The 72,089-nt window shown below is 40.0% G+C and overlaps 1 protein-coding gene across 1 annotated transcript; it reads left to right on the top strand.

Annotated features, from left to right (window-relative positions):
- Nucleotides 1-7,571: 7,571 nt before the first annotated feature.
- On the top strand, nucleotides 7,572-13,315 carry LOC118502454. The gene is made up of 4 exons (XM_036034684.1): nucleotides 7,572-10,175; nucleotides 11,949-12,117; nucleotides 12,202-12,388; nucleotides 13,019-13,315. The coding sequence occupies exons 1-4, from the start codon at nucleotides 8,198-8,200 to the stop codon at nucleotides 13,313-13,315; spliced, it is 2,631 nt and encodes an 876-aa protein (XP_035890577.1). The 5' UTR covers nucleotides 7,572-8,197.
- Nucleotides 13,316-72,089: the final 58,774 nt, after the last annotated feature.

The following is a 72,089-nucleotide window of genomic DNA, read 5'->3' on the forward strand; positions in this document are numbered from 1 at the left end:
TCTACACTCTCTAGTGCTTTCGACTTCAATTATGTTGTATTTTGAAACGATTCAGCAGCACGCTGCGGTAGTGAAACAGTTGGCAATCGCTAGTGTTGCTGCCCTGGCTGCCGAATATTTTGCTCCACCATCCTGCAACTACATTACCGATACGAATCTTTAATCAAATTCCAACAGCCAAACAGCGTATAAAACGAAATGAAAGCCGGCTCAAACCGGACTGCAGTCAAAGTATCGATCCATCCATTTGCCTGCTGGCTTCTGGGAAGGAAGCTTACGATAAGGTGAAATCACTCTCCCGCTTGCGGCACTGTTGAGCACTGCAGGCTACGCTACATACTTTTGCGTAAGTTACGCGTAAATATTCGTCTTTTTAAGGTTTATGTGGCCCGTTTTGCGCTGACCTGAAGCTAACGAGATCACGCTATCACGATAGCGCTGTAAGCGAACCTTCTCGTCCAAAGGACCATAAATATAAAATCGAAATACTTTCTTTCTTCTCGGTTGTAAGTGGTAATTAATGTTTGGAGCAACAAAAATATCCAAGAGGCTCTTTTAAGCTAAAGTTGTTTTCAGTAGAAATAAAGCCAGCAAACAAAATAAGCAAAACCTTCGACACACTTTCCTTTTCAAGTATTTTCTTGCTTTTCGCTTTCTGATCATTTATGCATCCACCGATTGTACTTCGGCCCACCCCCCTCCGGCCACCCACTTTGCTATTGTTTTGTTTCTTATTCAACATAACAACCAGCACACTTGAGCCGGAATCGGAATCTCACAACAACAAGGTAGAACCTAGTAGAACGCTCCCGGCCACACACATTTACAGCCCGGTCACCCCAATTTGATCGCAGACGGCTGCTGGTTCGGTTCGAAAGCACACATATCCCATCGTCCCACTTATAGTCCCATTATCTTCAACAGACGCTTGAAACTCGCTTCAAACCAACGCCAACTTCACGGCGGTCTCCGAGTAACAATTCGCCCAACTCCGGCATCCATTTCTCATCCACCGAAAACAAGAAAGCCATGTCGTCCGACGGCGGCACAATCGTCCCGTCAGCGCGTTCACCAATCGTCTTTCAGTCAGTGGCTGTTCTATTTCCCAGGAAACAGGCCCAAGATGATACGGTAGCGGTCAAATATGGTCCCCAGCTACCGATGGAAGCACGAAATTGTATGTGCGAAGAACATGTTGACATTTGGTAAACAACGGCGCGGTCCCAATCGGCAACTACCGCTGCAAAACCCCAAACACGCTACACCGGACAAGGATGGAGACAAACCGTACCGAATGCCGCTCCGGTCGGGAAAACAAACGCAACGGGTGGCAAAATTAAACCCCGAACCCGCACGGAGGCGTGTTTTTCATCGTAGCCTGTCGTTGGCAAACGGCGGTGACAAGACATGGACAATGGTTGTAGATGTCCCCCCGAAACCCCCAAACCCCAACGCAGCATTCTTGCGTGATTTTGTTTGTTTGCGTTATTATTATTTTTCCTACATTTTCATTCCACCTTTTTCTCACTCCAGGGCGTTCCCTTGCCGTGAATTTACGCGTTTGTTTGCTTTACGTCTGTTTATGTGTTCTTTTTTCTCTCGTAATTTTCCAGAACGTACCCGGATTCTATACTTCTGCTTACTTGAAAATTTCTCCGAAACCGAACCGCTACCGGTGGCAGATTCTTGTGCAACTGATCCCCCATCGGTATCGGTTCCGTTCAGCGCCACTAGAATCGGTAGAGAAATCGTTCAAAAGCACTTTAAACACTCGAGCATCAGCTCGAGAACCAATTACGGATTGTTTGCTGCTAGTGAGCACGAAACACTCGGTGAGGCAACCAACAGCGAAAAAATAGGGACAGTAGCCTAACAAAGTTACGCACACACTGATGTTTCGATTTCATTTCCTTGGCTTGCCCACTAAATCTTACCAGTACAAAATTGCTTTGTCGAAATTACGCTTGATAGATGGTAATTTTATGCAAAAGTAATCGTAACTTGTAAGCTGCGTGTGATACTAGGTAGAATTTACACTGAAGTGGATCCACTCCGACAGCTCTTATTAGTGTTTGCAAAATGGCGCAGTGAAAGTGTGGGACGCTTTCCGCCCTTTTAAAAAAAACATGAACAAACCGGTACATATTTAAGTTTCACGTTACCGAAAGCAAAGTTTCATACGGTTCCGGTTCCCTAACAGTCCGGGGGATAAAACGTAAAGTTTTCCTAATTAAACAAACCGTCGAAAGATTCTTGCCCTGTCGATTATCACTCTATCGCAACAAAAATTAAACAAAAGCACATCCTTTCATGGTTGAGCGGTGTGCCCCGGTGTTCCGTCCACCGCCCAAAACAACATCCGGCGACAACAGGTGGTTCGTCTTACATCGTTCATTGTCCGTGAGGTAGCACCATATTTCAATTAATCATTCCAAGTGTGAACCATTGGGCCACCCTCGGCAAACAGTCGCTCGGCTCGGCGTGAGAATTTCGGCGAAGGACCGATTAACGGTCTACCAGCTCGCTGTCGTACCCTACGCACACGTACACACAAGACTAAACTATGACAAGCATTTCATAAGCTCACACTAGCCGCAAACAATTGCTTCTGCGTGTCTGTGTGTGAGGGCAACCAAATATGGTCGAGGGTTTCAAATAGCAATATTATTTTAATAATGCTACCCCTTGTGTGTAAGAAGGTGTTAAAGGGTCAATGTGCTAGGTTTCGCGGAACAATTCATCTACACAATTCCGAGAAAACACATTTTTTGTGGTCATCTCAACCAACTCAACAGCATTCCATTGTTCTTTCTTTTTTGTATTATGCGCTCTGCCACCGGTTCACAATCTATACGCATTTATCTAAACTTTACCGTTTAATGTTTTTGACGACCACGAACAAGCATGGTTTTTGGGGCTTTTTAAAAGCTTCCGCCATTCAGAAGCCCCCGAGCAGCTTTTTTCACGGAATCATGAATGCGCGATAAATCCTTTAACCGACACTTGAAACTGTTTACCGGCTTGCGCGCGTTATTATTCTTGCCCCTCGCACCCTTTCCGTCACGTACCATCATTCACCGTACGTTTGGCGCATTTCGCAAACAGTGGAAAAATTCGGGACTTCCGGAGGCGGCAAGTGCTAGAAATTCTTCTGCCCTGCTTTATGCAACTCTTTCTTCACGGTTCCATTTTTCCACTTGGAAAATTTTTGACCAGGGATAATTGAACATTACGTTCGGTGAATTAAGCTGAGCAAACGAAAACGCCACCGGAACGATACTTCTTGGGGATTTAAAAACGTTGGCCCGCGTTTAATGCTGAAGAAAGGGTGGGAGCTCACAACACAGGGGAAGGGTCAAAGAATGAAGGGTGAAGTGCGGGCAAAAAAGCGAAACACCGTTCCCATAATTTGAAGGGCCCTTCCGGGGACGGTTTTGTGCTGAATATAGAAAATGTTCTATGGAGCAATTTCAAAAGTAACGAGCATTAACAACGAGCCGCACACTTGAGTTGAGACGATTGCGAAAGTGTAAGCCCGGAAAAAAGGTTGTCCTACCCTTTTTGTTCTCTCTCTCTCTCTCTCTTTCTCTTTCTCTCCCTTTCTTTTTTTGCGGTTGACCGATACCGTATCCAATCCATCCTCGATGACTTTCATTTCACATTGGCTTTAAGGCCTATCGGATTTTTTGGGGGAGTGAGGCCGCTAGAACTCTAAACAAATACGACCCTTTTTCTGTTTTGAGTAAACATTTTGAAAAAGATGGCTCGGTCCGAGCCTTATGGTTGCACATGCTAAAGCTCGGAAGCTGGCCACCACTGTGCCATGCAACCGGACAGCTAAACGGTATCTACAATCTTATAGCGCACACAAAAACCGGGAGGTGCTTAGCTCGCGATGAAAATTTTCAACCCGTATCATCCAATAATAATCAGCCACCGGTCCCTTCCAGACACGGAAGCGTCCAAAGTTTTGAGCTAAACTGTACGCAAGGGTAACGTCTAACTGTGGCCCGTTCGCATCACCACTCTGACCTTCGCGCGCACGCTAAGCCACAAGGCCAGCAGCTACGCCTGCAGCTGCAATGAAATGTGTCTGTTTTGCTGTTGATATTTCACCGTTCAAGATCCTCAACCCCGCTGGACAGATTCACCGCTCGGTGAAGAAAAAGTTGGTAAAGTTTTTCGCACAACAGCAGTTTGACACTTTAGCAAGCGCGATCCGGGTACCAGGGGCCAGACCAACCAGTGAAAACATCATTATGAATAATTCAACGGCACCTTCACCGTTTCGCTGACTAATTACCATAATTTTCAATTAACGAAACACTTTTCCAGATCAAATAGAATTACGATGGCTAACTTTGCGCTCCGCTCAGAGGACCGCCCGCCCGCCCACCAGCCTGCTAGTGTTACGGTTCGCTATTTAATCCCGAAATTCTTTCCCATGCAACTGATACCTCCCGAAGAAAACCGGGGCAAGCGGCTACTCATTTATAATCTAAACGATGGCGACAAAACATGCACGATACAAAAACAACTTTTGAGAGGTAAAGAATGTACAAAAATAAGGGAGGAGAGCGAAAAAAAACATAAAGAGGATAAGAATATCTTCTTCCTTATCTTTGAATTCTCCCTATCCATTTACTTCTACATTAAGATCCGGGAATCAAAAGTAAAGTTTAGCATCATCAGAGAGAAAAAAAGATAACATTTCTTGTCGTATTGTCCCATTTTCAAAGAAATGTTTACCCTCGATAGAAAGATCACGGAGGACAATGGAAATAATTAAGATTTTTGGTACGTCTGGATGGATTTAAATAAACGTTTAAGAAGTTCTAGGGCTTTATTTAATGCAGGGATTTGGGTGTGTAAATATTATGTTGTTTTGTTGGCGAATTTATTTGTTGTACGCTTAGATTCCATCGCAAGCCAAACTAAACCGAAAATGTTTTTTGCTCTGCGTTCTACTTAACAATGAAAATTATCGCCACATCTATTTTGTTTTAAGTTTTATTAAGAAATTCAATAAAATTAATTAAGCCGTTTTCTCACTCGCCTCAATTTCGAGTATCAGCCACGAAGTACCAGGCGCCTCCATTTACCCTACTAATGGAGGCGCCTGGTACGTCTTGAACTGCAAGTCTTGAGTTAAGCTAAAATACGTTTAAAAAAGTATTAAAGTCTTGAGTAAAATTAAAATAAATCTAAAATTGCATTGCAACGTGAGCATTTGATTCCTCAATTAAGTTTAAAAAAGGCATTTATATTTCCTATTACAATTCTCTCCAGGAATGATCGAAAACGGTAGCTCAATAGTTTGATTATAAGTTTATCGCATCCTTCAAAACCATTTCCAGCAATTATGGCAACCCAAACGATCCCTTACCAATGCAATGGCAATAAACGATACATCTCAAGCAAAGAGCCAATAAGCAGTTACGAAGCAGTCATTAGCGAAAGCTTCTCGCTGTCAACTGCGGCACCGGGCAAGCATCCCCAGCAAAAAAAGCAGATGCGGCTGGCGATTAATTATGCTAAAGGGGGGGGGGGAGAGAACGCATGCAACGGATTTTCTCGCCATTTCCGCCCCGATAAGAACAATACACCGCAAAGCTAACCGAACCGATAAAGATTTTCCTTAAGCACTTAACAGCGCAAATAGGAAAGGTTCCGTCCCGTTGTCATGGCGATAGATTGCAGCGCGCGGTGTCTGCTTTCCGGTTTCTAAAGCAGCAAAAATTAAATTGAACTCATTGCGCGAAATCCGATTATAAACACTAACTGCAATTTAACTTCCGCGCTTTACCCGCCCTCCCCTTTCGCCTGTACCGAGTAACCCTCGGTACAAGTCATCCATTTCGCGACGCGTTAAGGCGCCTTGCACTCTCGAGCTGCTCGGTGCTACACCACCGCTTCGTTTACGTAAGTTCTTTCAGATGCTGTAAAATTTTAATGGAAAAACTTTGATATTATCATTCCCTTTTTGACTTTTGGCTCGCCGGGCGAGATGCATCTGCATCACCATTTGGCGATGGCAATACTTTCCGAGTGTACTATGTTGTGTGGCTGCGCGAGTGGAAAACGCTTCCCCAAGGAAGGCAGGCCGAAAGTTAGCTAAAAGTTTGATTTGTGATACTTCTAGTTTCACTTTTTTGTCCCACGGTGCAATACACTTCTTTCCACCTTTCTGCACAAGTTAAACGACGTTTTCCGGCACATACACATACAGATGCGCCACCGTATCATGATCACCGTTCACCATTACAATCACGTCGAAAATTGCCTCACGCAGGGATTGGGGGAACCATTTACGAAAGGGTGTAGGGTGGAAGGCGGAAGACAAAAGTGTAAAAGCCTCGGGTGCCTCCGGTTACAGGACCGTGCCTAAGGAGGGCCAGGATTTTGCACCGTTTTACGAGAGTCGGGCGGCACTAAAGTAAAAAAGCTCACGATGCGCCCGAACTTAAAAACGTTGTGTGAGGTGGAAAAAGAAAATTGTGCTACTACTAAAACAAAAACCTCTCACCGAAGCGAATTTTGGTCCGCCTTCCGCTCCCTCCGCACACCTCTTCTTGTGTCCCCCGGAGCGGGAGGGTGAGCTAGCTTAAAAACAAAATCAGCGAAATAACAAAAATAACACGCTTACCAGAAAATGCCTGGCAGGACTTGTGGTGGAAATAATCGCCAAAACATCAGGAGCCGCTGCAAGGTGGGTTCGCTTAATGGAAACTTTCTATTCTTCGCGAACCATTTTCTATTTTCGGATTTTTTGTTTTTTGTTTTTCTCCATCGAGATAACTTTTTCTTTAAACCATTTATGCTACGCAGCTTTTGATGCATTTTACACTCACACACCGACTCGCCCACCAAAAACAAAAGAAACATTTAACGATCGTTCGTGATTGCTTTCCCCCCTGGGGAGGGGGGGGGGGACACACGATCAATTGCAGAAGTTTTGTGGCAGAATGTGAAGCATTAGATGGTCCCAGTTACATGGCTGGCAATATACGGCGCTAATTCTTTGATGGAAAACGAATGTAAGTGCCAGTTCGAAACGTATTACAATGTCCCACCACCATCGGGCTCTGTCTTCAGCTGGTTTGCAACTTTTGAACCGGTTATTTTCGATTGAAAACAATGATGTCAATTAGCTGTGCAATTAGCTGCATCTTTGCTATAAAACCGGCAGCCAAACGCAATTACTGTGCAACACGCTAATGGATTACATTCGCGAGTTTGTGCTTCGTTCGTAAACAAACAAACAATGTTCGATCCCGAACTAAAATAACAACAACAGTGGATCCAGAGCACACAGGCACCAATAAGAACAATAACGAATCCACGCCACACGTGCCGCCGTTTCCATACTCGGCTTCCAAGAAGTCGAACCGTGTGGAGCGCTTTTGTCAAAGCGTTCCAGAAAGTGTGAGCTGCCGTGCGACGAGAAAGTGCTCGTCGCAGAAATTTAGAACACTCGGCTTCTTTTCCGAAAGCTATAAAAGAGGTGCTGATCGCAAAGCGCGGTCATTCTCGATCACACCGCGGAGGGAAGCCAAGCCAATCCAATCGGCTCTTTTCAGAGCCACCTAATAATTGAAAGAGAATATTGGTTTCAACAAAAAAAAAAAAAAAAACACAACGTAGGCCGTCTTCGGACGTAACATTTGGTGCCGTGACCAGGATTGGCGGGCTTCAGCACTCCTGTGATCCGTGAGTAAAGTGCGTACGTATTTTTTCTCACGCGTTTCGTGTCGTCGCGCAAGTGCGTGCGTGTAACGATTAAGCGAGTTTGTGTCCTCGCGCGTGTACGGGTGTGATATACCACGAGTTCGTGTCCTCGTGTGTATATGTGTGTTACTCTCCGTGAGTGTGCTTCATCGTGTGTGTGTGTGTGACTTGTCACGAGTTCGTGTCCTCGTGCGAGTGCGTGCATTCTTTTATTCAGCGAGTTTGTGTCCTCGCTTGTGTGGCTAACCACGAGTTTTGTGTCCTCGTGTATGTGATTGTGTTACTCTCCGCGAGTTCGTGTCCTCGTGTGTGTGTGTGACTCTGCAGTTGTGTGTGATTCGCCGTGAGTTCGTGTCCTCGCGTGCGTGTGACTTTGCGCGAGTGTGTTTTCGCGCGCGTGTGTGGTTGCCGCGAGTTCGTGCCCTCGCGTGCCTGTGACTTTGCGTGTGAGTGTAGTTTTTAGTCCAAAATGACCAAGGCGGACAAGCTTAAGGCCAAGCAGGCCAAAAGGCGATCGCTGATTGAGTCTATGCGACGCTCACTGCAGTTCGCAGTGGATTACACCCCCGAGCTACAAGATCAAGTGCCTGATCGTCTTGCAAGATTGGTGAAGTGTTGGGAATGTTTCCAATCGATCCATGAAGAGTGTGAAGAGCTAGATGAATCGGAAAACGCTACCAGAAGCAACGATGATATCCTAGCGCAAACGGAAGATCTATTTTTCGAAACCAAGGCTGCGTTATCAAAGCTAGTGAAAAAGGAGAAAGAAGAGCAACCACGCTCAAAGCTCGTAAGCGTGAAACTACCCACTATATCGTTGCCGGTTTTTAGTGGCGAGGTAACGCAATGGTTGTTATTTCATGACACTTTTGTTTCTCTTGTGCACAACTGTGACGATATCGCACCTATACAAAAGTTTCATTACCTGCGCGCGTCATTGAAAGGGGAAGCGGCAGGAATAGTGCACCCAATTCCCATTTCTTCGGAAAATTATACTGTGGCATGGAAAGCTTTGCTTGACCGGTATGGTAACAAGCCGTATCTACGTAAAATGCACACGCGTGAATTATTTGGGTTGCCTTCCATGATCAATAGTGGTGCGCAAGAGCTTCGACAATTAGTGAGCAAATTCCAGCTGCATATTGACATTCTAAAACAGCTAGGAGAAACCGTTTCGGATGATAGTAGCATTATCATGGAAATTTTGGCCAGCAAGCTCGACAAGGCATCGTTGAAGGCTTGGGAAGAACACTACGCTCAGGAGGAAGCTTTGTTAACCTATCCTAGCATGACAGCATTTCTGCTTAAAAGAGCGCAAGCGAGTGAGTCTCTAGCGTTGCAGGTAGGAAATCGTGTTAGCTCTTCCAACGCAAAGGTACCAAACCAGAAAACATCTAAAAGGCTTAGTGTCAATGCTGCAAGCATGAAAGGGAACAATGTGGTTCCTTGTGTTTTGTGCTCTAAAGACCATTATTTATGGCAATGCCAAGCATTTCTGGATCTTAAGCCTAAGGATCGACAGAGTGCTGTTAATGGCAAAGAACTTTGTGGCAATTGCCTACAAAAGGGGCATTTTGCAAAATCATGCCGATCAAGATATACGTGCCAGCAATGCAAAAAGAAGCATCACACATTGCTACATTTCGTGGAAGATGCTAAACAGCCCTGTGAAAAAGGTTCGTCTGATTCGAGCATTATGGCAGCTGCGCATGTAAATAGTGTTGATCGTGTATCCAAAAACGTGTTGCTTTCAACTGTGTTGTTGGAAGTAAATGATGCATATGGACAAAGGCATCTCGTGCGTGCGCTGTTGGACAATGGTTCGCAACCTAACGCCATTAGTGAGTCGCTGTGTCAACAATTGCATTTGCCGCGGAAAAAAGTGAACATTTTGATCGTTGGTGTCGACGGAATAGAATCCAGTGCCAATCATGAAGTTCGTGCAAAGGTACAGTCGCGCGTTACCAACTATTCGGCGGAAATGGACTTCTTAGTGTTGCGAAAAGTGGCGTGTGATACTCCATCCCACGAAGTCCCAGTGCAAAAGTGGAATATACCTGCATCATATCCTCTCGCAGACCCGCATTTCTGCACGCCCGGTCGTATCGATATGATTATTGGAGCAGGGTATTTCTACTCACTATTGTGTGACGGTAGATATAGTCTACCAAACAAAGGCGTGCTGGTCGAAAGTGTTTTCGGCTGGATTATGACCGGTGACATTCCTGCTATATCGAGTGATGCGGTTCGGTGCAATGTGGTAGCCGTCCGTCCTACGATCGAAGAACAATTGGAGCGATTCTGGAAGATCGAGGAACTCCAGGTGAGCGAATACTCTTTTGATGAAAAGGAGTGTGAAAGGCATTTTCAACAAACCGTTTCGCGTGATGGAAGCGGCCGTTATATTGTTCAAATGCCCAAGCAGCCCAACTTCAAGGAAATAATAGGTGAGTCGAAAACCAATGCATTGAAAAGATTTCACCTTCTTGAGAAAAGATTGTCGAAGGATGCTTGCCTCAAAAGCCAATACCACGACTTCATGCAGGAATATTTAGACCTGGGGCACATGGCTGTTGTTTCTGAAAATCAAGAAGAAAAAATCGGTGCATATTATCTTCCACATCATCCGGTGTTGAAAGAGTCCAGTTCTACTACGAAACTGAGAGTTGTTTTCGACGCCTCTGCAAAAACTACGACTGGAAAGTCATTGAACGAAGCTCTGCTAGTTGGTCCCGTGGTTCAGGAGGAGTTGCTAACTTTAGTAATTCGTTTCCGAAAATATCGTGTAGCTATTGTCGCTGACATAGCAAAGATGTACCGACAAGTAACAATGCATCCAGATGATCGGCATCTGCAACGTATTTTATGGAGATTTGACAATGCTCAGCCCATCCGATCATACGAACTAAGCACAGTGACATATGGCTTGGCACCCTCAGCATTCTTAGCAACACGCACATTGTTACAGCTTGCTCATGATGAAGGTAAGCAATACCCCAAAGCCAGTGCCGCTGTGAAACAAAACCTGTATGTGGATGATCTACTAGCAGGAGCGGGAAGTATTGCAGAAGCAAAAGAACTGCGTGATCAACTCAATGCTCTTCTCGAAAAAGGTGGATTTTGTCTTCGAAAGTGGTGTTCCAATTCGCTAGAGGTGCTAGCGGATCTCCCTGCAGAACTTCTTGGAACACAATCCGCCATAAAGTTTGAAGCTGAAGAAAGCATCAAGACACTGGGCATTTGCTGGGAACCCGAAGCAGATTCATTTCGTATGAATGTCTCTATTGAAAACAAGTCCACTATTCACACAAAACGCAGTATATTGTCATCAATAGCTCAACTCTATGATCCCCTCGGTCTTATTACACCAGTGACTATACGTGCGAAAATCATCATGCAACAATTGTGGTTGCAGAGCTTGGACTGGGATGTGCCAGTTCCTCATAAGTTGCAAGAAAAGTGGACAGAATTTCTGCAACAAATAGCAAACTTAGCACAATTTCGCATAGCTAGGTTTGCATTCATACCAGAACATCAGCATGCAGAGCTACATTGCTTTGTTGATGCTTCTGAAGTGGCCTATGGTGCATGCATATACATCAGATCAATCGACAGCAACGGTTCAATATGCATAACATTATTAGCGTCGAAATCAAGAGTGGCTCCACTGAAACCTTTAACAATTCCGCGATTAGAGCTGTCTGCCGCCTTGCTTGGAGCTCGACTCTACCAAAAGGTGGTGTATGCATTAGACACCAAATTCGACGAGTGTTTCTTTTGGTCTGATTCAACTGTTACGCTTCAGTGGCTCAAGGCAGCTCCCAGAACATGGAAACCGTTTGTGGCCAACCGGGTAGCTGAAGTACAAGACATAACACATGGTGCGCAGTGGCAACATGTCTCCGGAAAAGAAAACCCAGCCGATATGATCTCTCGGGGTATATCAACAGTCGAGCTTCTAAACAGTGATCTATGGAGAAATGGTCCCTCGTGGCTTGGCGGAGTCAAATCATCTTGGCCTTCTCAACACTTCGGCGAGAAAGGTGAAACAGAGTTGGAGAAAAGAGCCATCGTTCTCACGGCTCAAGTTGCTGAGACGGATCTAATCTTCAAGCGATTTTCATCGTTTCAACGGCTGTTAAGGGTTTTTGGATTCTGTGTTAGATTCATCAACAATATTCGCAAGCGTGAACCAAAACAGTTTTCGTCTTCGTTAACAGTGAAAGAGTTACAGTCGGCTAAAACGATCCTGTTCCATATGGTGCAAAGAGAAGTGTTTTCAGACGATATTCGCGCTATCACAAAGGGAAAGTGTCTAACAAAGAGCTCATCCATTCGATTGTTGAATCCATTCCTCGATTCTTGTGGATTATTACGCGTTGGTGGCCGGTTGCGTGAATCAAATATGGCATTTGATGGGAAGCATCCAGTTCTTTTGCCAGCATTTCACCCATTTACGCGTCTTTTGATCAGGGATCAGCATCATAAAACATTACACGGTGGAGTTACAATGACCCTTTCGTCCCTGCGTGATGAAGTGTGGATTCTGAATGGCATGCGGGCCGTTCGTAGTGTACTTCGAACCTGCTATCGGTGCATAAGGGCCAATCCAGTTCCAATAGCACAACCTATTGGTCAGCTACCAGTGTCACGTGTTACGGTAAACGAAGTGTTCGCTTGCGTTGGAATCGATTACTGTGGACCGTTTTATTTGCGCCCAACACACCGTAAGGCAGCTTCTCCCAAGTGTTACGCGTCAGTGTTTGTTTGTATGAGCACAAAGGCTGTTCATTTAGAACTCGTTAGTGATCTGAGTACCCCTTCTTTCTTAATGGCGCTGGATAGATTTGTGGCCAGAAGGGGCAAGCCGAAGCATTTGTATTCCGACAATGGCACTAATTTCGTAGGTGCCAAACATGCCTTGCACGAACTATACGTTCTTCTTCAGCGTGACAGTGAAAAAATCAGTGACTATATGGCCAAAGACAGTATCCAGTGGCATATGATTCCACCTCGCGCTCCCAACTTCGGCGGCTTATGGGAAGCTGCAGTAAAGGTGGCAAAAACTCACTTAGTACGTCAGCTTGGTGCAGCTCAGTTGGCTTACGAAGCTATGATTACTATCTTAGCAAAGATAGAAGGCCATATGAATTCCAGACCTCTTGTCCCCCTTTCACAAGATCCTAATGACCTAGAGGCGTTAACTCCTGCACATTTTTTGATGCTCAAGAAACCACAAGTAATTCCCGAACCTGAACTATCCCATCTCCCGCTTAATCGCCTGTCGCAGTATCAGCTTGTTCAGAGATATGCCCAGGGTTTCTGGCACCGTTGGCGCAACGAGTATGTGAAGTCGTTAAACGGTCATCGCAACGTCAAACGGAGCATTCAGGAGCTGAATGTAGGTGATTTGGTGATAGTGAAAGACGAGCAATTACCAGCAGTGAAGTGGCCTTTGGCGCGTATAGTGGAAAAACATCCTGGACCAGATTCAGTGACACGTGTCGTGACTCTTCGTACAGCGAATGGGATCATCAAACGTCCAGTTTCCAAAATTTGTGCATTGGAGTGTCATCAGGAAGTGTAAATTTTGGGAAATGTATTCCCAAAAGGTGGCCGGTATGTTCGATCCCGAACTAAAATAACAACAACAGTGGATCCAGAGCACACAGGCACCAATAAGAACAATAACGAATCCACGCCACACGTGCCGCCGTTTCCATACTCGGCTTCCAAGAAGTCGAACCGTGTGGAGCGCTTTTGTCAAAGCGTTCCAGAAAGTGTGAGCTGCCGTGCGACGAGAAAGTGCTCGTCGCAGAAATTTAGAACACTCGGCTTCTTTTCCGAAAGCTATAAAAGAGGTGCTGATCGCAAAGCGCGGTCATTCTCGATCACACCGCGGAGGGAAGCCAAACCAATCCAATCGGCTCTTTTCAGAGCCACCTAATAATTGAAAGAGAATATTGGTTTCAAAAAAAAAAAAAAACACAACGTAGGCCGTCTTCGGACGTAACAAACAACGTTACAGCATTTTTATTGTTTGCCCGGCAATAGATTATAAAAGCACTTTACGGAACACAATGAGCAACTGACTGTTCTGTACGTAAGGAAAAGTAACTAATTGCTAAAGTACAAATACGGTACACTTATCGTTCTCTGTTTCAAATCTACGGAAAGCAATTCATTTTAATGCATGAATCATGTTTTGTGCTAAAACTGCCAATTTACACTAATTGTATCGATTTTGAAAGTAATAGCAAACGTTGCTCTTGGGTACGCAAATTAGTAAAGCCAGCTATTTCAGTAGGTTTTATGAAAAACAATTAGGTTAATCCAATTATTGCACTATGTAGCTGATTATTTTCTAACATCGTTGCGGGAAATTACGGCTTCATTTTTTTATAAAACAAAATACCTGACGCGATCCACGTACCTTGCCAGTTTAGTACATCCGATAAATAAGGGCGGTGATGATAAAAAATCTCATTTCAACATCTCCAGGCTTGCTTAGGCATATTCTGCACAATTTTCCCCAGACCTCAGGTCACTCTCATCAGCTGCGCTTGATATCGTTTTCCTGTGATAGTTTCACCTGATATCGTCAACGTGTAATGCAGTGTCATCGCCGGTAAATTAACCTTGGATCTTTAAGAGTAGTATCTCCATCACATTTAGCAGTTCCAGATCTGCTTTGGCTTCATTTTTGTTTGATTGGAAATAAATATCTTACCATATTTAGGAAGCCAAATGTATAAAATGCCACCATAGTTTACCCCACCTTTATAATCGAGACTCATTTCCTGAAAAGAAAAGAGGGCCCGTTACTTGCTTGTGCACCTAATTCAAATTCCTCTCATTAAAACTCTCCCTCGCACGTACACACGAGCGACCGAAAAACATGCCTCTAGGGTCCATTTTATTGACCCCAGTATCGATATTTTTCCACCGAACAAGGAAACAAATTCACCATTCCTTTGCTGTTTCCCGTAGCAGCAAGAAAAAAAACTGCACGCGATACACCACTGATCGAATAATCTCTTCCTAAATATCGCCATCCGATAAGGGATGGCAAGCGCACGGGGATAAGTGAAAGCAAAAGGAACCCCATTACGCTAACCCTATTTCCTGTTCAAAATCCGTTACGAACACAGAAACGCGACCACCACGCGTCACAAACCAAAGGGGAAGTGGTGTGCTCTGTAAGTGGTAGATTAAACACCCGGGCCCCAAATCCCCCTAAATAAAATCGTATAATCCTAGGGGGCGCCCTTGGGAATAAGCGCGGGCTGATGGTGGAGGGGGGGGGGTTCCATTACAACCCGGAAAATGGTTCGATTTCTGATACCTAGACGCATCTTTCCCGGCCACGGCCAGATATTTGCTGCGCGTATCTACGCCGTGCCGTCTTTATTCGTTGCGTCCCAAAAAGCTTCAAAAGTACCAGGAAAAACCATCACCGTAAGCCTTTGTCCCGGAAACACAGTTACGTCTGAGTGTGTGAAGAATATTGGGAAAAGTGGCTGGGATAAGGCTTGGGAAAGGATTTGCTTGCCCGTTTTTATTTCATTTCAATATCATCAAATTGGAATTTGGACGCTTCCCGGCCGCACGACGCTATGCGGCTCGACGTGAATCGACCGGAAAACGGTAACGGTTAGCGATACGTATATGACACCTAGCCAGGCGGGTATCTTTTGCTTCGGTTGTTTTTTTTTTAGCTATCCCAACCCGGGTACTAGGAAACATATCTCGGGGACGTTCGAGTTTTCCTTATGGCTGTATTCGTTTACCTTCTACCGGTAAGCAATGACGGGCATGGTTGGGTTTGGCTCGAGAGCGCCTGTTGGTACATCGCCTGATGAGAACAAGCTTAGCTATACGGACTAGGATGATTCCATCCCACAACGTCGTACCCACCCATACATCAATACACTCACACAACGATATGCCATCATTCCATTCGCCTTGGAGTGAAATTTACGTATGCAAAACAATGTAAACCAACGCGCGCTTCGCTCACTAGCCAGATCCCAAACCAGCGGTACCAGGGGTATGTTTCATGCAGTAAGAAAGAATTTCGTTTCCCCTACGCACTCGATAAAATACTGCCGAAGCACAATCTATGAACTGCAGTGGTAATGTTTCATTTTTCCCGAACCAGATTGGAATGTACCGTGGATGGATGGTTTGGCGTGCCCATCGACCTTGCCCCGTTACTGTGCTGGCCGATCTGCCAACGCGTTCGACCTTTATCAGGACCATTTTTCTTGTTCGAGGAAGAGAAAAACGATTTATAGCGTATAAAAATCCATTCCGCTACTATCCTTGCTCACATACCCCTTATACATATGTCTGCCGATGGCCTTGACTTGGCCCCGCTATCAGTGGGTAGCGTATGAAGTTAATCAACATTACCCAAACACCCATAAACACTAAATTATGGAGTCTGGCCGGTTCCATAACGATTGAGCAATAATCGTGATTGCCACATGAAGAATATTCTCCTCTTTTTCCCTCTCTCTCTCTCTCTCTCTTTCTCATTCGCTCCCATGAATGGAGAATCGGATTTGGCTCCGATTTTTTTATTATTTTGCGCTATATCGACAATCAATCAAGCACCAACCAACCCTGGGCATAAATGAGTCGAGATAGCTAAAACGCTCTTTAAAGCACGCAGTAAAAATAAAGTGCTGCAACCGTTTAAAATCCTAACGGCCGCAACCGACGTCCACTGGGAGCCGGAGCATGCAGGAGGATCATTTATTTACCGAAGTACCGACCGAATTTAATGTTATGGAAATTGTGCCGTTCAGTGCGAACGGTGGGCCGGGATTTAATGATGTTTCGAACAGATCGTTTCATTATCGATCGTTTTTTGCCGAACCGATCCCGGGATGATATCGGTGACATTACGTTAAATTTGCTGCAAAACAGAAGGAAAGCCCTCCCCCCCCCCCTCCCGAATGCCTTACTCATCGAATCGGATCGGCACAAATCGGCGCTGTAGGCTCGCCAGGCGTGACAGGAAACATGACGACAACAATCATAACTTTACCATCAACATTTCAACTCTCCGTTCCTCCGGAAACAAAAAAAAAACGTTCAATCAGATTCTTTGAGCTGCCATTACTCATCATCGCTTGGGAAGTACTCGCACCCTCAGCCGACAAATACGGAGGCAATATTTATGTGCGAAGTAGAATCGTCTCACCGAAAAACGGCGTAACGAAGAGCCGAGAAACACACAGAACATTTTACTGACGCACAACCAACCAACCAGACGGATGGGCCTGAAGCTTCGTGCGGATATCCTGCTGTCAATGATATTAGATAATTCGATCTTGATAATAGATTGATTCGGTCCTGATCAAAGACTATCGGCAAAGCACCGAACCAACCCTGGCTGGCTGGCTGTGAGTGCTACAAAATGGGGAAGATAGCAAAGACAAAACACACACCCACACGCACACGTAAACGCACCGGGGATAGAAAAAAAGTCGAGTAGTAACAGACGGAAACAGCATTGCTTTCGATTGTGCCAAGGGTGTGTCCGGGACACTCAGTTCGATCAAACACTATAGCACCCGACGATTGCTGCTGATCCAATCGAAACAAACCTTTCCTTTCGACCCCTTGTTTTTCTGCTTGTGGACCTTGTTTGGGAGGCCCTGGGGAAGGAAGATACGGTGGAAACGGATTAGAATAGCTGCAAGCTTCATCATTCTTTCCATCACGCTGCCTTTTTTCTCTCTCTTTCTCTCATTCTCCCTTTGTGCTACGTTTTATTGCACCGAAAGCTTTCACGGGTCAGCGTTAGACCTGCCGCCATTAACTGTGGGTTAGTTCTTTCATGGGCTTCTCAGACCTTCCCGTGGACGGAAGGCAATCTCTAGCGCTTGTTTAACTGACGCGTCCAATGTATCTGACTGACCTAGATGGGTTGCCTTTACGGGCGTCAGCATTTGTTGACGGCCAACAACGCTGGGGGGAGCTGCCTGGAGCATGGTGAGCAACCACTTGACTGACAGACTCTCGGCTGAACTTTCTAGCCCAGTGTGCCAGCTCGATTTGCTCGATGCGCTTCACCGATAGCCAGCACTGGCAAAGCACTCGAACTGGGGGTGAGTTTTGTAAAGTATCCGGCTCGCAAGGGCCCAATGTGGAGCAGCAGCAGCAGCAGAAGCAGTACGACCCTCGAGCAAATCGAAACAAGAGCACTACTGGTTGCCATCAATCACTTGCCTGCACACATTATGTGTGTGTGTGTCGGGAAGTCAACGAGGTGAACTCGCAGAGGCGGGGGGATCTTGCTGCGCCACCACGCAGATTCTGACAAACCCACCCCCGGAGTGTTGTTGTGGGAGTGCATTTCGATTCGAATCAAACGAGCTTCACGATTTCATCATCATCGTGTTGCCAACTTTTGTTTTCAAGCGCTTGGCTCATCGTTCTTTTGTTCTGCATTTTCTGTTTCTATACTTGCGTAACAAACCGTAACTTCCAAGTCTCCCGATTGCCATGGTACGGCCCCAGGCAAGGATGGCGAGTCGTGTCGCGTCAGGCGCGTGCAAGACACGAGCACAACTGACCCATCGTAGACCGTACTTCAATCAATGCTCCGGGTCACCCAAGCCCATCTCAATTCCCATACGCACGCCCTGTCGTCGGACCGGGTGACTTCTTGCTAGGAAACATCTTTCCCGGCCCCCCCTCCAAAACTTGTCCAAAACTGATGGGTCGCTTGCTTGCTTGTTGTTGTTTTGCTACTCCCCTTTTTAAGGTCGCATGCCTGCCCGGGAGCAACAACCGAACTACAGCTGAACAGGGGATGCGACAAAAATATCGCCACGCTCCAGCCCCTGGTCCTCTGGTTCCGAGAACGATGCTGACGATTGCAGGAATAGAGCGTATCGGCCTGCGAGACCAAACCTCTCCGGACTCAAATCAAATGTGAACATCGGTTGGTCTAGTCCGCCGATCAGATAGCTTCCCTAAGCGCGATGTGAGTCGTGAAAAATTCACCCGCCACAACTGTCGTGCTGATGATCCGGAAGACAATCTAACTCGCCTCGGAACTGGTTTAAAGCTTTGCGGTACCGAGCGCGCCTGTGGCTACGTGCCGATGTTCAAGAGTTTCGCGTTGATTGAAACGTGTGGATCGGTTGCAGTTCAGGGCAAACGCTTCACTGCCCGACTACGCAACTACCCGAGATGTTGTTGACTCGGCTGGCTCTTCACACTACGCCCACCCGGCCGACTTCCCCCGTTTTCCATTTTCCCTCTTTCCCCTCGCAACGCACAGTAAACGCTTACACACCCCAATGATTGACGCGCAAGTCACAGTGGATGCTGTCACTGAGAGGATGCTGGAAGGAGTTTTTTTTTTCTTCATCATCTCCTTCAACACAGTAACCCGAAGAAACCGACCGCGTGGAAAGTGGTTCGGTTGTTTTCTATGGAAACGCTAAAAAACAGCGAATAAAAAAGCTCACAGCAGCAGTAGCAGCGCCTACTGTAGCGCATCTGGTGGTGGTGGTACAAACTAACCGACCGACGACACTCAGTTTGACGTAAGGAGCGCACTCACCGGTGAGTTCCCTTTTGTTATAATTAAAAAAAAATGAAAACAAACCATGCAGACACGGGTTTATGCAGCGTTTATGCAACACAACGGTTTGCATTTTAAAGCGAAACATTCATTTTTCAACCATCTATGACACAAGTGTGTGTAAAAAAGGCCTTTCTTTGTAAATGAATGTTTTTTAGTCCTCGTCACACAAAACCTCCTCGTTTTAGCATCCAACACCCGGTCGATAGCAATAAAGTAATCAATTGATTATTATCCATCTTTAGCACCCACTTCAATTTGTGGGCAACAGATGTTACTTGTCCATTACCGGGACCCAGGGAAAAAAACGTAAAGCTTGCATGCGAAAACACATTTGTTCGGCAAAGATTTCCACCTCAATTCGATTTTTCCACCGTTCCACTTTCCACGAACCAGTTAGAAGCAAGCCGTTCCAGTAACCGTTAAACAGAACAGGATAAAGGCACCAAACAAACTAATAGCATCGAAGATAAATGATAAAATTTTACCCCAGTGAACACTTTTAACAAATTGTTTCATTTTGCCCGGGGTCGGCGCACGTTGGTGTGTACGTTCTTTCTGGCTTGCCATGTCCTTCATACATCATCACGAATGATAGCATCGCCCACCATGCCGTACGAACGACATCGGGCCTTCACGCACCTCCGAAACCGCACACCAACCGACGGACAGGTCGGTGAAAATTTCATTTCACGAGAAGCATCTATATGACATCCACCCGATCCAGACAGCTCGATATGATGATACGATACAACTCTTGGCATCCGGTGGTCGCGCACCAGAACCCGGGGGGGAGGGGGTATCGGGGTGGGCGGATCATCTCAGCATGATTCTTTTACGACACTGATGTGGTGAGAATGGGATCGGTTGGTGTCCTTCTGATCCAGCTTCTCCCACCACTCTGGCGTGTTCGTCGATATATTTTACACTTTATTCAAAACACGTCCTCGAGCTCGAAACACACACACACACACACCTCTTCGCAAGGTACACGGGTCTGACAAACTTCAGCACCGGCCATAACACACGGCACGGTGCGCAGTATAATAAGCTCTTAAAATGAACCGAACGATGCGAGCGCGATGGAACCGGTGACACACCGGTGACTCCGAGAGCAAGTTGAGCAGCGGCAGCAGAAGCAGGATGAACAATGCACGGGAAGACTGATGCGGGTAGCGTGTAACGGCTTCAAGGAACAACTTCCCATCGATGCCCTCCCGCCGTAAGAAGCTGGTCCTAGGTGTGTATCGGTTTCGGAAGGCGCCAAACAGATAAGAAAGATCCGACCGAAAGCACCGATAGGCGGCCACAGTTCGGTGTTTATCACCGGCTATCCGAACCGAACGCTGAACGTCTTTTGTCTTTTCCACCGCCTCAAACGTGCCCGGGTTGATAACTTCATAACTCTTCGTGATTCCTTTGGTGCTGGTGACAGGTCTCGGAGGTTATTTTCAGCCGATCAATTCTGAGGCCTCCCACCCCCGGTCCGTCCCGGCCCCAGTCAAAATGTCCTATTTTATGGCGGCGTAGTGAGAAGCAGGGGAGAACCACACTAAAAACCGAAAGCATAATAAAGTACTTCCACGTGTATCTGCATAATGTTGTGCGCGCTCGCCCCCTTAACCGACCACAAACTGTCACCGAGTTTCGCGTCAACTTCAATTCAACTGCCTGAACAATGTGCTGCGCACAGTTCATTGAGGACGCGTGAAAAACTTTTGCTACACTATATCTATATGTTTACAATACAAATTGCTTTAGCTTGCATTGAAGCGTGTCATCATCAGCACCAGTTTGCCAATATCCCGAAATAATACAGCTCACATGCATGGTTCCATTCCGATTGGTGCACACCCGGGTGCCGGTGAAGTTTAGTGAGGTTGAAATTTTAATTAAATGCATCGCCAAAATTATGGCCAGCTGCAGCGAGCGAGCAAGGACGAAATCGAGGACCGAACACGCCCTAACAAACCCCCCTCATGAAAAGACGATGGTCATTTTGATGGAAGTTCATGGACAACCACCAGTTTGGTTTGGTGGTGCTGGTGTGCTGGGTGATATTTTCACCCCTGTTTGGAAGCGCACATGGCGCACAAGTGTGAGTCCGCAAAAGCTTAAGTCAAGGAGCGAACCCAAAAAAACCGGGCTACCCACTCTGGCGGTCTGCTGTTGCCAAATGGACAGTTTGCGTGCTTACCGTGCTCACCGACCATTATAGCGGTTCGCTTTCGCCGCGCGCCAGTACCGGGATGGGGGAGCCACTATAATGACTGCAACAATATAATTACTCTTGCAGCAGTGTAATTGTACGTTTGGATTGCTTCATTCGTTTCAATTCGTCCGGATCCGGTGCTGCAAAGAACCCGGTTGGGTGGCTCAAGGGCCAGAGCTGAAGAGTGCGGATCGTGACGCTGCGACAAGCAAGACTGATTTGATGACAAATTTTGGTTAATATCCCGTCGTGGGGTGGAGCCGCGGTTTGCATGATGCCGATTGTAACTAAAATTAGAAACAATTACAAACAAATCAATACAAAACGCGAATCGAAAGGATTTACTGTTCCCAAAAACGGGTCTCAAGCTCATCGTCATCCGATCGGTATGCAGTCCACTGCACTTGGTGTGTTGAACGGCCGACAAACACCATAATGTGTGCCTGTCGCAACGTCCTGGGCATTAACAGGGGAAAAAATGCCCGGCCCTTTCCGGGTGGTTGTATCCTGTCAAACATCCCGTACCGTACCGTACCATTAGCTATTAATGCAAGTGCATCCATTTACTTCGCGACACCCACGGTTCCGGGGATTTCCTCTTCCCAAAACATCCATTGTTCATCGTTCGTTGCCCACGGACTGTTTTTGTCGTTCGATGCAGTCTACATTAACTGCAGCACTAGGAATTATGTACCACGCCACATCGCCTCTCTCTCTCTCTCTCTCCGGGTCGGACAACTAAGCCGCTCTAGCGTTTTTGAAGGAAAATGGGCCGCACGCGCTCTACGAAACCACAATGGTAATATCTCTCCCCGTTGACCGTGCCTGTACCGGAGTGTAGTACCCGCCGTATTCCACTACTATGTAGTGCCCGACACAAAACCCACAAAACCCTTCACTATCTCTCCCCTGTGTGCGTATTTTGTGCTCCAAGTACGCAACCCTTTTCATCACTGGCACAGATCGGCATCGATGGTTTCATAAGCTTTACGTGACCAGGCTACCGGCTTGCTTGGGGGTTTTGCTGCAAAGATGGGGCAGTAAACGCTGTTTATGGTTATGGGTCGCCTCACAACGGATCCCTGCTGCTGCTGCTGCTCTGGGTTAGGGGCCGGTTTTTAAGAAGTAAACAGGCAACAGAATAAGGACATCATGCTGGATGAGCTGAAGCAGCTGGAATAGTTGTTTTGAGGGCTGGCAAAATGCACTTGTGGGGCCTTCGAGTAGCACCAAATCACGTAACACACAGTCGAAAGTCAATAATCACGTGGGCTCCTTTTGCTTTTGCTGATGATCTAGCCGTAAGGCGAGTGTTTGGGGAAGTGGGAACTCGTGGTCCAATAAAATCCTCCAAGCGTACTTTGATGAATAAAAGGCCTTTTGATTGACACTGATCTATTAGAGCTCTATTCAAAGAAGTGAGTGTAATATTGGATCGTGACAGTAACATTTTTATCATTGAACCTTCAAACTCACTGATGCTTTCTCTGCTGTCTCATCTATTCATATCAAAATGGTTTATTGTTCAGTGTTTCCCATCTGCAAATAAACTTAAAAAGCAGCCTCAAATAGCAACATTATGCCTTGACCTAGAATTCCTTAGGCCATTCTTGCTCACTTTCTTAAGAGCTTTATTTAGAAAAGGACGGATAGCCTCAAAAAAATTGTTTATTCAGAATCAGATTCAAGAAAATCAGATTCTTTGACGAACTTCCATTTTTGCTAAATACTTACTTACTTACTTATCAGGCGCTACAACCGCTTTACGGTCTTGGCCTGCTGCAACAATCCTCGATACCACTCACGGTTTAGCGCCGTCGTCTGCCAATCCGTTATCCCGGCCGTTCTGGCGGACGCATCAACGCCATCACTCCACCTCTATTTGGGCCTACCACGCCTCCTCTGTCCGTGTGGACGGCGTAAAAGGACTTTACGGGCTGGGTTGCTCGGTGTCATTCTCATAACATGACCAACCCACCGGAGCACGCTGGTGAGATCACCTTACTACTCGTAGAGTTCGTGATTGTAACGGTTTTTAACCAAACCAAAAATCAATTTATCAATCAATCAAATTTTAACCAAAAATCAAAATTTAATCTTCTAATTAAAATATTTTTTTAAGACATTCTCTCAACATTTTATGTAAAATATTAAGAGTAATGAAGCGATACGGCCAGGCCGTTCTTTATGAATAAAAAAAAAATTAAGAGTAATGAAAAATATATTATGTCTAAAATTCTGGTAGTTGAATGTCTCCTTTTTCCTCGTTATGCTTTACGTGCTAAGCTTCCCAGCTCACATGGTCAATACATGGTAGTCTTTTGTTCGTGTTTCTTGACAGATTCTTGCTGTTCCTAGTATTTTCTTTATTTGTTGAAAATGCTGACCAAACCGTCGTTCATTCTTCAAAATTCCGAAATTATGACTTCACTTCATTTGCACCCCCAAAAAGATGACATCAACCGCGATGAGTATCTCAAAATGTCCCATTTTACCAACCACACAAGACGTATTTATTAACACTCGTTGCTTTTTTATTACTACAACCATCAACTAGCGTTGTACCAGTGTCTAAAGCCTGGTACAACTATATCACCATCTAACCTTCTAAATCGTATTCATTTTCAAACTACCGCACCTAATCAGTCCAAATCATTAATCAACTGCGTCCACTCGTCTTTGGTACCTTTGCTCTGTGGCCATCAATTTACTCACACACGAGCTAACCCCAAACAAAAAGTAGGGGGAGGCTCCATTTATTGAGGTAAACTACAGTGTATCATTCCACCCGGCCAGGGAGAGTTCTTAATTTTGCTCCCACCCTTACACGGCTACCCAAAAACGCCGCACCTCCAACCTGAAGCACAAACATCACACATTCCAGGCCTATGTTCTTGTACACCGCGAGTGTGTTGCGTGTCCTGACGCTTACTAATGTCCTACTGCGTTGGCGTCCCACGGTTTTCATTTCATTGCCTATCGGGCACGATCATTTGTATCAGTTCTCTACAACGCTCCCATTCAGAAATGGAGGGCAAAGGTAAATATTTTTTCCCAGTCAACCACTACCCGGCGCCGGTTTGGTAAGCTAGGCGCTTCCTTAAGCCTCATTTATCGTAACGTTGTGCTGGCACGCGAGGCCGTAATGCGAATGTAATTTAGCAAAACCCGGGCACAGGTCCGGTGGTGGATGGGTTGGCTTTTCAAACCAATTCTTATAGCTTTGTGTGTGTTTTTGTTTTTTTTTTTTGTCTTGGTTCCTTCAGAGCTTTTCCATCCCTTCGTTTCACTCAATCTCAATCAAGGACCGCCCGGCTCGTTCACCTTCACCTGATCCGGAGTCGGTTTGTATCCCACCAGGGATTGTTTGACCATCAATAGCACACTAACCTATCGACCTGCTGTACCATGGTTTTGCAAAAATGATTTTGCGTGAAAATCGTGATCCGTACCGTCACAACTCACCGAGAGCGCTTAACGGCGCAGTAGTGTCACAGCAGTGTCCTACTGCAGCTTTCTGCCAATGCCTTAAACATGCAGGTTGACCCGAGCAGGTGTGTGCCTGTGCTAACTTCTCCGCCATGAATTGCTAGGTTTTATTGCAATAAACACGCCAAATGGTCCGTGGACGAAGGGCAAACCCCACTTGCCACTTTATTGAACTGCAGAGGGCAACACCTGTAGTACCACGGCTCGGCATACTATTCTGTGGTTTTATGTTGCCCTCTGGCTATGGGGCAGGGGTGGGGGGGTATCACCCCCCTGGAATGACATGCGATTGTCGAAGCAGTTTCTATTCGTTTCGCGTTTTTCTTTGCTTTCCTGCCGGTAAGTAACCGTTCCCGTTGATAGGTCAGCGTTCCGGTAGCTTCGGGAATCCGAAAGGGAAAGGAGGGACCCGGCAGGAGGCGTGTTTGGCAACGCGATGCGACAGATTGTCTTGGCACATATTTTACCGTACATTATTAGCCTCTGCACTCTGCTTCCAGCCTGGCGGGTCGTCGCTGTGATCGACTTCTTGGAAGGCTTTTGTCAGCCCAGCCGAAGCAAAACAAAAGGTTCGCCCGGCGGTACGATGACAGGACCGCGCCACCTTTGCCCCATGCTGCAGCTTTCGGTACACCTTTGGTACGGACGGGAACAGACCGTCACCATTTGTGTGCCCGAAAGCTCGCACAGAAGAGAAAAAAAACCCGCACGTGGCAATCAAATATTTATGGTTCAAAGCGTACTAAAATGTGAAACGCTTGGACAGCTACCGATCATGCTTCGATGGTCGTCAGGTCGTCGGCCCCGCTGCGAAAACGGGGGCCAATCAATTAATCATCATTTACCGAACCAATCGGTCGGAAAAGGTAAATTGTAATAAATGTATCTAGTATTTTTATCACTTGTTTGTGTTGCGTATCGGGTGCGAGTTTTGAGCCGTACGGGCGGTTTTTCTTTTTTCTTTTGTTACTCTTTGCATTCAAATAAATAATGGTAATCAGGCGTTTGATCAATGATCAGGAAAAAAAAATCTCTGTTCCGCACGGAGAATTGTGTCACAAAATTATACTGCAGGCACAATAATAAACAAACACGCACGGGAATCGATAAAATCGTGCACACTTTACGCCCGTTCCATCATTAAACAGCAAAATAACAACACCCGATTGATAAGCACGGTACGCAGAGCATGAATGGGCACGGATATTCACGAATTCACAACCAGATTAAAACAAACCCTCGGCCAACGCGGAACACTCAATCAAGTGACAATGTAACACACCATATTACAAGAGCAACAACCATCTTTTGCCAGGCATTGTTCAGCTTTTTCGCGCTTATTAAAAATCCCCCAACAATAATCACAATGGGCCCAGCACAAGCCGGGCCTGGAGCCGATCACATTCGAGGCAATGTCCGAATCCGGCGACCGGATTAAAAATCCTTCGCCCATCCTACGGTCGTACGAAAGTAATTAAAACAAAAAAAAAACCTCCACGTCAATACAGCCCACACTCGCATCGCCAGACACATCGCCCGGGCAAACAATAAAACCGAGGGCGGTGAGGCCATTAAGAAGGCGAAAATATGGGTGCTCTACTTCCAAATATTACTGGAACGTAAACAAAGAGCGAAGTTCTCGGCGAGCTCCAAGCGACAAAGTTGCCATTATTGCACCATTTACGGGGGGGGGAGACAAGCTTGGACGCGAATTTCTTCGCCATCTCATTGCCTTCGGCTTGGGCTGCCGTGCAAAAGTGCAAACTCATCCACAACAGCCTGGACCGACCAGCTTGGCCCCGGCCAAATAAGACACTTGCCACGGGGGTTTGTGGGGACAGATGGGACAGGTGGAAGGGACACCATTCCCCCTTCCCCCCATTTTCTTTCCCACCCCACCGTTGTCAGTGAACCCTGCAAATGGGGCTAGGAGATTTCAAGGGTCCTTATAAGGAATGTGCATCCGGCAAAAAGGTAGGTAGGTACGTACGTACATATATATGTATGGGCGAACCTGGCGAGCGCTTTCTTGGAAAGAAAACCACCATATGATTTATGGCTGGTAAGTTTGAGCACTTCTTTTCGTTCTTTGGTTTGTTTTTATTTCCTTTTTTTCCTTTCGCTATGTGTCTTTTATTTTATCGACCTCCGGCGTTCCGTTTCTTTCAGCCTGTCCGAGACGCAGGCCGCGGAAAAGCAATAAGACGAATTGTGCTGGCATAAAATAGGAAAGTTTTGCGATTCAGTTTTTCTTTCTGCAAACACACACACACACACCTATTTTCCATCCCCCTAGAAAAGCGACCCAGTCCACCTGCCCCGAGCTTCTCCTGGAGGGCCTACCCCGGTGACTAGCGAACTGGTCTGATTCATTTCGCACCGTATTTTCCCGTGTAACGATGTCGGGTGTCAGGGATTTGGCGCTGACACAGAACACTGGACAGCCGTCTCCCCCCGTCCCCCCCAGGTTGCCCTTGCCTAAGCTTGCTGTCATGGTTGCTGCACTGCATCCATCCCGGCACCGGAACACGGAGGTTTCGTTCGGGAAGTTTGAAGTAAACCATGAAGCGGAGCAAACAAAAAACAACGAACTCCGAACGAAGCGATGCACCGACACAGACAGATATCGCATCGCATGTCCGCCAACAGTGTTGCCCGGTCGAAATTAAATCGAGCGAATAGTTTGAGAAACGGCTGGCAACCGGGAAACTGTCGTGGCCACTAAAGTGCAGTCTTCTGCTCCAAGCCATCGAACGAATGGCGATGGCGAATGGTGCGGAACAAAAGCGCTTGCTGTGCAGATTCGGATAGCGGAAAACTGTAGAATCCAGCGGGTTCCACTGCTTCGCTCCTGCCACCGGTATCGAACGGATCGACCGGCCCGAGTCTTATCGTTCGCAAGCAAACCGTGCCCGATGCATGCGTCAGATGCAATTGGAAGCTGCTGGAAAGCTAATTATTGATGAGTGCGCCGACCAGCATCGTCTTGCATTCGCAACCCGGAAGCCAAATCTCAAATGTCCGCTCGAATGGCGGTAGCCGGCGGGGGACCGAAAACGTCGATCATGTTCGCGTTGGTTTCGAACAGTGCCCGTGAAACCAGTTTCGCTAAATTCTACCGCTCGAGTGAACAATGAACAACCGAACAGCATGGACCGTTTGTTGTTGTTTTGTGTGTAGGATGGTCGTGCCACGTGCTCCACCCAGCGCCAGATTGAACGAAAGTCGCTTCGAAAACTTTCTCCGCTTTGCCGGAAGCTAGGACATTAGCACCTAGTCGTACGATTCCTACGCACCCACAATGGTTCGATCGGAAACATATTGCTGGAAGCGGTAGCGATTTGCTGGGTCAAAAGCAGCTTACCGAAAACAGTCGACTCCTTAGCCGAAATGCCGTGCCCCGAGAGCATTTGCGGGGGGAGTAAAAACTTATTGTGCCTTGGTTTTAGGTAGCGAAAACCTTCGCCGGCACGGCTTTTCTCCTGGAAATACAATAGCTCAACAGCTGTACGATGTTTGTAAATTAGACTACTAAGGTGTTGGTAGACAGCAGAGTTTACATCGATCAAATACTCGTAAGCAGTGCTGGTTATCGATCGATGTGAATTTCATCCTCAATACTGTCGACAGTGTGGATGACCTGTTTAAAACAAAAATTAAAGAAAATAAGATTAAGAATATGGTAAGATAGAACACAATTAAGAGTAAGATTCTCTTCAAGAACACCATTTAAGGACAGTTGCGGATGGAAAACGTTCATGGATAGAAAGTTTAATGCATCCTCCGCATAGGCTGGACCTAGTAACGAGCGAATACCACTCGTTTCTCGCAAGTCTAAAGCTCATTCTCAATGGCATTCATGGCGATTAAAAAATAGAGAAAAAGAACCACTTCTCTCTCATTTTCCTCTCATTTCTCTCTCATTTCTCTCTCTATTCTCTCTCATTTCTCTCTCATTTCTATCTCATTTCTCTATCCTTTCTCTCTCAATTCACTGTCATTTCTCTCTCAATTCTCTCTCGATCCTCTCTCGTCTCTCAATTCTCTCATTTCTATCTCGAATCTCTCACTTCTCTCTCAATTCTCTCAATTCTTTCTCGATTCTCTTTCGTTTCTCTCTCGATTTTCTCTCATTTCTCTCTCAATTCTCTCTCGATTCTCTCTCAATTCTCTCTCAATTCTTTCATTTCTCTCTCGGTTCTTTCATTTCTCTCTCAATTCTCTTTCGATTTTCTCCCATTTCTCTTCCATTTCTCTCTCGATTCTCTCTCATCTCTCGATTCTCTCTCAATTCTCTCTCGATTCTTTCTTGATTCTCTCTCGTTTATCGATTCTCTCTCATTTCTCTCTCATTTCTCTTTCGATTTTCTTTCATTTCTCTCTCATTTCTCTCTCATTTCTCACTAAATTCACTCTCGATTTTCTCTCAATTCTTTCTCATTTCTCTCTCATTTCTCTCTCATTTCTCTCTCAATTCCCGCTCATTTCTCTCTAGATTCTCTCAATTCTTTCTCAATTCTCTTTCGTTTCTCTATCGATTCTGTAATTTCTCTCTCAATTCTCTTTCGATTTTCTCCAATTTCTCTCTCGATTCTCTCACGTCTCTCGATTCTCTCTTAATTCTCATTCGATTCTCTATCCTTTATCTCTCAATTCTCTCTCATTTTTCTCTCGATTCTCTTTTCTCAATTCTCTCTCGTTTCTCTATCGATTGTCACATTTTTCTCTCAATTCTCTCTCAATTCTTTCTCATTTCTCCTTCGATTCTTTCTTGATTTTCTCTCGTTTATCGATTCTCTCTCATTTCTCTCTCATTTCTCTTTCGATTCTCTTTCATTTCTCTCTCATTTCTCTCTCATTTCTCACTTAATTCACTCTCGATTTTCTCTCAATTCTTTCTCATTTCTCTCTCATTTCTCTCTCCATTCCCGCTCATTTCTCTCTAGATTCTCTCATTTCTTTCTCAATTCTCTTTCGTTTCTCTACCGATTCTGTCATTTCTCTCTCAATTCTCTTTCAATTTTCTCCCATTTCTCTCTCGATTCTCTCACGTCAAACTTTCAACTTTCAAATTTTCAATTTCTCTTGAAATTCTCTCTTATTTTTTCCGATTCTTTCTCATGTCTCACTTCATTCTTTCTCATTTCTTTCTAGATTATCTCCAATTTCTCTCTCAATTCTCTATCATTTATCTCTCATTTCTCTCTCATTTCACATTAGTTTCTCCCTCATTTCTCTGTCAATTCTCTCTCATTTCTCATTAGTTTCTCCCTCAATTCTATCTCGATTCTCTTTCATTTCTCTCTACTGTCTCTTATTTCTCTTGAAATTCTCTCTTATTTTTTCCGATTCTTTCTCATGTCTCACTTGATTCTTTCTCATTTTTCTCTCGATTATCTCCCATTTCTCTCTCATTTCTCTCTCATTTCTCTCTCATTTTTCTCTCATTTCTCTCTCGTTTCTCTCTCATTTCTCTCTAGTTTCTCTCTGGTTTCTCTTTCGATTCTCGCTCATTTTTTCAATATGCTCTCTTATTTCTCACTCTATTCTCTCTCTTTTCTCTGTCGATTCTCACTTTTTTCTCTCTCCATTCTCGATTTTTTCTCAATTTACTAAAATTTGTCGTGTTTCCCATGTCTCTCACATGTTTTATTAATTTCCCATCATTCCCTCTAGATTATCTCTCGTTTTTCTCTCCGTTCTAGGAGATTTCTTTCTCGTTTCTTTCTCAACTACCGATCATTTCGCTCCAAATCAGGAATGAGGTAAATTAGAGCATATATAGAAAAAACGGAAGAGCAATAAGAGATCCACGAGAGGCAATAGAGCAACTTAGGGAGAGAATCGGGAGAGTATGGAGCAATTAAAAGTAAGAGACAATAGAGGTAAACATGAAAGAGAGAAATGCGCTAGAATTGAGAGAGAATCGAGAGAAAATCGAGAGAAAATTGAGAGATAAATGAGAGAGAATTGGGAGCCAATTGAGAGAAAATCGATTGAGAAACGAGAGAGAAATGAGCAAGAAATGAGGGAAATTTTGGAAGAATCGAGAAAGAAACAAGAAAGAAATGAAAGAGAAATGAGAGAGAATCGTGAAAGAAATGAGAGAGAAGCAAGAGGGAATCAAGAGGGAATTGAAAGAGGATCGAGAGAGAAATGAGAAATAATCGAGAGGGAAATGAGACAGAACCGAGAGAGAAATGAGAGAGAATCGGGAACAAAATCACAGAGAAATGAGAGAGAAATGATAATGAGCTGAGAGAGAAATGGGAGAGAAATTAGAGAGAAATCAGAGATAAATCATGAAGAGAAATGAAAGGGAAACGAGAGAGGAATGAGTAAAAAACTAGAGAGAAATGAGATAAACTTGCGAGAGAAATGAACGAGAAATGAGAGAGAATTGAGAGAGAATCAAAAGAGAGTCGCAATGGAATCGAGAAAAAACCAAAGAGAAATGAGAGAGAAATGCGAGAGAAATGAGAACGAAACAAGAGAGGTAATGAGAAAGAAATTCGAGGGAGAAATGAGAGAGAGTTGGGAGAAAAATAAAAGAGCATGAGTCAAGAGGGATATGGGAGAGAAATGGGTAAAAATCAGGAGAGAAATGAAAGAGAATTGGGAGATAAATGAAAGAAAAACTAGACAAAAACGAGAGAAAATCGAGAGAGAAATGAGAGAAAATCGGGAGAGACAGAATCAAAAGAGAAATGAGACAGAAACGAGAGAAAATCGAGAGAATTGAGAGAAAAATGATGCAGAAATGAGAGAAAAATAAGAGAGAAATTCAAGCGAAAATTGAGGAAGAATCGAGATAAAATTGAGAGAGGGAAATGATGGAAAATTGAGAGAGAATTGAGAGAGAAACGAGAGAAAAACGAGAGAGAACTAGGAGAGAAATGAGAGATTAATGAGAAAGAAATGAGAAAGAAATGAGAGAAAAACGATGAGAAGAGAAATGAGGGAGAAATGAGAGAGAATCGCGATAAAATTAAGAGAGAAATGAGAAAGAAATAAAACAGAAATTAGAGAGAAATGAGAGAGAATGAGATAGAATTGAGATTAAATTGAGAGAGAAGGGAAAGGGAAATGAGAGAGAAAAAAGGGAAAAATGAGAGAGAAATGAAAGAAAAAAGTGAGATAATCTAGAGTGAAATGAGAGAGAAATGAGATAGAATCGAGAGAGAAATGAGATAGAATCGCAAGGGAAATGAGAGATAAATTAGAGAAAAATTGGAGAGAAATGAAGAGTAATGAGAGAAAATCGACTAAGAAATGAAAAAGAATCAAGAGAGAAATGACAGAGAGTTGGGAGAGAAATGAAAGAAAAAAGCGTTCAGTTAAAAGCGATATGAGAGAGAAACGGGAGAGAAATGATAGAGTAAAGGGAGAGAAAAATGTGAGTGAACCATGAGGAAAATTACAGAGAGTTGGAAGAGAAAAAAGAGACCAGAGAGGGAAATGGGAGAGAATCGCAAGATAAATGATAGAGAATCGGAAGGAAAATGAGAAGCAAATCAAAGAGAAATGAGAAAGAACTGAGAGGGAAATAAGAAATGATAAAATCCAAGAGAAATGTGAGAGAAACGAGAGAAGGAATCAAGAGAATAATTACAGAAAGTTGAGAGAGAAATGTGAATTCAGAAAAAGAAAAAACCAGACAGAAATAAGAGAGAATTGAAAGAAAATCGGCAGAGAAGTGAGAGGAAAATTAGAGAAAGATGAAAGTAGATTGAAAGATAATTAAGAGAGGAATGCAAGTGAAATGAAAAAGAAAATAGAGCAGATTGAAAGAGACTAAATAGAAAAATGATAGATAATTGGGAGAGAATGAAGAATAACCACTCAACGATAGAGAATCAAGAATGAATTCAGAGAGAAATGAGAGAGAATTGAGAAATAAAGGAGAAAGAATCAAGAGAGAATCGAGAGAGAATCGAGAGACATGAGAGAGTTGAGAAATAAAAGAGAGAGCATCGAGAGAGAATCGAGAGAAAATCGAGAGGAAATTGAGAGATAAATGAGAGAGAATTGGGAACGATTTGAGAGAAAACCGATAGAGAAACGAGAGAGAAATGAGTAAGAAATGAGGGAAATTTTGGAAGAATCGAGAAAGAAACAAGAAAGAAATGAAAGAGAAATGAGAGAGAATCAAGATAAAATTAAAAGAGAAATGAGAGAGAAACGAGAGTGAAATTAGAGAAAAATGAGAGAAAATCGTGAAAGAAATGAGAGAGAAGCAAGAGGGAATCGAGAGGGAATTGAAAGAGTAACGAGAGAGGAATGAGAAATATTCGAAAGGGAAATGAGACAGATCCGAGAGAGAAATGAGAGAGAATCGGGAACAAAAACACAAAGAAATGAGAGAGAAATGATAATGAGCTGAGAGAGAAATGGGAGAGAAATTAGAGAGAAATCAGAGAGAAATCATGAAGGGAAATGAAAGGGAAACGAGAGAGGAATGAGAAAAAAACTAGAGAGAAATGAGATAAACTTGCGAGAGAAATGAACGAGGAATGAGAGAGAATTGAGAGAGAGAATCAAAAGAGAGTCGCAATGGAATCGAGAAATATACGAAAAAGAAATGAGAGAGAAATGCGAGAGAAATGAGAACGAAACAAGAGAGGTAATGAGAAAGAAATTCGAGGGAGAAATGAGAGAGAGTTGGAAGAAAAATAAAAGAGAATGAGTCAAGAGGGATATGGGAGAGAAATGGGTAAAAATCAGGAGAGAAATGAAAGAGAATTGGGAGAGAAATGTGAGAAAAACGAGAGAATATCGAGGGAGAAATGAGAGAAAATCTGGAGAGACAGAATCGAGAGAGAAATGAGACATAAACGAGAGAAAATCGAGAGAAATGAGAGAAAAATGATGCAGAAATGAGAGAAAAATAAGAGAGAAATTCAAGCGAAAATTGAGGAAGAATCGAGATAAAATTGAGAGAGGGAAATGATGGAAAATTGGGAGAGAATTGAGAGAGAAACGAGAGAAAAACGAGAGAGAACTAGGAGAGAAATGAGAGATTAATGAGAAAGAAATGAGAAAGAAATGAGAGAAAAACGATGAGAAGAGAAATGAGGGAGAAATGAGAGAGAATCGCGATAAAATTAAGAGAGAAATGAGAAAGAAATAAAACAGAAATTAGAGAGAAATGAGAGAGAATGAGATAGAATTGAGATTAAATTGAGAGAGAAGCGAGAGGGAAATGAGAGAGAAAAAAGGGAAAAATGAGAGAGAAATGAAAGAAAAAAGTAAGATAATCTAGAGTGAAATGAGAGAGAATCGAGAGAGAGATGAGATAGAATCGAGAGAGAAATGAGATAGAATCGCAAGGGAAATGAGAGATAAATAAGAGAAAAATTGGAGAGAAATGAAGAGTAATGAGAGAAAATCGACTAAGAAATGAAAAAGAATCAAGAGTGAAATGACAGAGAGTTGGGAGAGAAATGAAAGAAAAAAGAGTTCAGTTAAAAGCGATATGAGAGAGAAACGGGAGAGAAATGAGAGAGTAAAGGGAGAGAAAAATGTGAGTGAACGATGAGGAAAATTACAGAAGAGAGAATCAGAAGAGTTACAATCAGAAAATTACAGAGAGTTGGAAGAGAAAAAAGAGACCAGAGAGGGAAATGGGAGAGAATCGAAAGATAAATGATAATGAATCGGAAGGGAAACGAGAAGCAAATCAAAGAGAAATGAGAAAGAACTGAGAGAGAAATAAGAAATGATAAAATCCAAGAGAAATGTGAGAGAAACGAGAGAAGGAATCAAGAGAAAGTTGGGAGAGAAATGTGAATTCAAAAAAAGAAAAAACGAGACAGAAATAAGAGAGAATCGAAAGAAAATCGGCAGAGAAGTGAGAGGAAAATTAGAGAAAGATGAAAGTAGATTGAAAGATAATTAAGAGAGGAATGCAAGTGAAATGAAAAAGAAAATAGAGCAGATTGAAAGAGACTGAATAGAAAAATGATAGATAATTGGGAGAGAATGAAGAATAACCAATAGCGGATCGAGGAAAAAACGAGAGAAAGATGAAAGTGTAACGAGAGAAGGGAAGAGAAATGCGGAAACATGAGAGAGAAATGAGAGAGGAATCGGAGAAAAATGAAAGAGAGATAGAACAGAAATGATAGAGAATCGTGAAATAAATAAATGATAATTGGCAGAGAAATGAGGCAAAAATGGAAAAGAAATACGAGGCTCGATTCCCTCGGCTCTAAATCGTCGTCTGAACATCTCATATCACAGATGGTTTGGAAGCTACCTTTATCAACTTCAGTCAATGTTTCAGTCAGCGTACGATGTCTCAAAATTCTAATAGACTATGTAAATGCTATGCATTAATGTAGAGACAATTATTTTTACTTGCCTAGCTTTTTTCCGACCCATCACCTCCCACCCCTTGATGAAATGTTAAACCTACCAAGCAATTTTCTTACCATAAGGAGAATATATTAGCGTACCAAATCAATTTCGCCTCACAGTACTATCGTACAGCTGCTCATTGAGCTATTTCACTATTTAAAAAAGAATGCACATTTCATCGCAGCAATTTTCTCTTACGCATCTTTACTTGCAATGAATAATCATCGCCAACCAAACTTTTGAGCATAAAACTCATCACGACAACAACAAAGTAAGTAAGGCCAGTAAGGCTGGGTATCTCGATTCTCTCTCCTTTATCTCTCAATTCTCTCTCATTTCTCACTCGATTCTTCCTTGATTCTCTATCGTTTCTCGATTCTCTCTCATTTCTCTCTCATTTCCCAATCAATTCTCTCTCAATTCTCTCTCGATTCTCTCACGTCTCTCGATTCTCTGTCATTTCTCTCTCGATTCTCTCTCATTTCTCACTCGATTCTCTCTCATTTTTCTCTCAATTCTCTCTCATTTCTCTCTCGATTCTCTCTCATTTCTCTCACATTTCCCTTTCATTTCTCTTTAGATTCTCTCTCGATTTTCCCTCATTTCTCTCTCAATTCTCTCTCGATTCTCTCACATCTCTCGATTCTCTCACATCTCTCGATTCTCTCTCAATTCTCTCTCAATTCTCGGTCATTTCTCTCTCGATTCTTTCTTGATTCTCTATCGTTTCTCTACTCTCTCTCATTTCTCCCTCATTTCCCTTTCATTTCTCTCTAGATTCTATCTCGATTCTCTCTCGATTTTCTCTCATTTCTCTCTCAATACTCTCTCGATTCTCTCTCGTTTCTCGATTCTCGCTTGATTCTCTCTCGATTCCCTCTCCTTTATCTCTCAATTCCCTCTCATTTCTTTCTCGATTCGCTTATTTCTTTCTACATTCTCTCTCGTTTCTCTATCGATTGTCTCATTTTTCTCTCAATTCTCTCTCAATTTTTTCTCATTTCTCTCCCGATTCTCTCTCCTTTATCTCTCAATTCTCTCTTATTTCTCGCTCGATTCTTTCTTAATTCTCTATCGTTTCTCGATTCTCTCTCAATCGGTTCTCTCATTTCTCTCTCAATTTTCTCTCGATTTTCTCTCATTTCTCTCTCAATTCTCTCTCGATTTTCTCTCGTCTCTCGATTCTCTCTCGATTCTCATTCCTTTATATCTCAATTCTCTCATGTCTCTCGATTCTCTCTCAATTCTCTCTCAATTCTCTCTCGATTCTTCCTTGATTCTCCATCGTGTCTCGATTCTCTCTCATTTCCCTTTCATTTCTCTCCCATTTCTCTCTCAATTCTCTATTATTTATCGCTCGTTTCTCTCTCATTTCTCATTTGTTTCTCCCTCATTTCTCTGTCAATTCTCTCTCATTTCTCATTAGTTTCTCCCTCAATTCTATCTCGATTCTCTTTCATTGCTCTCTACTGTCTCTTATTTCTCTTGAAATTCTCTCTTATTTTTCCGATTCTTTCTAATGTCTCACTTGATTTTTTCTCATTTTTTCTCGATTATCTCCCATTTCTCTCTCATTTCTCCTTAATTTCTCTCTCATTTCTCTCTCATTTCTCTCTCAGTTCTCTCTAGTTTCTCTTTAGTTTCTCTTTCGATTTTCGCTCATTTTTTCAATATGCTCTCTTATTTCTCACTCTATTCTCTCTCTTTTCTCTGTCGATTCTCACTTTTTTCTCTCTCTATTTTCTCACGTTTCTCTCCTATTTCTCTCTCAATTCTCTCTTATTTCTCTTTCATCTAGCTTATATTTCTCTCCCATTTCTCTCTCGAGATTCTATAGCTTTTTATCATGATTCTCTCTCGATTAACTCTCAATTCGGTCTCGCTCATTTCCCCTTTAAATTTCACTCATCTCTCGTTAATTGTTTGTCATTTCTCTCTCGAATTTTTTTCAATTTACTAAAACTTTTCTCTGAGTTATTTCCCATGTCTCTCACATGTTTTATTAATTTCCCATCATTCCCTCTTGATTATCTCTCGTTTTTCTCTCCGTTCTAGGAGATTTCTTTCTCGTTTCTTTCTCAACTACCGATCATTTCGCTCCAAATCAGGAATGAGGTAAATTAGAGCATATATAGAAAAAACGGAAGAGAAATAAGAGATCAACGAGAGGGAATAGAGCAACTAAGGGAGAGAATCGGGAGAGTATGGAGCAATTAAAAGTAAGAGACAATAGAGGTAAAAATGAAAGAGAGAAATGCGCTAGAATTGAGAGAAATGAGAGAAAATCGAGAGAAAATTGAGAGATAAATGAGAGAGAATTGGGAGCGAATTGAGAGAAAATCGATAGAGAAACGAGAGAGAAATGAGCAAGAAATGAGGGAAATTTTGGAAGAATCGAGAAAGAAACAAGAAAGAAATGAAAGAGAAATGAGAGAGAATCAAGATAAAATTAAAAGAGAAATGAGAGAGAAACGAGAGTGAAATTAGAGAAATATGAGAGAGAATCGTAAAAGAAATAAGAGAGAAGCAAGAGGGAATCGAGAGGGAATTGAAAGAGGAACGAGAAAGAAATGAGAAATAATCGAGAGGGAAATGAGACAGAACCGAGAGAGAAATGAGAGAGAATCGGGAACAAAAACACAGAGAAATGAGAGAGATGATAATGAACTGAGAGAGAAATGGGAGAGAAATTAGAGAGAAATCAGAGAGAAATCATGAAGAGAAATGAAAGCGAAACGAAAGAGGAATGAGAAAAAATCTAGAGAAAAATTAGAGAAACTTGCGAGAGAGAGAGATGAAAGAGGAATGAGAGAAAATTGAGAGAGAGAATCAAAAGAGAGTCGCAATGGAATCGAGGAAGAAACGAGAGAGAAATGAGAGAGAAATGCAAGAGAAATGAGAACGAAACAAAAGAGGTAATGAGTAAGAAAATCGAGGGAGAAATGAGAGAGAGTTGGAAGAAAAATAAAAGAGAATGAGTCAAGAGGGAAATGGGAGAGAAATGGGTAAAAATCAGGAGAGAAATGAAAGAGAATTGGGAGAGAAATGAAAGAAAAACTAGACAAAAATGAGAGAAAATCGAGAGAGAAATGAGAGAAAATCGAGAGAGACAGAATCGAGAGAGAAATGAGACAGAAACGAGAGAGAATCGAGAGAAATGAGACAGAAACGAGAGCAAATCGAGAGAATTGAGAAAAAAATGATGCAGCAATGAGAGAAAAATGAGAGAGAAAATCGAGAGAAAATTGAGGAAGAATCGAGATAAAATTGAGAGAGGGAAATGATGGAAAATTGGGAGAGAATTGAGAGAGAGAAACGAGAGAAAAACGAGAGAGAATTAGGAGAGAAATGAGAGATTAATGAGAAAGAAATGAGAAAGAAATGAGAGAAAAACGATGAGGAGAGTAATGAGGGAGAAATGAGAGAGAATCGCGATAAAATTAAGAGGGAAATAAGAAAGAAATAAAACAGAAATCAGAGAGAAATGAGAGAGCATGAGATAGAATTGAGATTAAATTGAGAGAGAAGCGAGAGGGAAATGAGAGAGAAAAAAGGGAAAAATGAGAGAGAAATTAAAGAAAAAAGTGAGATAATCTAGAGTGAAATGAGAGAGAATCGAGAGAGAAATGAGATAGAATCGAGAGAGAAATGAGATAGAATCGCAAGGGAAATGAGAGATAAATTAGAGAAAAATTGGAGAGAAATGAAGAGTAATGAGAGAAAATCGACTAAGAAATGAAAAAGAATCAAGAGAGAAATGACAGAGAGTTGGGAGAGAAATGAAAGAAAAAAGAATTCAGTTAAAAGCGATATGAGAGAGAAACGGGAGAGAAATGATAGAGTAAAGGGAGAGAAAAATGTGAGTTAACGCACGGTGTCCGGGAGAAGTGTTTTTAAAAAAAACTTAACTTTATTTCCATCGACCGGCGGAGTTAATAACCGTTCGGATTAGCGTCTGAGTATCAACTGAACTGTTTGGATGGATGCTGGTGCGCTGGTCCGTGTTGAATTATGCTGCGTGCTGAATAATGCTGCGTTGCAAATTATGTTGTGCGCGCTGCTTTGTGGTTTGTTTGTTTATCGGTCGTGCGTGGTTTGTTTGTTTATCGGTGGCGCGTTCTGCTGCGTGGCGTTTCTCGTGTTGCGCTGTCGTCTTAACTCCTTCCCTCTTAAATGACTTTGCCCTCAAAGTCTCGTTGCTGCGTGGAATGAAGTAGGTCTGCTAACGAACGTTTCTGGTCGTTTCGCTTGAGTCATGTTTACTTTTATCGTCGTTCTCTTGAAGTGGAAGAATAAACAGATTATAAATGCGCATAGGCATATGAATGCAAAAGTTCCTCCGAATACATTAATTTTCCATCTTAGAGAATCATTCTGCAAGTTAATACTTTTTAGTTTTTCTCTATGTTCTATGGTGAGTTTTTGTACGAGTTGGAGAGGCGGTTTATGTTCGATTTCACCCTTATCGATGTTGATTCCTGCTGTTGATTTGAATGGTTTACCAGGAATGGTGACTTCGTCGTTTGAATAAATTTCTCCATTAATGATAATGTTACAATTTTCGAATTGTATGACGTAGGAACCGTTCAGTACTTGGTTCATTTTGCTGCAGTTTGATGCGATTTCTGCTATTGCGTCGTTGATTAGTATTGTGTCGTCTTTGATTCTTTTTATGAAGCCTCGACTATAAATCTTTTCGTAGTCACATTGTGAATCTTCTCTTCTCACAATTTGTTGAATGCATGTTGTGGGTTGTTGTATGCCGATTTGCGGACATATATAAACATCTTCTTGTTGTTGGCACTTCTCTGTCATGGAATATACGTGGGTTTGATTTTGTAATATAAAGTTTTGTGTGACGATTATACGTGCATCGTGTTGTATTATCGAGTCAATGTATTCGTACTCGTAGATTTTTGAAGATAGTTTGGGGAACTTTAGCATGTATAGTATATGAGATTCATTTACTGCTACTTGGGCAGTTGATTGCCTTAGCAATTCTTCCGGTGTGTTGTATTTAATGTTATTCTTCTCAAGAAACTGTTCTATTGATGTCAGATCCTCAAGGGATAGTAGCTTACTGCTCGGAATACCGTTTTTAGCTAACAGTATAGCGTCTTCTATGACATCCAATTTTTCTTGTAGCATATTTATGTTGGAAAGTAGAATAAGTTTCCGAATTTCCACTTGGTGTGACTCATAGCGTTCGTTTTCGATATTTACGACTTGGTTAGCGACATCAGTTATTTGTTTCAACCTGTCGTTGAAGCCTTGGTTGATTATTATTTGTTTGTTGCTTTCTGCTATCAGGGAGTTCATTGTGGAGTTTATGACATGTAGGTCGTCTGCATCTGGAGTTCCAGCGATCCATTTCCAAATTTTTCCTATCGTGTCCCATCGTTTTTGTCTTTTCACAAATGGTTTGATTTTCGCAAAAGTGTCCTTTAGCATGCTAGCTTTTATGCTGATCAAATTTTCGATAGATTCAGTAGAATTTCCATTTGGACTATCTTGTAATGTTTTCTCTATTGTTTCGTTTATATCAGTTAAATCTATTGGATGTATTGTTCTTACGTATCCAATTTGAATCTTAGCTTTACCTATCGGTATTATGGCTAATGGATTGTTATTTAAATCATATATGTTTATGTCTGCGAAAATTAGTTTGATCAACAGGATCGTAAGTATTCTGTAACGATAGTTAAAACAATTTTGAAAAAGTATTAATATTTTTTCATTACTTTCTTAAGTTTACTTTATGTATTTTTCGATTGTTTGAATCGATAATATATGTTGGATGATTCTCCTTTACTTTTACTGCATTAAAACGACTTTCGCGTTTGTTATTCGTCTTTTTCTTTTCGAATGCATATTCGTTTTCTACGTAATCCTTATATTTTTCATCTTTGATTTTTTCTTCATTCTTTTTGAATATCTGTAGTATTCTTTCATTTGTTTTTTCTCTTATTCTTGATCTCTCTAGCGGATCGTTTGATATTTCTCCTACATACACATTTCGTGGTGTATCCTTTATGAATGAATGTATGCTGTGATTATACTTATAAACAGCTTGTTGTACTAATGTTATAATGCTCATCTCTGGATTGAGTTTTTTTGTGCATCTAGCGATTTCTCTAATTGTTGAATGGCAACGTTCTATTTGTCCATTCGTTTCTGAACGATTAACTGGAGTTTTAAATATTTTTGTTCCTAGGTTTAGTATTGATTGTTCGATAACGTTTGAGACAAACGTACATTCGTTGTCTATTACAATTTGAGCTGGTAAGTCCCAGTCATATAGGAGTTGTAGTAAAACTTCCTTTATATCAGCGATTGATTTCGATTTTATCGGTCGTATTTTAACGTATTTTGAAAATTTATCTATAGATGAGATAAATAAAAAGTTTGCGTTATAAGCAAATATGTCAATATGGATAATTTCTCCAGGATATGTCGGTATTGGTGTTTTTACTGGTATAAATTCTTGGGGTTTTCTCTCGTATTTTTCTGTTTTACATATCTCACAATTTTTTACAATGTTTTGAATACTTTTTCTCATTCCGGGAAAGTAGAATTTTTTTATAAATTGCAATGAGTTTTCCTTAGCATTTCTGTGAGCAAAATTATGAATATTCTTGATTTCTTCAATTTGTGTTTCTTCATCGCATAGGTCTTGTACTTGTCTTTGGGAAAATCTAGCTTTGATTGTTTTTGGATTGTAGAGAGTTTTATAAACTTCTTGGATAATTCCCATTGTTTGTTCATCTGTGTGAATTCCATTAATTACATTTGGATTGATTAATTTTTTGAATTTATCCTTGATAAAATCAGAAGTAAATGTTGGTTCAATAAAAATATGTCTTCTGAATTTTGGGAAAGGGGTAATTAATTGGTATGAAGAATTAGTTCCAATTTTAAATACTAGTTGGTTGTGGAATACATTAATTGGTGCTTCTGTTGAAGGTATATAAGAATGATCGTCTTCGTCAGCTGAGTGCTGAGTTGGCGTTAATGAGTTTAGTTGTATACGGGAAAGTGCATCTGCTACAACGTTTGATCTTCCGGGTTTGTAGAATAATTGGTAATCGTGTTCCTCCATGAAAGATTTCCATCTTTTCAGTTTTGCGTTGTTGTTCTGCGGAGATAAAGCAAATGTTAATGGTTGATGATCTGTATGAATATTAATTTTAGCTCCGTATATGAAATTTCTCAATGTTTGTAGTGCCCAAACGATGGCAAGCATTTCCTTTTCGTTGGTTGCATAATTTTCCTCTGTTTTGGAAAGAGTACGAGAAATGAAGGTTATCGGTCTATCACCGTCGTGACATTTTTGTGAAAGCACAGCTCCTAGTGCTTTTTCCGATGCGTCTGCTGTTAGTTCGAATGGCTTCTGGAAATCTGGAAAAGCTAAAACATCATTAGAAGATATTATGTCTTTAAGGGTTTGAAATGCGTTTTTTGCGGTTTGATCAAATTTAATAGGGAAATTTTTTGATTCGTGTTTGGAAATTTGGCGATGGCCATCCTCCCCTCTTAGGAGTTTTGTGATGGGTTTTGCCAGTTGTGCATAGTTTTTAATAAACCTGCGGTAGTAACCTGACATTCCTAAGAATCTTCTTAGTTCTTTAAGGTTTTGTGGTTCTGGGAATTTTTTTATGGCTTCAATCTTTTTTATATTTGGTTTAAGTCCTTCACTTGAGACTATGAATCCGAGGAATTCAACTTCTGTCTTTAGAAATTCAGATTTATCCGGTTGTATTTTGAAATTAGCGGCTCTCAGAGTTTCTAGAACAATTCTTAAATTTTGCAGATGTTCTTCAACTGTTTTGCTAAAAATGATTATGTCATCGATGTATATGTGACAAATTTTTCCGATGTGTTCCCTTAAAGTGTCGTCCATGACGCGTTGGAATATTGAAGGGGCATTTTTTAAACCAAATGGCATGCGTACGAATTCATATTTTCCGTTGTTTATTGAAAATGCAGTTTTTTCGATATCATTTTCCGACATAGGTACTTGATGAAATCCTGACGCTAAGTCAAGAGTTGTGAAATATTTATTTGAACCTAGATTGGCTAAAACAGTAGATGGATCCGGAATAGGATATTTATCGCTTATTGTTTGAGTGTTCAATTTTCTGTAGTCTACGACAAGTCTATATTTTTTTTCATTGGCAGCATCCAGTTTTTTTGGAACAATCCACACTGGTGCATTGTATGGGGATTTCGAAGGTCTGATGATTCCATCATTTAGGAGTTTTTCAATTTGCTTGTTAACTTCACCTTTAAGTGCTTGGGGATAGGGATACGTTTTACTATAAACTGGTGATTCATCTTTTGTTCTTATTGTCGCTTTTACTCGCGATGTACAAGGTAGTTTCAAATCTGGTGGTTGGAAAAGATCTTGATATTCCTGTAATAGGTCATGTAGCTTTCTTTTTTCGTTTTGGTTCAGATGATTATCACGAATGTTTATTTTATTTACTTCCTGTAGTTGGTATTGTTGTAATGGAATGACATGTGTGCCATCAATGATTAATATTTCATTGGCTGTGTCAATTACTGCTTTAATTTCCTTTAGTGAATCGTGTCCAATTATGGCATCAAACGATTTTAAATTTTCTAAATGATAAAATTTTAGCATTTTATCTGAATATGGTTTGAATAATCGTGCTTGAGAATAAGCGTCGATTTTAATATCTCCTGCTACGGATGATACGAAAAATGGTTTATCAACCTTGTGTGAAATTTTTGCATATTTTGGATGTATGTAATTTTTATTAGATCCAGTATCAATTAACATTTTGAGTGGTTCTGAAGCGTTACCATAGAATAAGAAGTAAGGCAACGCTGAGTTTATTCTAAAAAATTCAGCTCTGCTTCTTCAAAAGTTTCTCTGAAGTTATTACCTTCTTGTTTTTCAATTGTTCTGAAATATCGTTCGAATGACTGTTGCACATTGTCAACCGTTGTGTTATTCACGTTGTTGTTTACGTTTTCGAATGTTTGTGCAAGATTGGCATCTGCTATATGATTAATGTTGTTTATGTTTCTGGCGTTTGTTTGGATATTATTGACTCTAGGTCGTTTTGGTGGTCTCACATTGTTTGAATTTGGACGATTTCCGTAATTTACTTGGCGAGTTCTGATAGATTGATCAACGTCCATCGGTTCTGGTGGAGGTTGACGTTGAAATTGATTAGATTGCATTTTTTTAAAGGGCTGTTGGTGCCTTGGAATGAAATTGTTAAAATTTCGATTTCCATACATTGGAGGTTTTGGGTAATGAGGCCTAGGTGGTGGCTGGGCATGTGTGTACCTTATTGGTGTTGGTGGCGGTAAGGGAATCATATTCCTTGGTGCCGTTGGTGGAGTGTATGTTCTCGGTTTTGTTAACATTTTTCTGCATTCAATATTTTGGAAAGAGATACAATAGCTGTATGCTCCTGCAAGCGATGTTGGCTCATAATTCCTTATGAACTTGTAAACGTCTCCATCGAGTCCTCTCATGAAAGCATCAATTGCTTTTTTGTTGTACATTTCAATTAAAGCTCTGGAAGCTTCGGGGTGTGTAAACCTTTCATCGGTATTTATTTGATTTGCGATGAGGGACAGTAATCTGTTCACCTCGTCGTAATATACTTCAAGTGAGCGGTTCTTCTGTTGCACGCTCATGAGTTGGAAGTCCAATGTTTCCAAGTCACGTTTTTCGCCGTAATAGGTGATCAATGTTTTTTTGATCAGGTTCCAATTTATGCCTACGTTTGAAGCGACGAGTGAGTCATTCGCTTCACCGCGTATTTTTCTACGAATGAATTTGCAGATCATGTGGTATTTATTTTGACGTTCGATGGTATCTGTACCTTTAGTTTGATAGAGTTTCACTAAACTGTCTACATCATTTAACCAGCTATTCAGTTCGCTGGGATCCCCAGTGAATGTTGGTAGATCTTTTACCAAATCGGGAATTTTTTCAAAAGTTTCAGGATTTACACTTGTTCCATCTGGCTTTGTGAAATAAAGCGGTGGATCAGAATAATCGATAAAAGTGGGGGCAATATTGCACGCTTCGAGTGTGGCAATGCGGTTGATAATTTGATCCAGTTCGGGTCTCGACATTTTCAATGTTAGAGATTGTAATGAATTAATTAGATCCTCCAGGATTTTTTCGTTAGTTTAAACACGTTTTTAACTTCACTTGATTGAGTTAGTAATATGTAATATTAATTTGCAATCGTTTTTAATACTCGTTTTTGATTTTTTTTTCACTGTTTGAAATTTTCACTTACGATTTTTTATAATTCACTGTACTTACGGTACCATACGCATCCTGTTTCGGGCGTTGGATGTACGTCTTATGTTGTCTGTATCAGCTCCTCTAGCGGGCCTTATGTTGTTTTTCGCTCCTCTAACGGGCCTTATGTTGTTTTTCGCTCCTCTAACGGGCGATGTGTTGTTTTTTTCTGGGAAACCGGCTATGATATTCTTCCTTCTCAGTGTGATGGATGGTTCCTTTTTGTCCTGCGTGAGCTGCTAACTGCACAGGTGACTCGGGATCCTTTTCACACGGCTGCACTCGGCGATCAGGAAGTCTTTTTTAGTTTAGGATTTGGTGGTAACTTTCACTCTAACGTGGTTACTTTTCACTTGCACCTTAACTTTATTTTTCACATAGCGCGGTCCCTATTCGGGCGCCAGTTAACGCACGGTGTCCGGGAGAAGTGTTTTTAAAAAAAACTTAACTTTATTTCCATCGACCGGCGGAGTTAATAACCGTTCGGATTAGCGTCTGAGTATCAACTGAACTGTTTGGATGGATGCTGGTGCGCTGGTCCGTGTTGAATTATGCTGCGTGCTGAATAATGCTGCGTTGCAAATTATGTTGTGCGCGCTGCTTTGTGGTTTGTTTGTTTATCGGTCGTGCGTGGTTTGTTTGTTTATCGGTGGCGCGTTCTGCTGCGTGGCGTTTCTCGTGTTGCGCTGTCGTCTTAACTTGTGAGTGAACGATGAGGAAAATTACAGAGAGTTGGAAGAGAAAAAAGAGACCAGAGAGGGAAATGGGAGAGAATCGCAAGATAAATAATAGAGAATCGGAAGGGAAATGAGAAGCAAATCAAAGAAAAATGAGAAAGAACAAAGAGAGAAATAAGAAATGATAAAATCCAAGAGAAATGTGAGAGAAACGAGAGAAGGAATCAAGAGAATAATTACAGAAAGTTGGGAGAGAAATGCGAAAAAGAAAAAACGAGACAGAAATAAGAGAGAATTGAAAGAAAATCGGCAGAGAAGTGAGAGGAAAATTAGAGAAAGATGAAAGTAGATTGAAAGAGAATTAAGAGAGAAATGCAAGTGAAATGAAAAAGAATATAGAGCAAATTGAAAGAGACTGAATAGAAAAATGATAGATAATTGGGAGAGAATGAAGAATAACCGATAGCGGATCGAGGAAAAAACGAGAGAAAGATGAAAGTGTAACGAGAGAAGGGAAGAGAAATGCGGAAACATGAGAGAGAAATGAGAGAGGAATCGGAGAAAAACGAAAGAGAAATAGAACAGAAATGATAGAGAATCGTGAAATAAATAAATGATAATTGGCAGATAAATGAGGCAAAAATGGAAAAGAAATACGAGGCTCGATTCCCTCGGCTCTAAATCGTCGTCTGAACATCTCATATCACAGAAGGTTTGGAAGCTACCTTTATCAACTTCAGTCAATGTTTCAGTCAGCGTACTCAGCGTCTCAAAATTCTAATAGACTATGTAAATGCTATGCATTAATGTAGAGACAATTATTTTTACTTTTGTTATTATTTTTATTTTTTTTATTTTTAGCTTTTTTTCCGACCCATCACCTCCCACCCCTTGATGAAATGTTAAACCTACCAAGCAATTTTCTTACCATAAGGAGAATATATTAGCGTACCAAATCAATTTCGCCTCACAGTACTATCGTACAGCTGCTCATTGAGCTATTTCACTATTTCAAAAAGAATGCACATTTCATCGCAGCAATTTTCTCTTACGCATCTTTACTTGCAATGAATAATCATCGCCAACCAAACTTTTGAGCATAAAACTCATCACGACAACAACAAAGGCCGCAAGGCCAGTAAGGCTGGGGATCTCGATTCTCTCTCCTTTATCTCTCAATTCTCTCTCATTCCTCTCTAGATTCTTTCTTGATTCTCTATCGTTTCCCGATTCTCTCTAATTTCTCTCTTATTTCCCTATCAATTCTCTCTCAATTCTCTCTCGATTATCTCTCGATTCTCTCTCAATTCTCTCTCGATTGTCTCGCGTCTCTCGATTCTCTCTCATTTTTCTCTCGATTCTCTCTCATTTCTCTCTCGATTCTCTCTCATTTCTTTCTCGATTCTCTCTCCTTTATCTCTCAATTCTCTATGATTTCTCTCTTGAGTCTTTCTTGATTCTCTATCGTTTCTCGATTCTCTCTCATTTCTCTCTCATTTCCCTATCAATTCTCTCTCAATTCTCTCTCGATTATCTCTCGATTCGCTCTCAATTCTCGCTCGATTCTCTCACGTATCTCGATTCTCTCTCATTTCTCTCTAGATTCTTTCTCATTTCTCTCTCAATTCTCTCTCAATTCTCTCTCGTTTCTCTATCGATTGTCTCTCATTTATCTCAATTCTCTTTCATTTTTTTCTCATTTCTCTCTCGATTCTCTCTCAATTCTCTCTCAATTCTCTCTCCTTTATCTCTCAACTCTTTTTCATATCTCTCTCGATTCTTTCTTGATTCTGTCTCGTTTCTCGATTCTCTCTCATTTCTGTCTCATTTATCTTTCGATTCTCTATCACTTTTCTCTTGTTTCTCTCTCATTTCTCACTAAATTCTCCCTCGATTCTTTCTTAATTTTTTCTCATTTCTCTCTCTTTTTTCTCTCATTTCTCTCTCAATTTCGTCTCATTTCTCTCTTGATTTTCTCATTTATTTTTCGATTCTCTCTCGGTTCTCTATCAATTCTCTCTCATTTCTCTTTCAATTCTCTCTCGATTTTCTCTCATTTCTCTCTTGATTCATTCTCAATTTTCTATTGTCTCTCGATTCTCTCTCCTTTATTTTTCAATTCTCTCACATTTCTCTCTCGATTTTTCCTTGATTCTCTATCGTGTCTCGATTCTCTCTCATTTCCCTTTCAGTTCTCTCCCATTTCTCTCTCAATTCTCTATTATTTATCGCTCGTTTCTCTCCCATTTCTCATTAGTTTCTCCCTCATTTCTCTGTCCATTCACTCTCATTTCTCATTAGTTTCTCCCTCAATTCTATCTCGATTCTCTTTCATTTCTCTCTACTGTCTCTTATTTCTCTTGAAATTCTCTCTTATTTCTTTCTAATGTCTCACTTGATTCTTTCTCATTTTTCTCTCGATTATCTCCCATTTCTCTCTCATTTCTCTCTTATTTCTCTCTCATTTCTCTCTCGTTTCTCTCGCATTTCTCTTCAGTTTCTCTCTAGTTTCTCTTTCGATTCTTGCTCATTTTTTCAATATGCTCTCTTATTTCTCACTCTATTCTCTCTCTTTTCGCTGTCGATTCTCACTTTTTTCTCTCTCTATTATCTCACGTTTCTCTCCTATTTCTCTCTCAATTTTCTCTTATTTTTCTCTCATCTAGCTTATATTTCTCTCCCATTTCTCTCTCGAGATTCTATAGTTTTTTTATCATGATTCTCTCTCGATTAACTCTCAATTCGGTCTCGCTCATTTCCCCTTTAAATTTCACTCATCTCTCGTTAATTGTTTGTCATTTCTCTCTCGAATTTTTCTCAATTTACTACAAATTTTCTCTGAGTTATTTCCCATGTTTCTCACATGTTTTATTAATTTCCCATCACTCCCTCTTGATTATCTCTCGTTTTTCTCTCCGTTCTAGGAGATTTCTTTCTCGTTTCTTTCTCAACTACCGATCATTTCGCTCCAAATCAGGAATGAGGTAAATTAGAGCATATATAGAAAAAACGGAAGAGAAATAAGAGATCAACGAGAGGGAATAGAGCAACTAAGGGAGAGAATCGGGAGAGTATGGAGCAATTAAAAGTAAGAGACAATAGAGGTAAAAATGAAAGAGAGAAATGCGCTAGAATTGAGAGAAATGAGAGAAAATCGAGAGAAAATTGAGAGATAAATGAGAGAGAATTGGGAGCGAATTGAGAGAAAATCGATAGAGAAACGAGAGAGAAATGAGCAAGAAATGAGGGAAATTTTGGAAGAATCGAGAAAGAAACAAGAAAGAAATGAAAGAGAAATGAGAGAGAATCAAGATAAAATTAAAAGAGAAATGAGAGAGAAACGAGAGTGAAATTAGAGAAATATGAGAGAGAATCGTAAAAGAAATAAGAGAGAAGCAAGAGGGAATCGAGAGGGAATTGAAAGAGGAACGAGAGAGAAATTAGAAATAATCGAGAGGGAAATGAGACAGATCCGAGAGAGAAATGAGAGAGAATCGGGAACAAAATCACAGAGAAATGAGAGAGAAATGATAATGAACTGAGAGAGAAATGGGAGAGAAATTAGAGAGAAATCAGAGAAAAATCATGAAGAGAAATGAAAGGGAAACGAAAGAGGAATGAGAAAAAATCTAGAAAAAATGAGAGAAACTTGCGAGAGAAATGAACGAGGAATGAGAGAGAATTGAGAGAGAATCAAAAGAGAGTCGCAATGGAATCGAGAAAAAACGAAAGAGAAATGAGAGAGAATGCGAGAGAAATGAGAACGAAACAAGAGAGGTAATGAGAAAGAAAATCGAGGGAGAAATGAGAGAGAGTTGGAAGAAAAATAAAAGAGAACGAGTCAAGAGGGATATGGGAGAGAAATGGGTAAAAATCAGGAGAGAAATGAAAGAGAATTGGGAGAGAAAACCGAGAGAAATGATACAGAAACGAGAGAAAACCGAGAGAAATGAGAAAAAAATGATGCAGAAATGAGAGAAAGATGAGAGAGAAAATCGAGAGAAAATTGAGGAAGAATCGAGATAAAATTGAGAGAGGGAAATGATGGAAAATTGGGAGAGAATAGAGAGAGAAACGAGCGAAAAACGAGAGAGAATTAGGAGAGAAATGAGAGATTAATGAGAAAGAAATGAGAAAGAAATGAGAGAAAAACGATGAGAAGAGAAATGAGGGAGAAATGAGAGAAAATCGCGATAAATTAAGAGAGAAATGAGAAAGAAATAAAACAGAAATTAGAGAGAAATAAGAGAGAATGCGATAGAATTGAGATTAAATTGAGAGAGAAGGGAAAAGGAAATGATAGAGAAAAAAATGGAAAGATGAGAGAGAAATGAAAGAAAAAAGTGAGATAATCTAGAGAGAAATGAAAGAGAATCGAGAGAGAAATGAGATAGAATCGAGAGAGAAATGAGATAGAATCGCAAGGGAAATGAGAGATAAATTAGAGAAAAATTGGAGAGAAATGAAGAGTAATGAGAGAAAATCGACTAAGAAATGAAAAAGAATCAAGAGAGAAATGACAGAGAGTTGGGAGAGAAATGAAAGAAAAAAGAGTTCGGTTAAAAGCGATATGAGAGAGAAACGGGAGAGAAATGAGAGAGTAAAGGGAGAGAAAAATGTGAGTGAACGATGAGGAAAATTACAGAGAGTTGGAAGAGAAAAAAGAGACCAGAGAGGGAAATGGGAGAGAATCGCAAGATAAATAATAGAGAATCGGAAGGGAAATGAGAAGCAAATCAAAGAGAAATGAGAAAGAACTGAGAGGGAAATAAGAAATGATAAAATCCAAGAGAAATGTGAGAGAGACGAGAGAAGGAATCAAGAGAATAATTACAGAAAGTTGGGAGAGAAATGTGAATTCAGAAAAAGAAAAAACCAGACAGAAATAAGAGAGAATCAAAAGAAAATCGGCAGAGAAGTGAGAGGAAAATTAGAAGAAGATGAAAGTAGATTGAAAGAGAATTAAGAGAGAAATGCAAGTGAAATGAAAAAGAATATAGAGCAAATTGAAAGAGACTGAATAGAAAAATGATAGATAATTGGGAGAGAATGAAGAATAACCACTCAACGATAGAGAATCAAGAAAGAATTCAGAGAGAAATGAGAGAGAATTGAGAAATAAAGGAGAAAGAATCAAGAGAGAATCGAGAGAGAATCGAAAGACATGAGAGAATTGAGAGATAAAAGAGAGAGAATCGAGAGAGAATCGAGAGATAATCGAGAGGAAATTGAGAGATAAATGAGAGAGAATTGGGAGCGATTTGAGAGAAAACCGATAGAGAAACGAGAGAGAAATGAGCAAGAAATGAGGGAAATTTTGGAAGAATCGAGAAAGAAACAAGAAAGAAATGAAAGAGAAATGAGAGAGAATCGAGATAAAATTAAAAGAAAAATGAGAGAGAAACGAGAGTGAAATTAGAGAAAAATGAGAGAGAATCGTGAAAGAAATGAGAGAGAAGCAAGAGGGAATCGAGAGGGAATTGAAAGAGGAACGAGAGAGAAATGAGAAATAATCGAGAGGGAAATGAGACAGAACCGAGAGAGAAATGAGAGAGAATCGGGAACAAAATCACAAAGAAATGAGAGAGAAATGATAATGAGCTGAGAGAGAAATGGGAGAGAAATTAGAGAGAAATCAGAGAGAAATCATGAAGAGAAATGAAAGGGAAACGAAAGAGGAATGAGAAAAAATCTAGAAAAAATGAGAGAAACTTGCGAGAGAAATGAACGAGGAATGAGAGAGAATTGAGAGAGAATCAAAAGAGAGTCGCAATGGAATCGAGAAAAAACAAAAGAGAAATGAGAGAGAATGCGAGAGAAATGAGAACGAAACAAGAGAGGTAATGAGAAAAAAATTCGAGGGAGAAATGAGAGAGAGTTGGGAGAAAAATAAAAGAGAATGAGTCAAGAGGGATATGGGAGAGAAATGGGTAAAAATCAGGAGAGAAATGAAAGAGAATTGGGAGAGAAATGTGAGAAAAACGAGAGAAAATCGAGAGAGAAATGAGAGGAAATCGGGAGAGACAGAATCGAGAGAGAAATGAGACATAAACGAGAGAAAATCGAGAGAAATGAGAGAAAAATGATGCAGAAATGAGAGAAAAATGAGAGAGAAAATCGAAAGAAAATTGAGGAAGAATCGAGATAAAATTGAGAGAGGGAAATGATGGAAAATTGGGAGAGAATTGAGAGAGAAACGAGAGAAAAACGAGAGAGAACTAGGAGAGAAATGAGAGATTAATGAGAAAGAAATGAGAAAGAAATGAGAGAAAAACGATGAGAAGAGAAATGAGGGAGAAATGAGAGAGAATCGCGATAAAATTAAGAGAGAAATGAGAAAGAAATAAAACAGAAATTAGAGAGAAATGAGAGAGAATGAGATAGAATTGAGATTAAATTGAGAGAGAAGCGAGAGGGAAATGAGAGAGAAAAAAGGGAAAAATGAGAGAGAAATGAAAGAAAAAAGTAAGAAAATCTAGAGTGAAATGAGAGAGAATCGAGAGAGAAATGAGATAGAATCGAGAGAGATATGAGATAGAATCGCAAGGGAAATGAGAGATAAATTCGAGGAAAATTGAAGAGAAATGAAGAGTAATGAGAGAAAATCGACTAAGAAATGAAAAAGAATCAAGAGAGAAATGACAGAGAGTTGGGAGAGAAATGAAAGAAAAAAGAGTTCAGTTAAAAGCGATATGAGAGAGAAACGGAAGAGAAATGAGAGTAAAGGGAGAGAAAAATATGAGTGAACGATGAGGAAAATTACAGAGAGTTGGAAGAGAAAAAAGAGACCAGAGAGGGAAATGGAAGAGAATCGCAAGATAAATGAAAGAGAATCGGAAGGGAAATGAGAAGCAAATCAAAGAGAAATGAGAAAGAACTGAGAGAGAAATAAGAAATGATAAAATCCAAGAGAAATGTGAGAGAAACGAGAGAAGGAATCAAGAGAATAATTACAGAAAGTTGGGAGAGAAATGTGAATTCAAAAAAAGAAAAAACGAGACAGAAATAAGAGAGAATCAAAAGAAAATCGGCAGAGAAGTGAGAGGAAAATTAGAGAAAGATGAAAGTAGATTGAAAGAGAATTAAGAGAGAAATGCAAGTGAAATGAAAAAGAAAATAGAGCAGATTGAAAGAGACTGAATAGAAAAATGATAGATAATTGGGAGAGAATGAAGAATAACCAATAGCGGATCGAGGAAAAAACGAGAGAAAGTGTAATGAGAGAAGGGAAGAGAAATGCGGAAACATGAGAGAGAAATGAGAGAGGAATCGGAGAAAAATGAAAGAGAAATAGAACAGAAATGATAGAGAATCGTGAAATAAATAAATGATAATTGGCAGAGAAATGAGGCAAAAATGGAAAAGAAATACGAGGCTCGATTCCCTCGGCTCTAAATCGTCGTCTGAACATCTCATATCACAGAAGGTTTGGAAGCTACCTTTATCAACTTCAGTCAATGTTTCAGTCAGCGTACGATGTCTCAAAATTCTAATAGACTATGTAAATGCTATGCATTAATGTAGAGACAATTATTTTTACTTGCCTAGCTTTTTTTCAACCCATCACCTCCCACCCCTTGATGAAATGTTAAACCTACCAAGCAATTTTCTTACCATAAGGAGAATATATTAGCGTACCAAATCAATTTCGCCTCACAGTACTATCGTACAGCTGCTCATTGAGCTATTTCACTATTTAAAAAAGAATGCACATTTCATCGCAGCAATTTTCTCTTACGCATCTATACTTGCAATTAATAATCATCGCACCAAACTTTTGAGCATAAAACTCGTCACAACAGCAACAAAAAAGGCGTCCGCTAGAAATGAACGCAAAGTAAGTAAGGCCAGTAAGGCTGGGGATCTCGATTCTCTCTCCTTACTCTCTCAATTCTCTTTCATTTCTCTCTCGATTCTCTCTCAATTCTCTATCGTTTCTCAATTCTCTCTCAAATCTCTCTCATTTCTCTTTCGATTCTCTTTAATTTTTCTCTAGATTCTCTCTCATTTCCCACTAAATTCTCCCTCGGTTCTTTCTTAACTCTTTCTCATTTCTCTATCATTTCTCTCTCAATTCTCTCTCGATTTTCTCTCATTTCTCCCTCAATTCTCTCGAGATTCTATCTCGTTTCACAATTCTCTTTCAATTATATTTCGATTCTCTCTCCTTTATTTTTCAATTCTTTCTCAATTCTCTCTCGATTCTTTCTTGATTTTCTATCGTTTCTCGATACGCTCTCATTTCTCTCTCATTTCCCTTTCAATTTTCTCTCAATTATCTCTCGATTCTTTCTCCTTTATCTCTAAATTCTCTCATGTCTCTCGATGCTCTTGCAACTCTCTTTCGATTCTCTCTCTCAATTCCCTCTCATTTCTCTCCCGATTCTAGCATTACTTTCTCAATTCTCTCTCGTTTCTCTAACGAATTTTTCATTTCTCTCTCAATTCTCTCTCAATTCTCTCATGTCTCTCGATTCTCTCGCAATTTTATATCCATTCTCTCTCATTTCTCTCTCATTTCGCTACCATTTCTCTCTAGATTCTCTCTCCTTTATCTCTCAATTCTCTCTCATTTCTCTCTCGATTCTTTCTTGATTCTCTCTCGTTTCTCGATTCTCTCTCATTTCTCTCTTATTTCCCTATCAATTCTCTCTCAATTTTCTTTCGATTCTCTCACGTCGCTCGGTTCTCTCTTGATTCTCTCTCGATTTTCTCTCCTCTCCTCTCTCAATTCTCTCTCGTTTCTCTCTCAGTTCTCTCTCACTTCTTTCTCATTTTGCTCTCCTTTCTCTTTCAATTCTCACTTACTTCTCTCTCAATTCTCTCTCGATCCTCTTTCGTCTCTCAATTCTCTGACAATTCTCTCTCATTTCTCTCGATTCTCTCATTCCTCTCTCGATTCTCTCTCGATTTTCTCTCGATGTTCTCTCATTTCTCTCTCAATTCTCTCTCGATTCTCTCTCGTTTCTCGATACTCTCTCAATTATCTCTCGATTCTCGCTCCTTTATCTCTCAAATCCCTCTCATTTCTCTCTCGATATTCTCATTTCTTTCTCAATTCTCTCTCGTTTCCTTATCGATTTCTCTCTCAATTCTCGCTGAATTTTTTCTCATTTCTCTCTCGATTCTTTCTTGATTCTCTCTTTTTTTTCGATTATCTCTCAAATTTCTCTCATTTCTCTTTCGATTCTCTTTCATTTTTCTCTCGTTTCTCTTTCATTTCATACATTATTTTCCCTCGAGTCTTTCTTAATTCCTTTTCATATTTCTCTCATTTTTCTCACATTTCTCTCTCAATTCCCTCTCATTTATCTCTCAATTCTCTCCCGATTTTCCATTATTTCTCTCTCAATTTTTTCTCAATTCTCTCACGTCACTCGATCCTCTCTCATTTCTCTGTCAATTCACTCTCCTTTATCTCTCAATTCTCTCTCATTTCTCTCTCGATTCTTTCTTGATTCTCTCTCGTTTTTCGATTCTCTCTCATTTCTCTCTCATTTCCCTATCAATTCTCTCTCGATTCTCTCTCAATTCTCTCTAGATTTTCTCTAATTTATCTCTCGATTCTCGCTTGATTCTCTCACTTCTCTCGATTCTCTCGTGATTTTCTCTCGATTCTCTCTCGTTTGTCTCTCAATTCTCTCTTATTTCTCTCTCAATTTTTTCTTGATTCCTTATCGTTTCTCAATTCGCTCCCAATTCTCTCTCATTTATCTCTCAATTTCCTCTCAATTCTCTCTCGATTCTCTTTCGATTCTTTCTCGTTAATCTCTCGATTCTCTCATGTCTCTCGATTCGCTCTAAATTCTCTCTCGATTCTCTCTCCTTTATTTCTCAATTCTCTCTCATTTCTCTCTCAATTCTTTCTTGATTCTCTATCGTTTCTCGATTCTCTCTCATTTCCCTTTCATTTCTCTCCCATTTCTTTCTCAATTCTCTATTATTTATCTCTCATTTCTCTCTCATTTCACATTAGTTTCTCCCTCATTACTCTGTCAATTCTCTCTCATTTCTCATTAGTTTATCCCTCAATTCTATCTCGATTCTCTTTCATTTCGCTCTACTTTCTTTTATTTCTCTAGAAATTCTCTCTTATGTTTTCCTATTCTTTCTCATGTCTCACTTGATTCTTTCTCATTTTTCTCTCGATTATCTCCCATTTCTCTCTCATTTCTCTCTCATTTCTCTCTCGTTTCTCTCTCATTTCTCTCTCATTTCTCTCTCATTCCTCTCTCATTTCTCTTTAGTTTCTCTCTAGTTTCTCTTTTGATTCTTGCTCATATTTTCAATATGCTCTCTTATTTCTCACTCTTATCTCTCTCTCTTCTCTGTCGATTCTCCCTTTTTTCTCTCTCCATGCTCTCACGTTTCTCTCCTTTTTTACCTCAATTTTCTCTTATTTCTCGCTCATCTAGCTTATATTTCTGTTCCATTTCTCTCTAGATATTCTATAGTTTTTTATCATGATTCTCTCTCGATTAACTCTCAATTCTCCCTCCCTTATTTCCTCTTTAAATTTCACTCATCTCTCGTTAATTGTTTGTCATTTCTCTCTCGAATTTTTCTCAATTTACTACAAATTTTCTCTGAATTATTTCCCATGTCTTTCACATGTTTTATTGATTTCCCATCATTCCCTCTTGATTATCTCTCGTTTTTCTCTCCGTTCTAGGAGATTTCTTTCTCGTTTCTTTCTCAACTACCGATCATTTCGCTCCAAATCAGGAATGAGGTAAATTAGAGCATATATAGAAAAAACGGAAGAGAAATAAGGGATCAACGAGAGGGAATAGAGCAACTTAGGGAGAGAATCGGGAGAGTATGGAGCAATTAAAAGTAAGAGACAATAGAGGTAAGAATGAAAGAGAGAAATGCGCTAGAATTGAGAGAAATGAGAGAAAATCGAGAGAAAAATGAGAGATAAATGAGAGAGAATTGGGAGCGAATTGAGAGATTCGCTCTCTCCCATTTCTTTCTCAATTCTCTATTATTTATCTCTCATTTCTCTCTCATTTCACATTAGTTTCTCCCTCATTTCTCTGTCAATTCTCTCTCATTTCTCATTAGTTTATCCCTCAATTCTATCTCGATTCTCTTTCATTTCTCTCTACTGTCTTTTATTTCTCTAGAAATTCTCTCTTATGTTTTCCTATTCTTTCTCTTGTCTCACTTGATTCTTTCTCATTTTTCTCTCGATTATCTCCCATTTCTCTCTCATTTCTCTCTCATTTCTCTCTCGTTTCTCTCTCATTTCTCTCTCATTTCTCTCTCATTTCTCTCTCATTTCTCTCTAGTTTCTTTCTAGTTTCTCTTTCGATTCTCGCTCATTTTTTCAATATGCTCTCTTATTTCTCACTCTAATCTCTCTCTTTTCTCTGTCGATTCTCCCTTTTTTCTCTCTCCATGCTCTCACGTTTCTCTCCTTTTTTACCTCAATTTTCTCTTATTTCTCGCTCATCTAGCTTATATTTCTGTTCCATTTCTCTCTAGATATTCTATAGTTTTTTATCATGATTCTCTCTCGATAAACTCTCAATTCTCCCTCCCTTATTTCCTCTTTAAATTTCACTCATCTCTCGTTAATTGTTTGTCATTTCTCTCTCGAATTTTTCTCAATTTACTACAAATTTTCTCTGAATTATTTCCCATGTCTCTCACATGTTTTATTAATTTCCCATCACTCCCTCTTGATTATCTCTCGTTTTTCTCTCCGTTCTAGGAGATTTCTTTCTCGTTTCTTTCTCAACTACCGATCATTTCGCTCCAAATCAGGAATGAGGTAAATTAGAGCATATATAGAAAAAACGGAAGAGAAATAAGAGATCAACGAGAGGGAATAGAGCAACTTAGGGAGAGAATCGGGAGAGTATGGAGCAATTAAAAGTAAGAGACAATAGAGGTAAAAATGAAAGAGAGAAATGCGCTAAAATTGAGAGAAATGAGAGAAAATCGAGAGAAAAATGAGAGATAAATGAGAGAGAATTGGGAGCGAATTGAGAGAAAATCGATAGAGAAACGAGAGAGAAATGAGCAAGAAATGAGGGAAATTTTGGAAGAATAAAGAAAGAAACAAGAAAGAAATGAAAGAGAAATAAGAGAGAATCAAGATAAAATTAAAAGAAAAATGAGAGAGAAACGAAAGTGAAATTAGAGAAAAATGAGAGAATATCGTGAAAGAAATGAGAGAGAAGCCAGAGGGAATCGAGAGGGAATTGAAAGAGGAACGAGAGAGAAATGAGAAATAATCGAGAGGGAAATGAGACAGAACCGAGAGAGAAATGAGAGAGAATCGGGAACAAAATCACAGAGAAATGAGAAAGAAATGATATTGAACTGAGAGAGAAATGGGAGAGAAATTAGAGAGAAATCATGAAGAGAAATGAAAGGGAAACGAGAGAGGAATGAGAAAAATCTAGAGAGAAATGAGAGAAACTTGCGAGAGAAATGAACGAGGAATGAGAGAGAATTGAGAGAGAATCAAAAGAGAGTCGCAATGGAATCGAGAAAGAAACGAAAGAGAAATGAGAGAGAAATGCAAGAGAAATGAGAACGAAACAAGAGAGGTAATGAGAAAGAAATTCGAGGGAGAAATGAGAGAGAGTTGGAACAAAAATACAAGAGATTGATTCAAGAGGGATATGGGAGAGAAATGAGTAAAAATCAGGAGAGAAATGAAAGAGAATTGGGAGAGAAATGAGAGAAAAACTAGACAAAAACGAGAGAAAATCGAGAGAGAAATGAGAGAAAATCGGGAGAGACAGAATCGAGAGAGAAATGAGGCAGAAACGACAGAAAATCGAGAGAAATGAGAGAAAAATGATGCAGAAATGAGAGAAAAATGAGAGAGAAAATCGAGAGAAAATTGAGGAAGAATCGAGATAAAATTGAGAGAGGGAAATGATGGAAAATTGGGAGAGAATTGAGAGAGAAACGAGAGAAAAACGAGAGAGAATTAGGAGAGAAATGAGAGATTAATGAGAAAGAAATGAGAAAGAAATGAGAGAAAAACGATGAGAAGAGAAATGAGGGAAAAATGAGAGAAAATCGCGATAAATTAATAGAATAATGAGAAAGAAATAAAACAGAAATCAGAGAGAAATGAGAGAGAATGAGATAGAATTGAGATTAAATTGAGAGAGAAGCGAGAGGGAAATGAGAGAGAAAAAAGGGAAAAATGAGAGAGAAATGAAAGAAAAAAGTGAGATAATCTAGAGTGAAATGAGAGAGAATCGAGAGAGAAATGAGATAGAATCGCAAGGGAAATGAGAGATAAATTAGAGAAAAATTGGAGAGAAATGAAGAGTAATGAGAGAAAATCGACTAAGAAATGAAAAAGAATCTAGAGAGAAATGACAGAGAGTTGGGAGAGAAATGAAAGAAAAAAGAGTTCAGTTAAAATTGATATGCTTTGACAATACGGCATCAGTTCGTAATACTAAATAAAATAATAAATAATAAAAGTGATATGAGAGAGAAACGGGAAAGAAATGAGAGAGTAAAGGGAGAGAAAAATGTGAGTGAACGATGTGGAAAATTACAGAGAGTTGGAAGAGAAAAAAGAGACCAGAGAGGGAAATGGGAGAGAATCGAAAGATAAATGATAGAGAATCGGAAGGGAAATGAGAAGCAAATCAAAAAGAAATGAGAAAGAACTGAGAGAGAAATAAGAAATGATAAAATCCAAGAGAAATGTGAGAGAAACGAGAGAAGGAATCAAGAGAATAATTACAGAAAGTTGGGAGAGAAATGTGAATTCAAAAAAAGAAAAAACGAGACAGAAATAAGAGAGAATCAAAAGAAAATCGGCAGAGAAGTGAGAGGAAAATTAGAAGAAGATGAAAGTAGATTGAAAGAGAATTAAGAGAGAAATGCAAGTGAAATGAAAAAGAATATAGAGCAAATTGAAAGAGACTGAATAGAAAAATGATAGATAATTGGGAGAGAATGAAGAATAACCACTCAACGATAGAGAATCAAGAAAGAATTCAGAGAGAAATGAGAGAGAATTGAGAAATAAAGGAGAAAGAATCAAGAGAGAATCGAGAGAGAATCGAAAGACATGAGAGAATTGAGAGATAAAAGAGAGAGAATCGAGAGAGAATCGAGAGATAATCGAGAGGAAATTGAGAGATAAATGAGAGAGAATTGGGAGCGATTTGAGAGAAAACCGATAGAGAAACGAGAGAGAAATGAGCAAGAAATGAGGGAAATTTTGGAAGAATCGAGAAAGAAACAAGAAAGAAATGAAAGAGAAATGAGAGAGAATCGAGATAAAATTAAAAGAAAAATGAGAGAGAAACGAGAGTGAAATTAGAGAAAAATGAGAGAGAATCGTGAAAGAAATGAGAGAGAAGCAAGAGGGAATCGAGAGGGAATTGAAAGAGGAACGAGAGAGAAATGAGAAATAATCGAGAGGGAAATGAGACAGAACCGAGAGAGAAATGAGAGAGAATCGGGAACAAAATCACAAAGAAATGAGAGAGAAATGATAATGAGCTGAGAGAGAAATGGGAGAGAAATTAGAGAGAAATCAGAGAGAAATCATGAAGAGAAATGAAAGGGAAACGAAAGAGGAATGAGAAAAAATCTAGAAAAAATGAGAGAAACTTGCGAGAGAAATGAACGAGGAATGAGAGAGAATTGAGAGAGAATCAAAAGAGAGTCGCAATGGAATCGAGAAAAAACAAAAGAGAAATGAGAGAGAATGCGAGAGAAATGAGAACGAAACAAGAGAGGTAATGAGAAAAAAATTCGAGGGAGAAATGAGAGAGAGTTGGGAGAAAAATAAAAGAGAATGAGTCAAGAGGGATATGGGAGAGAAATGGGTAAAAATCAGGAGAGAAATGAAAGAGAATTGGGAGAGAAATGTGAGAAAAACGAGAGAAAATCGAGAGAGAAATGAGAGGAAATCGGGAGAGACAGAATCGAGAGAGAAATGAGACATAAACGAGAGAAAATCGAGAGAAATGAGAGAAAAATGATGCAGAAATGAGAGAAAAATGAGAGAGAAAATCGAAAGAAAATTGAGGAAGAATCGAGATAAAATTGAGAGAGGGAAATGATGGAAAATTGGGAGAGAATTGAGAGAGAAACGAGAGAAAAACGAGAGAGAACTAGGAGAGAAATGAGAGATTAATGAGAAAGAAATGAGAAAGAAATGAGAGAAAAACGATGAGAAGAGAAATGAGGGAGAAATGAGAGAGAATCGCGATAAAATTAAGAGAGAAATGAGAAAGAAATAAAACAGAAATTAGAGAGAAATGAGAGAGAATGAGATAGAATTGAGATTAAATTGAGAGAGAAGCGAGAGGGAAATGAGAGAGAAAAAAGGGAAAAATGAGAGAGAAATGAAAGAAAAAAGTAAGAAAATCTAGAGTGAAATGAGAGAGAATCGAGAGAGAAATGAGATGGAATCGAGAGAGAAATGAGATAGAATCGCAAGGGAAATGAGAGATAAATTAGAGAAAAATTGGAGAGAAATGAAGAGTAATGAGAGAAAATCGACTAAGAAATGAAAAAGATTCAAGAGAGAAATGACAGAGAGTTGGGAGAGAAATGAAAGAAAAAAGAGTTCAGTTAAAACGATATGAGAGAGAAACGGGAGAGAAATGAGAGAGTAAAGGGAGAGAAAAATATGAGTGAACGATGAGGAAAATTACAGAGAGTTGGAAGAGAAAAAAGAGACCAGAGAGGGAAATGGAAGAGAATCGCAAGATAAATGAAAGAGAATCGGAAGGGAAATGAGAAGCAAATCAAAGAGAAATGAGAAAGAACTGAGAGAGAAATAAGAAATGATAAAATCCAGGAGAAATGTGAGAGAAACGAGAGAAGGAATCAAGAGAATAATTACAGAAGGTTGGGAGAGAAATGTGAATTCAAAACAAGAAAAAACGAGACAGAAATAAGAGAGAATCGAAAGAAAATCGGCAGAGAAGTGAGAGGAAAATTAGAGAAAGATGAAAGTAGATTGAAAGAGAATTGAGAGAGAAATGCAAGTGAAATGAAAAAGAAAATAGAGCAGATTGAAAGAGACTGAATAGAAAAATGATAGATAATTGGGAGAGAATGAAGAATAACCAATAGCGGATCGAGGAAAAAACGAGAGAAAGATGAAAGTGTAACGAGAGAAGGGAAGAGAAATGCGGAAACATGAGAGAGAAATGAGAGAGGAATCGGAGAAAAATGAAAGAGAAATAGAACAGAAATGATAGAGAATCGTGAAATAAATAAATGATAATTGGCAGAGAAATGAGGCAAAAATGGAAAAGAAATACGAGGCTCGATTCCCTCGGCTCTAAATCGTCGTCTGAACATCTCATATCACAGAAGGTTTGGAAGCTACCTTTATCAACTTCAGTCAATGTTTCAGTCAGCGTACGATGTCTCAAAATTCTAATAGACTATGTAAATGCTATGCATTAATGTAGAGACAATTATTTTTACTTGCCTAGCTTTTTTTCAACCCATCACCTCCCACCCCTTGATGAAATGTTAAACCTACCAAGCAATTTTCTTACCATAAGGAGAATATATTAGCGTACCAAATCAATTTCGCCTCACAGTACTATCGTACAGCTGCTCATTGAGCTATTTCACTATTTAAAAAAGAATGCACATTTCATCGCAGCAATTTTCTCTTACGCATCTATACTTGCAATTAATAATCATCGCACCAAACTTTTGAGCATAAAACTCGTCACAACAGCAACAAAAAAGGCGTCCGCTAGAAATGAACGCAAAGTAAGTAAGGCCAGTAAGGCTGGGGATCTCGATTCTCTCTCCTTACTCTCTCAATTCTCTTTCATTTCTCTCTCGATTCTCTCTCAATTCTCTATCGTTTCTCAATTCTCTCTGAAATCTCTCTCATTTCTCTTTCGATTCTCTTTAATTTTTCTCTAGATTCTCTCTCATTTCCCACTAAATTCTCCCTCGGTTCTTTCTTAACTCTTTCTCATTTCTCTATCATTTCTCTCTCAATTCTCTCTCGATTTTCTCTCATTTCTCCCTCAATTCTCTCGAGATTCTATCTCGTTTCACAATTCTCTTTCAATTATATTTCGATTCTCTCTCCTTTATTTTTCAATTCTTTCTCAATTCTCTCTCGATTCTTTCTTGATTTTCTATCGTTTCTCGATACGCTCTCATTTCTCTCTCATTTCCCTTTCAATTTTCTCTCAATTATCTCTCGATTCTTTCTCCTTTATCTCTAAATTCTCTCATGTCTCTCGATGCTCTTGCAACTCTCTTTCGATTCTCTCTCTCAATTCCCTCTCATTTCTCTCCCGATTCTAGCATTACTTTCTCAATTCTCTCTCGTTTCTCTAACGAATTTTTCATTTCTCTCTCAATTCTCTCTCAATTCTCTCATGTCTCTCGATTCTCTCGCAATTTTATATCCATTCTCTCTCATTTCTCTCTCATTTCGCTACCATTTCTCTCTAGATTCTCTCTCCTTTATCTCTCAATTCTCTCTCATTTCTCTCTCGATTCTTTCTTGATTCTCTCTCGTTTCTCGATTCTCTCTCATTTCTCTCTTATTTCCCTATCAATTCTCTCTCAATTTTCTTTCGATTCTCTCACGTCGCTCGGTTCTCTCTTGATTCTCTCTCGATTTTCTCTCCTCTCCTCTCTCAATTCTCTCTCGTTTCTCTCTCAGTTCTCTCTCACTTCTTTCTCATTTTGCTCTCCTTTCTCTTTCAATTCTCACTTACTTCTCTCTCAATTCTCTCTCGATCCTCTTTCGTCTCTCAATTCTCTGACAATTCTCTCTCATTTCTCTCGATTCTCTCATTCCTCTCTCGATTCTCTCTCGATTTTCTCTCGATGTTCTCTCATTTCTCTCTCAATTCTCTCTCGATTCTCTCTCGTTTCTCGATACTCTCTCAATTATCTCTCGATTCTCGCTCCTTTATCTCTCAAATCCCTCTCATTTCTCTCTCGATATTCTCATTTCTTTCTCAATTCTCTCTCATTCCTTATCGATTTCTCTCTCAATTCTCGCTGAATTTTTTCTCATTTCTCTCTCGATTCTTTCTTGATTCTCTCTTTTTTTTCGATTATCTCTCAAATTTCTCTCATTTCTCTTTCGATTCTCTTTCATTTTTCTCTCGTTTCTCTTTCATTTCATACATTATTTTCCCTCGAGTCTTTCTTAATTCCTTTTCATATTTCTCTCATTTTTCTCACATTTCTCTCTCAATTCCCTCTCATTTATCTCTCAATTCTCTCCCGATTTTCCATTATTTCTCTCTCAATTTTTTCTCAATTCTCTCACGTCACTCGATCCTCTCTCATTTCTCTGTCAATTCACTCTCCTTTATCTCTCAATTCTCTCTCATTTCTCTCTCGATTCTTTCTTGATTCTCTCTCGTTTTTCGATTCTCTCTCATTTCTCTCTCATTTCCCTATCAATTCTCTCTCGATTCTCTCTCAATTCTCTCTAGATTTTCTCTAATTTATCTCTCGATTCTCGCTTGATTCTCTCACTTCTCTCGATTCTCTCGTGATTTTCTCTCGATTCTCTCTCGTTTGTCTCTCAATTCTCTCTTATTTCTCTCTCAATTTTTTCTTGATTCCTTATCGTTTCTCAATTCGCTCCCAATTCTCTCTCATTTATCTCTCAATTTCCTCTCAATTCTCTCTCGATTCTCTTTCGATTCTTTCTCGTTAATCTCTCGATTCTCTCATGTCTCTCGATTCGCTCTAAATTCTCTCTCGATTCTCTCTCCTTTATTTCTCAATTCTCTCTCATTTCTCTCTCAATTCTTTCTTGATTCTCTATCGTTTCTCGATTCTCTCTCATTTCCCTTTCATTTCTCTCCCATTTCTTTCTCAATTCTCTATTATTTATCTCTCATTTCTCTCTCATTTCACATTAGTTTCTCCCTCATTACTCTGTCAATTCTCTCTCATTTCTCATTAGTTTATCCCTCAATTCTATCTCGATTCTCTTTCATTTCGCTCTACTTTCTTTTATTTCTCTAGAAATTCTCTCTTATGTTTTCCTATTCTTTCTCATGTCTCACTTGATTCTTTCTCATTTTTCTCTCGATTATCTCCCATTTCTCTCTCATTTCTCTCTCATTTCTCTCTCGTTTCTCTCTCATTTCTCTCTCATTTCTCTCTCATTCCTCTCTCATTTCTCTTTAGTTTCTCTCTAGTTTCTCTTTTGATTCTTGCTCATATTTTCAATATGCTCTCTTATTTCTCACTCTTATCTCTCTCTTTTCTCTGTCGATTCTCCCTTTTTTCTCTCTCCATGCTCTCACGTTTCTCTCCTTTTTTACCTCAATTTTCTCTTATTTCTCGCTCATCTAGCTTATATTTCTGTTCCATTTCTCTCTAGATATTCTATAGTTTTTTATCATGATTCTCTCTCGATTAACTCTCAATTCTCCCTCCCTTATTTCCTCTTTAAATTTCACTCATCTCTCGTTAATTGTTTGTCATTTCTCTCTCGAATTTTTCTCAATTTACTACAAATTTTCTCTGAATTATTTCCCATGTCTTTCACATGTTTTATTGATTTCCCATCATTCCCTCTTGATTATCTCTCGTTTTTCTCTCCGTTCTAGGAGATTTCTTTCTCGTTTCTTTCTCAACTACCGATCATTTCGCTCCAAATCAGGAATGAGGTAAATTAGAGCATATATAGAAAAAACGGAAGAGAAATAAGGGATCAACGAGAGGGAATAGAGCAACTTAGGGAGAGAATCGGGAGAGTATGGAGCAATTAAAAGTAAGAGACAATAGAGGTAAGAATGAAAGAGAGAAATGCGCTAGAATTGAGAGAAATGAGAGAAAATCGAGAGAAAAATGAGAGATAAATGAGAGAGAATTGGGAGCGAATTGAGAGATTCGCTCTCTCCCATTTCTTTCTCAATTCTCTATTATTTATCTCTCATTTCTCTCTCATTTCACATTAGTTTCTCCCTCATTTCTCTGTCAATTCTCTCTCATTTCTCATTAGTTTATCCCTCAATTCTATCTCGATTCTCTTTCATTTCTCTCTACTGTCTTTTATTTCTCTAGAAATTCTCTCTTATGTTTTCCTATTCTTTCTCTTGTCTCACTTGATTCTTTCTCATTTTTCTCTCGATTATCTCCCATTTCTCTCTCATTTCTCTCTCATTTCTCTCTCGTTTCTCTCTCATTTCTCTCTCATTTCTCTCTCATTTCTCTCTCATTTCTCTCTAGTTTCTTTCTAGTTTCTCTTTCGATTCTCGCTCATTTTTTCAATATGCTCTCTTATTTCTCACTCTAATCTCTCTCTTTTCTCTGTCGATTCTCCCTTTTTTCTCTCTCCATGCTCTCACGTTTCTCTCCTTTTTTACCTCAATTTTCTCTTATTTCTCGCTCATCTAGCTTATATTTCTGTTCCATTTCTCTCTAGATATTCTATAGTTTTTTATCATGATTCTCTCTCGATAAACTCTCAATTCTCCCTCCCTTATTTCCTCTTTAAATTTCACTCATCTCTCGTTAATTGTTTGTCATTTCTCTCTCGAATTTTTCTCAATTTACTACAAATTTTCTCTGAATTATTTCCCATGTCTCTCACATGTTTTATTAATTTCCCATCACTCCCTCTTGATTATCTCTCGTTTTTCTCTCCGTTCTAGGAGATTTCTTTCTCGTTTCTTTCTCAACTACCGATCATTTCGCTCCAAATCAGGAATGAGGTAAATTAGAGCATATATAGAAAAAACGGAAGAGAAATAAGAGATCAACGAGAGGGAATAGAGCAACTTAGGGAGAGAATCGGGAGAGTATGGAGCAATTAAAAGTAAGAGACAATAGAGGTAAAAATGAAAGAGAGAAATGCGCTAAAATTGAGAGAAATGAGAGAAAATCGAGAGAAAAATGAGAGATAAATGAGAGAGAATTGGGAGCGAATTGAGAGAAAATCGATAGAGAAACGAGAGAGAAATGAGCAAGAAATGAGGGAAATTTTGGAAGAATAAAGAAAGAAACAAGAAAGAAATGAAAGAGAAATAAGAGAGAATCAAGATAAAATTAAAAGAAAAATGAGAGAGAAACGAAAGTGAAATTAGAGAAAAATGAGAGAATATCGTGAAAGAAATGAGAGAGAAGCCAGAGGGAATCGAGAGGGAATTGAAAGAGGAACGAGAGAGAAATGAGAAATAATCGAGAGGGAAATGAGACAGAACCGAGAGAGAAATGAGAGAGAATCGAGAACAAAATCACAGAGAAATGAGAAAGAAATGATATTGAACTGAGAGAGAAATGGGAGAGAAATTAGAGAGAAATCATGAAGAGAAATGAAAGGGAAACGAGAGAGGAATGAGAAAAATCTAGAGAGAAATGAGAGAAACTTGCGAGAGAAATGAACGAGGAATGAGAGAGAATTGAGAGAGAATCAAAAGAGAGTCGCAATGGAATCGAGAAAGAAACGAGAGAGAAATAAGAGAGAAATGCGAGAGAAATGAGAACGAAACAAGAGAGGTAATGAGAAAGAAAATCGAGGGAGAAATGAGAGAGAGTTGGAAGAAAAATAAAAGAGAACGAGTCAAGAGGGATATGGGAGAGAAATGGGTAAAAATCAGGAGAGAAATGAAAGAGAATTGGGAGAGAAATGAGAGAAAAACTAGACAAAAACGAGAGAAAATCAAGAGAGAAATGAGAGAAAATTGGGAGAAACAGAATCGAGAGAGAAATGCGACAGAAACGAGAGCAAATCGAGCGAAATGAGAGAAAAATGATGCAGAAATGAGAGAAAATTGAGTTAGAATCGAGATAAAATTGAGAGAGGGAAATAATGGAAAATTGGGAGAGAATTGAGAGAGAAACGAGAGAAAAACGAGAGAGAACTAGGAGGGAAATGAGAGATTAATGAGAAAGAAATGAGAAAGAAATGAGAGAAAAACGATGAGAAGAGAAATGAGGGAGAAATGAGAGAGAATCGCGATAAAATTAAGAGAGAAATGAGAAAGAAATAAAACAGAAATTAGACAGAAATGAGAGAGAATGCGATAGAATTGAAATTAAATTGAGAGAGAAGCGAGAGAGAAATGAGAGAGAAAAAAAGGGAAAAATGAGAGAGAAATGAAAGAAAAAAGTGAGATAATCTAGAGTGAAATGAGAGAGAATCGAGAGAGAAATGAGATGGAATCGAGAGAGAAATGAGATAGAATCGCAAGGGAAATGAGAGATAAATTAGAGAAAAATTGGAGAGAAATGAAGAGTAATGAGAAAATCGACTAAGAAATGAAAAAGAATCAAGAGAGAAATGACAGAGAGTTGGGAGAGAAATGAAAGAAAAAAGAATTCAGTTAAAAGCGATATAAGAGAGAAACGGGAGAGAAATGAGAGAGTAAAGGGAGAGAAAAATGTGAGTGAACGATGAGGAAAATTACAGAGAGTTGGAAGAGAAAAAAGAGACCAGAGAGGGAAATGGGAGAGAATCGAAAGATAAATGATAGAGAATCGGAAGGGAAATGAGAAGCAAATCAAAGAGAAATGAGAAAGAACTGAGAGGGAAATAAGAAATGATAAAATCCAAGAGAAATGTGAGAGAAACGAGAGAAGGAATCAAGAGAATAATTACAGAAAGTTGGGAGAGAAATGTGAATTCAAAACAAGAAAAAACGAGACAGAAATAAGAGAGAATCGAAAGAAAATCGGCAGAGAAGTGAGAGGAAAATTAGAGAAAGATGAAAGTAGATTGAAAGATAATTAAGAGAGGAATGCAAGTGAAATGAAAAAGAAAATAGAGCAGATTGAAAGAGACTGAATAGAAAAATGATAGATAATTGGGAGAGAATGAAGAATAACCAATAGCGGATCGAGGAAAAAACGAGAGAAAGATGAAAGTGTAACGAGAGAAGGGAAGAGAAATGCGGAAACATGAGAGAGAAATGAGAGAGGAATCGGAGAAAAATGAAAGAGAAATAGAACAGAAATGATAGAGAATCGTGAAATAAATAAATGATAATTGGCAGAGAAATGAGGCAAAAATGGAAAAGAAATACGAGGCTCGATTCCCTCGGCTCTAAATCGTCGTCTGAACATCTCATATCACAGAAGATTTGGAAGCTATCTTTATCAACTTCAGTCAATGTTTCAGTCAGCGTACTCAGCGTCTCAAAATTCTAATAGACTATGTAAATGCTATGCATTAATGTAGAGACAATTATTTTTACTTTTATTATTATTTTTATTTTTTTTATTTTTAGCTTTTTTTTCCCACCCATCACCTCCCACCCCTTGATGAAATGTTATACCTACCAAGCAATTTTCTTACCATAAGGAGAATATATTAGCGTACCAAATCAATTTCGCCTCACAGTACTATCGTACAGCTGCTCATTGAGCTATTTCACTATTTCAAAAAGAATGCACATTTCATCGCAGCAATTTTCTCTTACGCATCTTTACTTGCAATGAATAATCATCGCCAACCAAACTTTTGAGCATAAAACTCATCACGACAACAACAAAGTAAGTAAGGCCAGTAAGGCTGGGGATCTCGATTCTCTCTCCTTTATCTCTCAATTCTCTCTCAATTCTCTCTCGATTCTTTCTTGATTCTCAATCGTTTCTCGATTCTCTCTCATTTCTCTCTTATTTCCCTATCAATTCTCTCTCAATTCTCTCTCGATTATCTCTCGATTCTCTCTCGATTCTCTCTCGATTCTCTCTCAATTCTCTCTCGATTCTCTCACGTCTCTTATTTCTCTCTCATTTCTCTCTCGATTCTCTCTCATTTCTCTTTCGATTCTCTCTCCTTTATCTCTCAATTCCCTCTTATTTCGCTCTCGATTCTCTTATTTCTTTCTCAATTCTCTCTCGTTTCTCTATCGATTGTCTCATTTTTCTATCAATTCTCTCTCAATTTTTTCTCTTTTATCTCTCGATTCTTTCTCCTTTATTTCTCAATTCCCCCTCATTTCTCTCTCGATTTTCTCATTTCTTTTTCGATTCTCTATCATTTCTCTCTCATTTCCCTTTCATTTCTCTCTAGATTCTCTCTCGATTCTCTCTTGATTTTCTCTCATTTCTCTCTCAATACTCTCCCGATTCTCTCGCGTCTCTCGATTCTCTCTTGATTCTCTCTACTTTATCTCTCATTTCTCTCTCATTTCTCTCTCGATTCTTTCTTGATTCTCTATCGTTTGTCTATTCTCTCTCATTTCTCTCTCATTTCCCTTTCATTTCTCTCTAGATTCTCTCTCGATTCTCGTTCGATTTTCTCTCATTTCTCTCACAATTTTTTCTCGTTTCTCTCACGTCTCTCGATTCGCCCTAAATTCTCTCTCGATTCTCTCTCCTTATTTCTCAATTCTCTCTCATTTCTCATTCGATTCTCTCTCCTTATTTCTCAATTCTCTCTCATTTCTCGCTCGATTCTTTCTTTATTCTCTATCGTTTCTCGATTCTCTCTCATTTCCCTTCCATTTCTTTCCCATTTCTCTCTCAATTCTCCATTTTTTATCTCTCATTTCTCATTAGTTTCTCCCTTAATTCTATCTTGATTCTCTTTCATTTCTCTCTACTGTCTCTTATTTCTCTTGAAATTCTTTCTTATTTTTTCCTATTCTTTCTCATGTCTCACTTGATTCTTTTTCATTTCTCTCTCGATTATATCCCATTTCTCTCTCATGTCTTTCTCATTTCTCTCTCGTTTCTCTCTAATTTCTCTCTCATTTCTCTCTCATTTCTCTCTCATTACGCTCTCATTTCTCTCTAGTTTCTCTCTAGTTTCTCTTTCGATTCTCGTCTATTTTTTCAATATGCTCACTTTTTTCTCGCTCTATTCTCTCTCTTTTCTCTGTCGATTCTCACTTTTTTCTCGCTCCATTCTCGATTTTTTCTCAATTTACTAAAATTTTTCGTATTTCCCATGTCTCTCACATGTTTTATTAATTTCCCATCACTCCCTCTTGATTATCTCTCGTTTTTCTCTCCGTTCTAGGAGATTTCTTTCTCGTTTCTTTCTCAACTACCGATCATTTCGCTCCAAATCAGGAATGAGGTAAATTAGAGCATATATAGAAAAAACGGAAGAGAAATAAGAGATCAACGAGAGGGAATAGAGCAACTTAGGGAGAGAATCGGGAGAGTATGGAGCAATTAAAAGTAAGAAACAATAGAGGTAAAAATGAAAGAGAGAAATGCGCTAGAATTGAGAGAGAATCAAGAGAAAATCGAGAGGAAATTGAGAGATAAATGAGAGAGAATTGGGAGCCAGTTGAGAAAAAATCGATAGAGAAACGAGAGAGAAATGAGCAAGAAATGAGGGAAATTTTGGAAGAATCGAGAAAGAAACAAGAAAGAAATGAAAGAGAAATGAGAGAGAATCAAGATAAAATTAAAAGAGAAATGAGAGAGAAACGAGAGTGAAATTAGAGAAAAATGAGAGAGAATCGTGAAAGAAATGAGAGAGAAGCAAGAGGGAATCGAGAGGGAATTGAAAGAGGAACGAGAGAGAAATTAGAAATAATCGAGAGGGAAATGAGACAGAACCGAGAGAGAAATGAGAGAGAATCGGGAACAAGATCACAGAGAAATGAGAGAGAAATGATAATGAACTGAGAGAGAAATGGGGAAACGAGAGAGGAATGAGAAAAAATCTAGAGAAAAATGAGAGAAACTTGCGAGAGAGATGAAAGAGGAATGAGAGAGAATTGAGAGAGAATCAAAAGAGAGTCGCAATGGAATCGAGAAAGAAACGAGAGAGAAATAAGAGAGAAATGCAAGAGA

Source organism: Anopheles stephensi, chromosome 2 (assembly GCF_013141755.1).
Source record: "Anopheles stephensi strain Indian chromosome 2, UCI_ANSTEP_V1.0, whole genome shotgun sequence".
Classification (NCBI taxonomy): Eukaryota; Metazoa; Arthropoda; class Insecta; order Diptera; family Culicidae; genus Anopheles; species Anopheles stephensi.

What these genes read in the sequence shown, in the direction of transcription:
- LOC118502454 (XM_036034684.1), top strand. Translation starts at nt 8,198, where the DNA reads ATGACCAAGGCGGACAAGCTTAAGGCCAAGCAGGCCAAAAGGCGATCG. An exon ending in TTATTACGCGTTGGTGGCCG is followed by an intron (nt 12,118 to 12,201) that starts GTTGCGTGAATC and finishes TCTTTTGATCAG; the next exon opens with GGATCAGCATCATAAAACAT. An exon ending in TACCAGTGTCACGTGTTACG is followed by an intron (nt 12,389 to 13,018) that starts GTAAACGAAGTG and finishes CGCCTGTCGCAG; the next exon opens with TATCAGCTTGTTCAGAGATA.